The 72,089-nt window shown below is 39.8% G+C and overlaps 5 non-coding genes across 5 annotated transcripts; all 5 read left to right on the top strand.

Moving 5' to 3' along the window:
- Nucleotides 1–46,784: 46,784 nt before the first annotated feature.
- Nucleotides 46,785–46,857, top strand: TRNAT-UGU (transfer RNA threonine (anticodon UGU)). Its single transcript has one exon. It is a non-coding gene; the product is annotated as a tRNA-Thr (tRNA).
- Nucleotides 46,858–61,285: 14,428 nt separating this feature from the next.
- TRNAT-UGU (transfer RNA threonine (anticodon UGU)) lies at nt 61,286–61,358 on the top strand. Its single transcript has one exon. It is a non-coding gene; the product is annotated as a tRNA-Thr (tRNA).
- A 449-nt stretch (nt 61,359–61,807) lies between these two features.
- TRNAT-UGU (transfer RNA threonine (anticodon UGU)) lies at nt 61,808–61,880 on the top strand. Its single transcript has one exon. It is a non-coding gene; the product is annotated as a tRNA-Thr (tRNA).
- A 1,871-nt stretch (nt 61,881–63,751) lies between these two features.
- On the top strand, nt 63,752–63,824 carry TRNAT-UGU (transfer RNA threonine (anticodon UGU)). The gene has a single exon. It is a non-coding gene; the product is annotated as a tRNA-Thr (tRNA).
- Nucleotides 63,825–64,273: 449 nt separating this feature from the next.
- TRNAT-UGU (transfer RNA threonine (anticodon UGU)) lies at nt 64,274–64,346 on the top strand. Its single transcript has one exon. It is a non-coding gene; the product is annotated as a tRNA-Thr (tRNA).
- The last annotated feature ends 7,743 nt before the right edge of the window (nt 64,347–72,089 follow it).

Genomic DNA, 72,089 nt, shown 5'->3' with positions numbered 1-72,089 from the left:
CCGTATTTTTGTGGAAGACAGCTGGCAGCCCTACTAGTCAGTAGCATCCCAGCTTACAAACTACCATACATTTGTACAACAGTTAAAGGGACAGTAAACACCAATTTTTATTGCATGTAATAGGAACTACTATAAAGAATAATATGCACAGATACTGATATAAAAATCCAGTATAAAATCTTTAAAAACTTACTTAGAAGCACTGTTAATGAGGTTAGGCTGGGACACCAACTGAAATGGACTGAGAATGCATATGACAAGACCCTTTACACAAACAGGAGCAAGCTGGAGACTGTAGGAGCAAGCTGGAGACTGTAGACATCAGTACATTGGGGCTTGATGAGTCAGAAAATCAGCACAATGTTATTTAAAAATAATCAAAACTATACATTTTTACAAAAGCACCCCCAGATGGGCTATATAAATGGATCATCTACAAAACATTTATGCAAAGACAAATCTGGTGTATAATGTCACTTTAAGTTTTTACATGTGCTCTACTCAGGTAAATATGTGTATAACTATGTATGTGTATATATGTATGCTTGTGTGTGTGTATGTATGTATATGTATGTGTGTGTGTGTGTGTGTGTGTGTGTGTGTGTGTGTGTGTGTGTGTGTATGTATGTATGTATGTATGCATGCTTGTGTGTGTGTATGTATATGTATGTGTGTGTATGTATGTGTATGTATGTGTATGTATGTATGTTTGTGTGTGTATGTATATGTATGTGTATGTGTGTGTATGTATCTGTGTATGTATGTATATGTTTGTGTGTGTGTGTATATATCTGTGTATGTGTGTGTGTATCTGTATGTGTATGTATGTGTGTGTATGCATATGTATGTGTGTGTATGTATGTGTGTGTTTATGTATGTGTGTTTGTGTGTATGTATGTGTGTGTGTATGTATGTGTGTGTTTGTATGTATGTGTCTATGTATGTGTGTGTGTATATCTATGTATGTGTGTGTGTTTGTATCTGTGTGTGTATATCTATGTATGTGTGTGTGTTTGTATCTGTGTGTGCGTATGTGTGTGTTTGTGTGTATGTGTATGTGTGTGTATATGTGTGTATCTATGTATGTGTATGTATGTATATGTGTGTATCTGTGTGTATGTGCATGTATGTGTGTGTATGTATGTGTGTGTGTGTATGTGTGTCTATGTATCTATCTATGTATGTGTGTGTGTATGTATGTGTATGTGTGTATGTATGTATGTATGTGTGTGTATATATCTATGTATGTGTATGTATGTATGTGTATGTATATCTATGTGTATGTGTGTGTGTATATATATATATATATATATATATATATATATATATATATATATATATATATATATATATATATATATATATATATATATATATATATGCCTTCTCTGGGGCCTCCTCTGCCCCGTCACCACTTTCTGTCGGAGTACCACAAGGCTCTGTCCTCGGTCCCCTTCTCTTCTCAATCTACAAGTCATCACTAGGTTCCCTAATAAAGTCCCACGGTTTACAATATCATTTGTATGCCGACGACACCCAAATCTACTTCTCTGCAAAAGACCTATCTCCTTCCTTGATAACCCGTGTCACTAACTGTCTCTCTCACATCTCTAACTGGATGTCCTCTCACTACCTCAAGCTAAATCTCTCCAAAACTGAGCTCCTTATTTTCCCCCTTATTCTAAACTCTCCACCCCAAATCTCTCTATAACTGTCGACAACTCCATCATTACCCCTACCCCGCATGCCCGATGTCTCGGGGTCACATTTGACTCAGATCTTTCTTTCACTCCTCACATTCAGTCATTGGCTAAAGCCTGCCGCTTCCACCTTAAAAACATCTCTAAAATTAGACACTCTCTCATTCTTTCCCGCCTCGATTACTGCAACTCTGTCCTCTCTGGTCTCCCCACCTGCCGCCTAGCTCCTTTACAATCCATAAATAATGCCTCTGCCAGACTCATCTTCCTTACACGTTGCTCTTCATCTGCTGCACCTCTGCCAATCCTCATTCTGACATACAAAGCCCTCAACTGCACTGCTCCCCCTATATCTCAGACCTTGTCTCCAGATACTTTCCCTCCCGTCCCCTTCGCTCTGCTCACGACCTCCTACTCTCCTCCTCTCTTGTCACCTCATTACACTCCCGTTTACAGGACTTCTCCAGACTGGCTCCCATCTTGTGGAACTCTCTGCCTCGCTCCACAAGACTCTCTTCTAGATTTAAAAGCTTCAAGTGCTCCCTAAAGACTCTACTGTTCAGGGATGCATACAACCTATGCTAACCTTTCTTTACACCAGTTCCTCTCCTTCATTGCTATCCCCTGAACCCCCTTAGCATGTAAGGCTAAGAGTCCAGCTGTTTGTAGATCACCTTCTTAAGAGCTGACTACAACAGTGCAACTCTTGGCAGGGCCCTCTACCCATTTGATTCCTATAATTGTTTCGTTGTACTCCGCCTTTGCTTATAGCGCTGCGGAATCTGTTGGCGCTCTACAAATAACCGATAATAAATAAATAAATGTATGTGTGTATATGTATGTGTCTGCATGTGTGTGTGTGTGTGTATGTATGTATGTGTATGTGTGTGTGTGTATCTGTGTGTGTATGTATGTGTATGTATATGTCTGTGTGTATATCTGTGTGTATATGTGTGTGTATGCATGTATGTATGTGTATGTGTGTGTATGTATGTGTGTATGTATATGTGTGTGTCTATGTATTTGTGTGTGTATATCTATGTATGTGTATGTATGTATGTATGTGTGTATTTGTTTGTATCTGTGTGTGCGTGTGTGTGTGTGTGTGTGTATGTGTATGTATGTGTGTGTATGTGTATGTATGTGTGTGTATATGTATGTGTGTGTGTATCTGTGTATGTCTGTGTATGTCCGTGTGTGTGTGTGTGTATCTGTGTATGTGTGTATGCGTATGTATATGTGTGTGTATGTGTGTTTATCTGTGTATGTATCTGTGTATCTGTGTATGTGTGTATATGTGTGTGTATCTGTGTATGTGTGTTTATGTGTGTGTGTGTATCTGTGTATGTGTGTATGTGTGTGTATCTGTGTATGTATGTGTATGTGTGTGTATCTATGTGTGTGTGTGTGTATGTGTCTGTAAGTATATGTGTGTGTATGTGTATGTGTGTGTGTGTGTGTGTATCTGTGTATGTATGTATGTGTATGTGTGTGTGTGTGTGTGTGTGTATCTGTTTATGTGTGTGTGTTTTTTTAAACTGTGCGGTATGTTAACGCACTAACTGTGACCTCCTCTGTGTTGAAGGAGTTAAACCTAACCATAGGCACCCAGGGGAGCATTGTGCAATGATGCATACGTACTGCAGATGCTCCCATGATGACATTATTTAAAAACAGCTTTATGCCACACAGGAACATCTAGCTATATTATACCATGTAGGGGCATGGCTGGATTTATTGTACTTATGAGTAAGTTCTGGATACACAGCATCATATCATTACTATAAGTACAACTTATTGCTTTTTATAAACATGCTGTAAATAGTAGCAGGCAGTGATAACTGCACTAGAGAGTAGGTTCTGCCAGGCTAGGGCTGCTGTACAACATTTTAATTAACCAGAGCTCAGTCCTACAGGAGGTATATTTTCCCTAATAATTGTCCTTAAAAAAAGAAAATATTGTCATCTAATCATGATATCAGTAAATATTATGATGCCTTGTCCTGGTAACATTTTTATAAAAGTAAAGATAACTTATCTCTAGTGATGTTGCGAACCTAAAAATTTGAGTTCGCGAAGAGCGAACGCAAACTTCCCCAAAAGTTTGCAAACCGGCGAACCGGGCGAAAAGCCATTGACTTCAATGGGCAGGCGAATTTTAAAACCCACAGGGACTCTTTCTGGCCACAATAGTGATGGAAAAGTTGTTTCAAGGGGACTAACACCTGGACTGTGGCATGCCGGAGGGGGATCCATGGCAAAACTCCCATGGAAAATTACATAGTTGATGCAGAGTCTGGTTTTAAGCCATAAAGGGCATAAATCACCTAACATTCCTAAATTGTTTGGAATAACGTGCTTTAAAACATCAGGTATGATGTTGTATCGATCAGGTAGTGTCACCCCAGTGTCACTTGGGTGACACTGTGCCCTGGCAGGCAGGCCCTGAAACGCACACGTGTGAAGGAAACTGACTGCTATTATTTAACACAGTCAAAAATGTGTTGTTTTTTTTTAAATCTACACTACTGTTACACCAGATATGAGTTGCACTGGGGTGACACTGTGCCCTGGCAGGCAGGCACTTAAACGCACACGTGTGAAGGAAACTGACTGCTATTATTTAACACAGTCAAAAATGTGTTGTTTTTTTTAAAATCTACACTACTGTTACACCAGATATGAGTTTTAATGGGGTGACATTGTGCCCTGGCAGGCAGGCCCTGAAACGCACACGTGTGAAGGAAACTGACTGCTATTATTTAACACAGTCAAAAATGTGTTTTTTTTTTTTTAAATCTACACTACTGTTACACCAGATATGAGTTTTAATGGGGTGACATTGTGCCCTGGCAGGCAGGCCCTGAAACGCACACGTGTGAAGGAAACTGACTGCTATTATTTAACACAGTCAAAAAAGTGTTGTTTTTTTTAAATCTACACTACTGTTACACCAGATATGAGTTACACTGGGGTGACACTGTGCCCTGGCAGGCAGGCTCTGAAACGCACGCGTGTGAAGGAAACTGACTGCTATTATTTAACACAGTCAAAAAAGTGTTTTTTTTTTTTTTTTAAATCTACACTACTGTTACACCAGATATGAGTTTCAATGGGGTGACATTGCGCCCTGGCAGGCAGGCCCTGAAACGCACACGTGTGAAGGAAACTGACTGCTATTATTTAACACAGTCAAAAAAGTGTTTTTTTTTTTAAATCTACACTACTGTTACACCAGATATGAGTTGCACTGGGGTGACACTGTGCCCTGGCAGGCAGGCTCTGAAACGCACACGTGTGAAGGAAACTGACTGCTATTATTTAACACAGTCAAAAAAGTGTTGTTTTTTCTTAAATCTACACTACTGTTACACCAGATATGAGTGGTGGCACTGGGCAAGTGGCCACAGTATACGCTGTGAGCTTGTCACACACGCTGGCAGGCAGGCAACTGCAATTAGATTACACAGGAAAGAAAAAAAAAAGCAGACAGATGTTCTAGCCCTAAAAAGGGCTTTTTGGGGTGCTGTCCTTACAGCAGAGATCAGATGAGTCCTTCAGGACTGTAGTGGACACTGAATACACTAGCCTAGCTATCAATTTCCCTATTAAATCAGCAGCAGCTACACTGTCCCTCCTCTCACTAAGAATGCAGCTTCCAAATGAATCTACAATGGATGCTGTCCAGGAGGTAGGAGGGTCTGGGAGGGAGTGTCTGCTGCTGATTGGCTGGAATGTGTCTTCTGACTGTGAGGTACAGGGTCAAAGTATTACTCAATGATGGCGAATAGGGGGCGGATCGAACATCGCATATGTTCGCCCGCCGCGGCGAATGCAAACATGCTATGTTCACCGGGAACTATTCGCCGGCTAACTATTCGCGACATCACTACTTATCTCCTAACTTATCTAATGATAATAAAGTGAAGTAATGAAACTGACTAATGCTCTGTGGGGCTGATAAAATGTGTGATATACTAAACCTGGAATTAATCTGAATTCCCCTTTAACAACTTCGTAACCAGATCGTTTTTCAGTTTTCTTACTGTTAAGGACCAGGGCTGTTTTTACATTTCTGCGGTGTTTGTGATAAGCTGTCATTTTCTTCTTACTCATTTACTGTACCCACACATATTATATACTGTTTTTCTCGCCATTAAATGGACTTTCTAAAGATACCATTATTTTCATCATATCTTATAATTTACTATAAAAATGTTAATAAAATATGATGAATTTGAAGAAATTGAAAAAAAAAAATTTTTTTTCTAACTTTGACCCCCAAAATCTATGTTTCTAAATTTTATTCTGAGTTTAGAAATACCCAATGTTTACCCCCTTAACCGACCAGGCATTTCAGACTAAAACTTCCACAACAGAAATAAAGCCTTTTTTAATATTTACCTATCAAAACTATATTTATATTTTTTTTAGTAGACAACCCAAAGTATTGATCTAGGATCCTCTTTGTTCAGAAATAGCAGACACATATGGCTTTGGCATTAATTTGTGGTAATTAGAAGTCCGCTAATTGCAGTTGTGCACCACACTTGGATTATGCCCAGCAGTGAAGGGGTTAATTAGGTAGCGTGTAAGGTTAATTTTAGCTTCATGTAGAGATTAGCCTCCCACCTGAAACATCCCACCCCCTGATCCCTCTCTGATCCCTCTCAAACAGCTCACTTCTCTCCTCCACCCCTCAATGGTCCCCCCATCTTAAAGGGATACTAAACCCATTTCTTTTAAGATATGAAGAGTCCACGGATTTCATCCTTACTTGTGGGATATTAACCTCCTGCTAACAGGCAAAGAGCACCACAGCAGAGCTGTATATATAGCCCCTCCCTTCCACTCCACCCTCAGTCATTTTCTTTGCCTGTGTTATACTAGGAAGACATGGTAAAGTGAGGTGTTAGTTTTAGTTTCTTCAAAGATTCTAAATACTTGCCGAGCACTTCAGTCCATTCCTCGGCCATCAGTGGCTCAGTGTATGGAGGTAATTGGAATAATGGTAGCGGCAATGGACATCGTTCCGTTTGCTCACTTTTATCTTAGACCACTGCAACTGTGCATGCTCGGACAGGGGAATGGGGTTTATGCGGATTTATCTCCTCAGATAAATATGGATCATGAGACCAGAAACTCTCTTCTTTGGTGGTTGTCGCTGGATCATCTGTCCCAAGGGATTTGTTTCCGCAGACCCTCGTGGGTAATAGTGACAACGGATGCCAGCCTTCTGGGCTGGGGTGCAGTTTGGAACTCCCTGAAGGCTCAGGATGTTTGGACTCAAGTGGAGTCTCTATTTCCAATCAATATTCTGGAACTGAGAGCAATATTCAATGCGCTTCAGACGTGGCCTCAGTTGGCTTCGGCCAAATTCATCAGATTCCAGTCGGACAACATCACGACTGTGGCATATATCAATCATCAAGGGGGAACAAGGAGTTCCTTAGCGATGATAGAAGTATCCAAGATAATCCGTTGGGCGGAGGCCCACTCTTGTCATCCGTCAGCGATCTACATCCCAGGAGTAGAGAACTGGGAAGTGGATTTTACACGCTACAGACTTTTCATCCGGGGGAGTGGGAACTTCACCCGGAGGTATTTGCCTCATTGATTCTCAGATGGGGCAGACCGTAATTGTATTTGATGGCATCTAGACATAATGCCAATCTTCCAAGATACGGATCCCGGTCAAGGGATCCTCAGGCCGAACTGATAGATGCCTTGGCAGTGCCTTGTTTGTTCAGCCTAGCTTATGTGTTTCCACCGTTTCCTCTCCTCCCACGCGTGATTGCTCGAATCAAACAGGAGAGAGCTTCAGTGATCCTGATAGTGCCTGCATGGCCACGCAGGACTTGGTATGCGGATCTAGTGGACATGTCCTCTCTGCCACTGTGGAAACTTCCATTGAGACAGGACCTTCTCATTCAAGGTCCTTTCCAACATCCAAATCTAATTTCTCTGCAGCTGACTGCGTGGAGATTGAACGCTTGATTTTATCGAAGCGAAGATTCTCTGATTCGGTCATCAATACTTTGATACAAGCTATAAAGCCTGTCACTAGAAAAATCTATCATAAGATATGGCGTAAATATATCTTTATTGGTGTGAATCCAAGGGTTACTCATGGAGTAAAGTTAGGATTCCTAGGATTCTGTCTTTTCTCCAAGAAGGATTGGAGAAAGGGTTATCAGCGAGTTCCTTAAAGGGACAAATTTCAGCTTTGTCAATTCTGTTTCACAAACGTTTGGCGAATGTACCAGATGTTCAGTGTTTTTGTCAGGCTCTATCTATAATTAAGCCTGTATTTAGACCCATTACTCCTCCCTGGAGTTTGAATTTAGTTCTTCGACTTCTTCAAGGGGTTCCGTTTGAACCCATGCATTCCATGGATATCAAATTGTTATCTTGGAAAGTTCTATTTTTAGTTGCTATTTCTTCTGCTCGAAGAGTTTCTGAGCTTTAAGCGCTACAGTGTGATTCCCCTTATCTCATTTTTCATTCTGATAAGGTGGTGTTACGTACCAAACCTGGATTCCTTCCTAAGGTTGTTTCAAATAAGAATATTAATCAGGAAATTGTTGTTCCTTCCTTGTGTCCTAACCCTTCTTCTAAGAAGGAGCGTACGTTGCATAATTTGGATGTGGTCCGTGCCTTAAAGTTCTACTTACAGGCAACTAGGGATTTCCATCAATCATCTTCATTATTCATTGTTTATTCTGGAAAGCGTAGGGGTCAGAAAGCTACAGCTACCTCTCTTTCTTTTTGGCTGAGAAGTATCATCCGCCTGGCATATGAGACTGCTGGACAGCAGCCTCCTGAAAGAATTACGGCTCATTCTACTAGGGCTGTGGCTTCCACATGGGCTTTTAAAAACGATGCATCTGTTGAACAGATTTGTAAGGCTGCGATTTGGTCGTCCCTTCACACTTTTTCCAAATTTTACAAATTTGATACTTTTGCTTCTTCTGAGGCTATTTTTGGGAGAAAGGTTCTGCAAGCAGTGGTGCCTTCTGTTTAGGTTCCTGTCTTGTCCCTCCCTTTCATCCGTGTCCTGTTGCTTTGGTATTGGTTTCCCACAAGTAAGGATGAAATCCGCGGACTTGTCATATCTTTGTAAAAGAAAAGTAAATTTATGCTTACCTGATAAATTAATTTCTTTTACGATATGACGAGTCCATGGCCCACCCTGTTCTTTTTAAGACAGTTTTTCTTTATATTTTTTGTAAACTTCAGTCACCTCTGCACCTTTTAGCTTTTCCTTTTCTCTTCCTATACCTTCGGCCGAATGACTGAGGGTGGAGGGGAAGGGAGGGGCTATATATATACAGCTCTGCTGTGGTGCTCTTTGCCACTTCCTGTTAGCAGGAGGTTAATATCCCACAAGTAAGGATGAAATCCGTGGACTCGTCATATCGTAAAAGAAATTAATTTATCAGGTAAGCATAAATTTACTTTTTTTCTTTCATGATTCAGACAGAGCATGAGATTTCAAGCAACTTTCTAATTTACTCTTATTATCAATAATTTTTCTTTGTTCTCATGCTATCTTGATTTGAAAAAGCAGTACTGTAAGCTTTAGAGCCAGCCCATTTTTTGTTCAGCACCTGGGTAGCACTTGCTGATTTGTGGCTAAATGTAGCAAACCAATTAGCAAGCGCTACCCAGGTGCTGAACTAAAAATGGGCCGGCTCCTAACCTTTCATTACTGCTTTTTCAAATCAAGATAACATGAGAACAAAGAAAAAATGATAATAGGAGTAAATTAGAAAGTTGCTTAAAATTGCGTGCTCTATCTGAATCATGAAAGAAAAAATTTGTGGTTAGTATCCCTTTAAGTACTGGCAGCATAGTGGTCCCACCCGCTCCCACCCCCCTCTTGCCCTCCTACAGCGATGGGCGGGCGGCCGACCGACCTGCCTCCCTCTCATGCCACCAACAATCGGCACCATCAATGGCCAATGCAGAAAGGGTCACAGAGTGGCCCTCTCTGCATCGGTTACTGACCGGAGAGTATTGGGCCGTTAAAGGAAGTTTTTTGTAGGACGTACCTAGCATGTCATTGGCCGTTAAGGGGTTATCGGGCTCGATTTATCAAGCCATGGCGGATAAGGGCGTACATATGCACCCCTGTCCATCTCAGCTCACTGAGATGGACAGGGGTGCATATGTACGCCCCTATCCGCCATGGCTTGATAAATCGAACCCTTTAACCCCTTAACGTCCGATGACATGCTAGGTACGTCCTACAAAAAACATGCCCGCGTACAGCCAATCATGAGCAGGTGGAGATTGAAATTCTTCTCCTAAGAGTGAAGAACAGGCTAGGAAGCAGCGGTCTGATGACCACTAATTGATAAATACTGACTGCAGGTTCTCTTGTGGGAACCTGCAGTCATAGTGAGGCGAATGGCTTGATAAATCGAGCCCAATGTGTTAGCATTTCAGTTCATGATGGAATTTCTATTCCTAAACTACACAGACAACTTTATGCTTTCTTATAACCAACACATTTTTATCTATTGGACGTGTTCTGTTTTGAACTTTTTATGAATTAACCTACATGTATAGGCATGTGTATTTACAGTATATGTTTATATACACATAAACACACACACACACACACACATATATATATATATATATATATATATATATATATATATAATATAGTAAAGATCCGCACTCACTGGACTTGTGTCAATTGTAATATTTATTATGGTGACATTTCGGAGCAACAATGCCCCTTCTTCAAACCAACAAAATCAAGTGGAAAAACAAACAAGAAATACCTTCATAAGCCCCGCCCCAACACAAAATTGTGCCAAAAATGGTTGCCATAGTGATGGTGTATATTCAAAAAAATGTGCAACATGTGACTTATATAAATATATAAAGAATGTGACAATAATAAGCAATGTGCTCATATAGCAAAAACATGTGCATAATAAACACCTAAAATGGATCCTTTAAAAAGATATGCATAATCTAGATTAAAAACACAGTGCTGTGTAGCATATATACATCATATGGATAATAGATCACTACAGACAGAACCATACCACATGGAGGTAGAATAGATAAGCAGTTACAATTATCAAACATCATTACCAAGTAAACAGACACGTAATGACAAATGGAAAGTGCAGCAAGCACAGAGCCATAGCAGTATCATCAATTCAGGGCTAAAAACGGAAAAGCATTGAATATATTTTGTTACCTACATAGCTTAGAAATGAGTGCACCAAAATCCAGCAAACCTGCAGGGAGAACCCCTGTCATGTGATCATTACAGCATAGCTGCTATTGGTGTGAGTCATTCAATCATCACAAGCCCCTCCTTTGAAAATCTATTGCGTCAACAAACATAAAGTAGTAATGCTGACTTTTACTATATTGCACCTGTGTATTGTGCAGAGTGCAATATAAATCTACAGCATTTCACCAACTCCAAACAGTAGGACCGCTTATATAGCGTATAGTGCGGACTTGTTAATCATAAAAAGAAAGAAAATACAATATTTTTTTAAAAAAATACAGTCAGGTTGCAAAGAAAAGAATGCTGTACAATCAAACCAATATATAATCCAGCATATAACCGCAGTGCTAAGGGATGTGCTATATAAGATCAACAGGAGTTTGACTTTTCATCTGCATCTCGATCATTGTACAAAGTATGTCATGCTGCATATCCCCATATACCCTGAGATTTATTGGTTCCATCTAATCTGCATTAATCACTGTATCTGGGAGCCAAGTCCCTAAAATAAGATTCATAATCTAGCCTATCCTATCATGCCCCAGTTTTCTAAACCATATGAATAAACAGGTCACTTTACATGAACCTATGCAAATATGCTCATTATATTATAAAGTATAATTGATATAAAGCATAGGGGTATACAGTACATCCCTACAAGTACTGAAATAGATCCCAGGTCCTCATACTATTATAATAACGGGACATTTATATCATTCTAAGGCCTCCATTACATATGCAGCGTCGCCCGCAAAATCCTCCGCCGCCAGATTTTACTCGATTTTGGTATTACATATACGGCGTAGCATACAAGTTACGCGCGTATATTTCACCCTTCGGACGTATTTTTTTTACCCATAGACTAACATAGAACAGCCGCGCAATTTGGTATCCAATATACAGCGTAAGGACTTACGCACGCAGAATTCAGAAAATCTACTCCATTCTCATTTCGCCACATATTGCAGACGCAGCAACCCTTGCACTGACTAAAAAAGCAACGTAACTCCCTGGAAGCCTTAACAAACACATACATTTAAGCAGCATCTCAAGGTTAAAGGGACAGTATACTATGATATTGTTTTTTAAGGTTTATTTGTGTATTTGAAATAGTTTGAAGCCACAACATAATCAAATGGATTGAGCTTGTAGGTAGAATCAGATCTCATCACTTTATCACATTGTGGACACATACTTGCTTATTTACTTTAAATTTGTTCTCAAAACAATCAACAATATTTGGAGGAGAGAACAATGGGAAATCATATTTGTATTACCTTCATCTCTTTAGAACCCACTGGAGTGTAATTTATTATGTTAACACAGCTTGGCATTGATGCCAAAATATATAAAGGGGCAGTCAAGTCCAAAGAAAACCTTCTTGTTTGAAATAGGGCATGTTATTTCAAACTACTTTCAGATTTAATTCTAACACTTGCTTTGTTCTCTTGGTATTCTTAGTTGAAAGCTAAACCTAGGATGGCTCATATGATAATTTCTAAGACCTTCTTGAAGGCTGCCTCTTTGCAATTGTGTCAAACCAATCACAGACAACCCAACCTCTCACCTGCAGCCTTAAAACACCTGGTAATGCCCACCCTATCAGTAACATTGCTACTATATATACCAATGTGTCAATTTATATTGGATGTGAGATACAATGATTTACATATTAGAAGTGAATATTACTATATGTACCCTTCATAAACAACTATTGTGGATGTGAGTTAGAGAACAAGAATATGTCATAAACATGATAATATGACCTTTTGCCACCTCACATGGATGTCGATGACAATTATATGGTAAATAACAGAGGACAAGATTTATGGTGAACTATAAGAATATTTATTTCTTTTTTGGCTTCTTGGATGAGGGAGCTGAGGTGGCTGTAGTGGATTGCCTTGTTCTCCTGCTTTGAGAAGATTCTGATGTTTCTGCTGGTGTGCTGGCCACAGATGATAGGCTGGAGGCAGTTTCTTGCTGGTGTGTAAAGTGGTCAACCAACACACCCAAGAGTTGATTTTGTTCTCTCCATCTATTGTCCATTTGCATCTGCATATCAGACAGAATTTGCATCATCTGTGATTGGTTATGAACACTTGCACTTAACGATGCTGCCATGTCCCTCTGTAGCTCTATGCTACGTTGTTGTCTCCTCTCTTGGCTCCTGATAAACCTTTCATGGTTCCTGAAGAACCTCTCTTGGCCTCTTTGGATGTTCTCAGTGCTTGTTATGAGCCTCCTCTGGAGTGCAATTTATATGTATTCCTCACTCAGGGATGAATACAATGCATCCACAGGCTCTTGAGCAGCAGGGCTTCTAGGTGATTGTGGGGCAGGGTCACCTGCATCTGCTGTTGCTTGAGGTGCAGGGCCAGCTTCAACTGCTGGTTCATGTGGGGCAGGGCCAGCTTCAACTGCTGGTTCATGTGGGGTAGGGCCAGCTTCAACTGCTGGTTCATGTGGGGCAGGGCCAGCTTCAACTGATGGTTCATGTGGGGCAGGGTCACCTGCATCTGATGGTTCTTGAGGTGCAGCTATAGAATCTGCTCTATTTCCTTCTGCCAATGGAGCTCATCCAATTGCTGAGGATAGTGGAGCTCGTCCAATTGCCGAGGATGGTGGAGCTCGTCCAATTGCTGATGATGGTGGAGCTCGTATGGTTGGTTGATAGTCCCACGGATGACGAGTGTGTTACCACTCAGCCTGTCCAATTGGAACTTAATGTGACATTGTGTGTGGGTAAAATCCCTGACTGCCATGAGATTGTGTTGTGGGGGGGGGGTAAATACATGGACCCTTTGTGGCTGTCTTGGCTCCCCCTCAAAGCCAAAGGGAGGATATTCCTCTGGCCAGGAATCTTGCTAGGGGTCATATGGCAATGGTGGTGGCATCACTCCCGGGTCCTCAACTGAAGCCATCCAACCATGCTCATGACTGGGAGCATACTGTTCTTGCGGTTGCCTGAAGGGTGGTGGTGGTGGTGGTGGCATGGATGTTTGTATCCTTGTGACAGGAGGTTCTGTGAAGGGGTCAAATGATGAGATGGATTAGTAAAGTCAGATATATGTCCACGTGGGCATACAATATACATTGATACATACTAGGGCCTATACTGATTCTCATGTCAAACTCTATAACATGTGTCCTGTGTTAATCTGAGACATGTTAGTATTGCACTATTACACCTCATATCATGAATTGCATTGTGTTAAGTAGTATTAAGGTAAAATATAATTGTAGATGTTTTTGTTAGTAGGCCAAATACCATGCTCCTCATTGTGTACATGAATGTGTGATATTAAAGGGTGTTATATCTCAAATACATATAATACTGGTGTGTGGGATGTTACTCACCAGCATTATGTGCTGTGGTTGCATCCCCTGAATTATGAGCCCCTGGAAGTCCACGAACTGCTGTGATACTCAGGGACCTGCGTATCATCTCCTGCCAGGTGTTATACTCTATGTCCAGGGATGGACCACCACCTGTTCCCCTCTGGTGCATAGCTTCCTGCCCCATCTTTTCTTTGCCCCGCCTCTTGCAGTCATTCCACTGCTTTTTCAGGCCCTCAACAGTCCTCCTCTGCGGGGCCACATTGTTGACAGGAGCTGTAATTATCCATGATGGCCTGGACTAGGGCAACATTTTCCTCAAATGAGAAGTTGGAACATCTCAGCCTCTCATCCTCCATGGACACCTGGCTTGCTCCCTGTGATGTCCCTGGTGTGGGTTCCTCTCTATCCTCTCCCTGCTACCCCCTTCTGTCCCCATGTGTACCCTCTGTCCCTCTCCTAGATGTGCCTGGTCTCTGGGGCTCTCGGGCATCTCCCCTCCCATCATCCCTTCTAGCTCTCCCTCTCCCCACTCCACTTACTCCCTGACAGGGCCCCACTGCTCCTCCTGTCCTCTCCAATACTCCTCTCCCTGCCACTCCTCTCCCCTCCGCCCTACCTCTCCCTGCCATCCTCACACTAAATCACACTACAAACACACCCACTCCCAGTTCAATCACACACAATCACAACCAAACACTCATCCTATCACACTGTGAAATTCAAATAAAATGTGTGAGGTGTTAGAAACAAAAGTGTGGTGTATTTGTATATGTATGTATGCAAAATGTGTGCAATATGTAAAAATATGTGTTAGTGTACAAGCTTAATCAAACAACAATGCGACCTAACTAACTCCTCTGTTTGCGCCTCTCTCTCTACTCTGACTAATCCTCCACTCCAGTGTAGTGTGCTGTAGCTCAAAGAATAATCCAAACACACTGAAGAAAATGGTGGCTGCGCATGGGTTTATATATGAATTTTGAATAGCGTAATTACGTGTCGCATTTATATTTGAAATCGCGGTTCATTTTTACGAGTGTTAACCTAATTTGCATAAAACTACTCTTTATTGACACTTTCCGTGGACAAAATACTGGCGTAAGTTACTTGCGACGACTAAACTGTGTATATTTCAGAAGATCGCCAGTTTGTCCTACTTACGCCAGTTTAGCATCTAACGGCGCAGTATATGTAATACCCCAATGTGCAAGGTGAAATTACGGGCGGCGCGGGTTCCCATGCTTGCGCCGAAACCTGCGCCGTATATGTGATTGCGCCCTAAGAGCACATCATAGGAAACAGTGCCAGCTATTATTTATATTCAAACCATTCAGAGCTACTGTATTGAGCTCATACGTCCATCTGGATTCTCATTGTAGCAACAGTCTAGCCCTGTCACCCCCTCTCCAAGTGGGGTGACATGGTCAATTAGTCTGAATTTTAGATCCATAGTTATATGATCGTTCTCCAAAAAGTGATGTGCTACAGGTTGTTTTTTATTTTTTATTTTAAGGCTTGTCTAATGGCAGACCGGTAATTGACCATTTTTGTTCACGCATCGTCACAGGTTTTTCCCACATAAAAAACCCTGCACGAACAGTTTAATAGGTATACAAAAAATTGCAGGAAAGATAAGAGTTAATTTTATTTCTGCGGTTGCTATGAGGGTGTCTGAATTCTTGTCCAGGGATCATGGCATTGCATCTTGTACATGAAATGCATCTTTAGCATCCCTTCTTAGTGTTGGATAACCAAGATGTATTCATGTAACTCTTTCTGGCATCAGTATGCACAAGCATATCCCTCAGGTTGGGACCCCTCTTATAGGTAACCCTGGGTGGCTGTGAGAAGGAAAGAGTTGGAACGCTACTAAGGATTTTCCAATGTTCTTGTACCTTCTGTGGTATTTGACTTGACTTTGGGCTGTTAGTAGTGACCAGTGAGAGGGAGTTGGTATTTGTTCTCTCCCTGGGGATCAATAGATCCTCTTGTTTCACATTACTCAGCTCCTGTCTTGTTCTTTCAGTCACATCCGGAAAGAAGCCTCTCTGTAAAAATCTCTCCACCATTTCATCCAATTTCATCTCACAAAGTGTAGGGTCAGAGTTGTTAAGAATCACCCGCATCATTTGTCCTTTGGAAATTTTCCTGATTAGGCTCTTTGGATGGCAACTGCGGGCTAAGATAATAGAATTTCTATCCATATCTTTGCGGGATAAGGTAGAACTCAATCGCCCTTCACTCTTATATATTCGCAGGTCTAGGAAGTTAATGCTTGTTTCATCACAGGACATCTTAAATCTTACTGTTGACTCAATTGAGTTAATCCATTCAACCCATTCAGATAGTGTTGTTCTAGAGCCTCTCCAGATAACCAAAAGATCACCAATATAGCTCTGATAAATTCGGATCTGAGGGCTGGAATAGATTTTCAGGATGGTATTCTCACAATGATCCATGAACAAATTTGCATATGCTGGGGCCACATTGGACCCCATTGCTGTTCCTGTGATTTGTAGGTAATACTTATCCTCAAACCTGACGTAGTTCTTAGTGAGACATGTCTTGAAAAGTTCCAAAATGAATGCAGGTGGAGGGCCAATATATGGATATTTATTCAAAACATGTTCAATTAATGTCAGCCCCTCCTGGTGTGGGATTATGGTGTACAGGCTAGATATGTCTAGAGTCACCAATAAATCCTCCTCTGCAATAGATTTCAAGTTTTGGATATCTTTATCACATTGGTCGCATACTTGATAAAGGATTTCACCTATGTTACGAATGGCTGTAATAAGTAATCAATGTACTATGCAATGGGTTGCAACAAGGACCCTCTTCCCGAGACTATCGGCCTTCCTGTTGGGTTCCATTTGTCATTATGTACCTTTGGTAAGGTATAAAGGATAGGGTAGATAGGGTGTTTCACACATAAGAAGTTGAAGGTTTCTTGATCTAACCATCCATTGTTAAGCCCTTGTAGTAATAGTTCATTGATGACCTTCTTAAAAGCCTTAGTCGGGTTAAAATCCAGTTTTCTATATGTTAAAGAATCTGACCATTGTGTTTGGATCTCACAGCTGTATTGTTGATAGTCCATGATCACAATAGCCTCGCCTTTGTCTGCGGGGTGGATGACAATATTTGGATCATCTGCCAGTGGTTTTATGGCTTCTCTTTCAGAATTAGTAACATTCTGTCTTATTGTGGTGGCTTCATTGTTGAGTACATCCTGTGTCAACATCCTTGTGAATGTTTTAATGCTTGAATGTGTATTAATAGGTTCAAACTTGCTTTTAGGTCTGAACCTCCTGTCAGTTGGTTCACTAATTTTAAAATGATCCTGCAATTTCAGCTGGTGTTGGAATTTCATAATATCCACGTAGGCATCAAAATTATTTCTCCTTGTAATTGGGACAAAAGACAGGCCTTTGTTCAAAACTTGTTTCTCTATATCTGTTAGGATGTGACTACTAATGTTCACTATAATGTCTTCCGCCTCTACCTGGGTTGTAGAGGGGGACATCATCTAATGCCCCACCTCTGGTTTGGTCTTGATTTATTCTCGATCCCCTGGATCTGGTAGTGACCCCCCTGAAAAACCAGCTGTGTATTGTCAGATGAGGTCCCAGTCGGCATAATGTTGGATTCGTTATCAGATACCGAGCTACTATCCACTGTAGCCAATGCTCTTCTAGCATGGAATCTCCTTCTTCGTGGGAGAAAAGATTGACGTGTGAATATCCCAGTAAGCCAAGGATAAACATACTTTTCTTTGTAATCCTCAGTCACAGTTTGCAGCTTCCTGTTTTTGAAAACCAGTAGCTCCCTCCTGTATGCATCCATTTGGGTTTTCAGTTTCTTCAATCAATCTTCCTTCTCAATGTGAAATTAAATAAATTCACTAAAAAGTTCAACAAAAGATGGAAGGATATGTCCATTCCTGAAAGAAATTTCCTTGGGACTTGAATCTACAATAAGTCCTCAAAAAAAAAGGAAACACAAAATAGTCTAACTCTGTAAACCCACTGGATACGATATGGTAATAGGACGAATGATTATTCACATTTGTTGGAGCTAATGCAAGCTCTATATGATGTGCATGCCTACTTTATACTGGTAGACAAACAGTATCCCACAATGTGATTGATTAAAAAAGGAATATTTATTAAAATATAAAAAAACGTCACAAATGCAAAGTATAAACAATTGTGCAAAGGGATCCAACAGGAAAACAGTCAATTATGACTGTCCAGAGTGAACCTGTAGGTTGGATGGATGTGGATAGAGAGCAGAAGCTTAACCGCTTACCAACCGCAATCTTCAACCGGCTAGGTATTACTCCGCCCTAAGCGCCCATATCCTGTCAAGGATTCATTGACAAAGCTGCAAGTTGGTCAGCGAAATGTATGTTGGAACTTCTTTCCACCACTACGTTAAAACTTGCCAGTTACGCTTAGGGCGGAGTTATACCTAGCTGTTTGAGGATTGCGGTTGGTAAGCAGTTAAGCTTCTGCTCTCTATTAGCATTCATCCGGCATACAGGTCCACTCTGAACAGTGATAATTGACTGTTTTCCTGTTGGATCCCTTTGATCAATTGTTTATACTGAGCATTTGTGACATTTTTATATTTTAATCAATATTCCTTTGTGTGCATGATGTGTGCATCATATAGAGCTTGCATTAGCTCCAACAAATGTGAGTAATCATTCGTCCTATTACCATATCGTATCCAGTGGGTTTACAGAGTTACACTATTTTGTGTTTCCTTTTTTTTGAGGACCTATTGAAGATTCAAGTCCCAAGGAAATTTCTTTCAGGAATGGACAAATCTTTCCATCTTTAATTGAACTTTGTAACACTTTGTGAATGTTTTGTATACTTATCTTTACAATCCTCCTTCTTGTCATCCACTAGGACTTTTTCATTTTAGTCCTTAAAGGGACAGTCAAGTATAAATTAAACTTTCATTATTCAGATAGGACTTTTAATTTTAATTGACTTTCCAATTTACTTTTATCATCAAATTTGCTTTTTTCTCTTGGTATTCTTAGTTTAAACTAAACATAGGTAGGCTCAAATGCTAATTTCTAAGCCTTTGAGGGCTGCCTCTTATCACATGCTTTTTAAATCTCTTTTCAACACAAAGAGACAGAAAGTACACGTGGGCCATATAGATAACACTGTGTTCAGGCACAGAAAGTTATTTAAGATCTAGCAAAATAGAATGCTAAATTTAAGACAATAGATAATTAACAGTCACAGTCATGATCAGGGGGCTGGAAGAAGGTTCCTAGATACAAGGTAATCACAAAGGTAAAAAGTACATTAATATAACTGTGTTGGTTATGCAAAACTGGGGAATGAGTAATAAAGGGATTATCTATCTTTTAAAACAATAACAATTCTATGGCTGACTGTCCCTTTAAATGTGGTTAACTCCAATTGTATTTTGTTTGTAAGGCTCTTCACTTCCTCAATAATGAGTAGGATTAAATCCATAGAACATTTATTGAGTATTTGGCACCATTTAATGCAGAAGGATAGATTTCTTCTCCCAATAGTGGGAACAATGCGATATTTTGCATGCTGTTCTAAGTCAAATTCCTTTTTCTTAAGTTTGAGGAGTGATTGATAGATAGTATTAGCCAATTGATCCCCCTCTTCCATCTCATCAGTATCAACCAGAATCCTGGCTGCATCATCATCTGAAAAAGCAAACATACCCAGATTGGATGTGGTATCCATATCCTGTGATGTGGTTGTATCTTCTGGATCCATTGTATGGTGATAAGTGTGTTCACTTACGTGAGTGAAAAGTGTGGTGGAGGATAGGTCCGATATCCCAAGTATGATGGGTGTCAAATCCCAAATGTAAGTAATACCAAGAACAGTCAGGGTGGATTTGCACTCACATCTTAAAAGAAAGAGCAACTGCCAGGGTGTCAGGAAAAATATATTGTATCCAATATAGATCTGCACTCACTGGACTAGTGTCAATTGTGATATTTATTATAGTCATGTTTTGGAGCAATGCCCCTTCTGATGCAGCCAGGATTCTGGTTGATACTGATGAATGGAAGATGAGATGTAAGAGGGGGATAAATCAGCTAATACTATATATCAATTACTCCTTAAACTTAAAGGGACAGTCAAGTAAAACAAAAATAGGGCATGTAATTTTTAACAACTTTCGAATTTACTTTTATCACCAATTTTGCTTTGTTCTCTTGGTATTCTTATTTGAAAGCTTAACCTATTTATGCTCATATGATAATTTCTAAGCCCTTGAAGGCCGCCTCTTATCACAAGCTTTTCACAACAGGGGAGAGCTAGTTCATGTGAGCCATATAGATAACATTGTGATCACGCCAGTGACTTGTGGCAGACACTGCACTAATGGGCTAAAATGAAAGTCAATAGATGATAAATACAATTTCATGTGATCAGGGGGCTGTCAGAAAATGCGTACATACAAGTTAATTGCAGAGGTAAAAAGTATATTAATATAACAGTGTTGGTTATGCAAAACTAGGGAATGGGTAATAAAGTGATTATCTTTTTTTAAAACAACAAAATGTCTGGTGTTGACTTTCCCTTTAAGAAAAAGTTATTCGACTAAGAACAGCATGCAAAATATCTGTCAAAATATTATCGTAGTGGGATGATTCCCAGAGGATTCACAATGTTCCCACTATTGGGAGGAACAATCAATCATTCTGCCAAATCCTCAATAAATGTTCTATGATTTTAATCATATTCGTTATTGAGAAAGTGAAGAGCCTTACAAACAAAATACATTTGGAGTTAACTACATTTAAGGACAAAAATGAACAGGTCCTAGTGGATGACAAGAAGGAGAATTGGTTGGAGAAACTGAAAACCCAAATGGATGCATACAGGAGGGAGCTACTGGCTTTCAAAAGCAGGAAGCTACAAACTGTGACTGAGGATTACAAAGAAAAGAATGTTTATCCTTGGCTTACTGGGACATTCACACGTCAAACTTTTTGCCCACAAAGAAGCAGATTCCATGCTGGAAGAGCATTGGCTACAGTGGATCTGTAGCTCAGGATCTGATAACGAATCCAACACTATGCCGACTGGGACATCATCTGACAATACACAGCAGGCTTTTCAGGGGATCACTACCAAATCCTTTATACTTTACCAAAGGTACATAAGGACAAATAGAACCCACCAGGAAGGCCGGTAGTCTCGGCAAGAGGGTCCTTGTTGCAACCCATTGCATAGTACATTGATTACTTATTACAGCCATTCGTATCAAGGATGCGACCAATGTGATAAAATATATCCACAGCTTGGAATCTATTTCAGAACAGGATTTATTGGTGACTCTAGACGTATCTAGCCTTTACACCATAATCACACACCAGGAGGGGCTGACAGTAATTGAACAGGTTTTGAATAAATATCCATATATTGGCCCTTCACCTGCATTCATTTCAGAACTTCTCAAAACATGTCTCACTAAGAACTACGACAGCTTTAAGGATAAGTTTTACCTACAAATCACAGGAACAGCAATGGGGTCCAATGTGGACACAGCATATGAAAGTTTGTTCATGGATCATTAGAGAACACCATCCTAAAAGTCTATTCCAACCCTCAGATCTGATTTTATAAGAGATATATTGGTGATCTAAAGAGGCTCTAGAACAACACTATCTGAATGGGTTGAATGGATTAACTCAATTGAGTTAACGGTAAGATTCAAGATGTCCTATGATGAAACAAGCATTAACTTCCTAGACCTGCGACTATATAAGAGTGAAGGGTGATTGAGTTCTACCTTATACCACAAAGATATGGATAGAAATTCTATTCTCTCAGCCCACAGATGCCATCCAAAGAGCCTGATCAGGGCAATTCCCAAAGGACAAAAAATGCGGGTGATTCGTAACAACATTGACCATACACTTTGTGAGATGCAATTGGATGAAATGACAGAGAGGTTTTTACAGAGAGGCTTCTTTCCGGATGTGATTGAAAGAACAAGATAGGAGCGGAGTAATGTGAAATAAGAGGATCTATTGATCCCCAGGGAGAGAACAAATATAAACTCACTCTCTCTACTTACAGCCCAGAGTCAAGTCAAATACCACAGAAGGTACAAGAACATTGGAAAATCCTTAGTAGCGATCCAACTCTTTCCTTCTCACAGCCACCCAGGGTTACCTATAAGAGTCCCAATCTGATGGATATGCTTGTGCATACTGATCCCAGAAAGAGTTACATGAATACATCTTGGTTATCCAACACTAAGAAGGGATGCTTTAGGTGCATTTCATGTACAAGATGCAATGCCATGATCCCTGGACAGGAATTTAGACACCCTTATACCAACCGAAAATATAAAATCAACTCTTATTTTTCTGGCAATCTTTTGTATACCTATTGAACTGTTCGTGCGGGTTGTTTTATGTGGGAAAAACCTGTTATGATGCAAGAACAAGAATGGCCAATCACCAGTCTGCCATTAGACAAGCCTTAAAATAAAAAAAAAAAGACTAACCTGTTGCACGCCACTTTTTGGATTTGATTGTACAGCATTCTTTTCTTTGCAACCTGACTGTATTTTTTCTTTATTTTTTATTTTGTTAATGTTTTTTAAACAAGTCCTCTCTATGCGCTATATAAACACTACTGTCTGGAGTTGGTGAGATATTGTAGATTTATATTCCACTCTGCACAATACACAGGTGCAATATAGTAAAAGTCAGCATTACTACTTTATGTTTGTTGACACAAAAGATTTTCAAAGGAGGGGCTTGTGATGACTGAATGACTCACACCAATAGCAGCTATGCTGTAATGATCACATGACAGGGGTTCTCCCTGCTGCTTTGCTGGGTTTTGGTGCACTCACTTCTAAGCTATGTAGGTAAGAAAATATATGCAATGCTTTTCCGTTTTTAGACCTGAATTGATGATACTGCTATGGCTCTGTGCTTGCTGCACTTTCCATTTGTCATTACGTGTCTGTTTACTTGGTAATGATGTTTATAATTACAACTGCATATCTATTCTACCTCTATGGGGTATGGTCCTGTCTGTGGTGATTTGTTATCTATTATCCATACAATGTATATATGCTACACAGTACTGTGTTTTTAATCTAGATGATGCATAGCTTTTTAAAGGATCCATTTTAGGTGTTTTATTATGCACATGTTTTTGCTATATGAGCACATTGCTTATTATTGTCACATTCTTTATATATTTATATAAGTCACATTAATTTAAGCAGTTTTTATCACTCTCCTGTTTGGATTTGTTAAATTGAGGGATGTCATAGATTGCACTTAATTTGTCAATCTCTTTTTCTTTTTTGTTTATTATATTTTTGGAACTTTGCAGTTCATTTTTCAATGTTTCTATTTTGGCATTAATTGCCAAGCATGCTGCAAAGATACTTGCAACTGCTTTTCCTTTTGTCTTTTTGGACTTTTGTGAGATATTAATCTCTTTTTCAAATACATCCTGGACATATTTCCAGGGATTCTCTTTGTCATAAACATCACAAACATAATCATTACTTTTATGGCTTGTGATGTATGTAGCTACAAAGCTTTCCAAAGCAGATAATGTAGCCATCTTGAGTAAAAAAAACTTAAAATAAAATTAATTGATTCCCTTTTTGTTTATGTTTGTATATCCTCCTCAGTAAGTTGGCTGGCACTTACAGGTTCTTCTAATATACTTATATGCTTTAAAATATTATTTGGGAAATTTTACTTTTCAGTGTAGATCCTCTCCCTTATGTTCACTAGTCGTAAGGGTTACTCTAATCAAACACTTTTTAAACAAAGAACTATATCGTGATTTTGTTAGCGTGGGGTTGCTTTTAAATCCTTTCCATCACCTAATATCCTATCCCGTTAGGTTTTCTTCCTTACCGAGATAGGCGTTGTTCAAAATTATGCTTAATTTCTCACAGACAAAATTATTTATTAGAACAGTTTCAAAACAGCAAATCACATAATATACAATACTTTAAGCATATATATTAATGCAATAGTAATTGTTTTATTTCAAGATGACAATTTAGCTTATGTCCACAAGATTTTAACTATTTATTTACATAGCTTCCTGTGGCTCATTGGAAAAATTAACAATTCAATACTAATTAATGCAGAAGTATATACTTACAGTACATGACCATGCATGATATAACTATATAAATTCTGGCTTATTGTTTTAATTAGAGGGGCCACAATACAATATTTCTATAGTATGGGACTAGATATTTCTATATCAAAGCAACATGTGCAGCTTACAAGTAAAATGACTAGAATTTTATTCCACACAAATGTGTGACTATTGCATAAACATACATAAATGTATATTTAAACCCAAATAAATATTGTATTAAAATAAATATTATAACCAAATTTAATCTGTGAGGATTCTTTGAATAGAAGTAATCATTCCAAAAAGATATAACTTACTATTAGAACAATAAGCAGAATTTGCTATGATTCTGTTATTGGTGATGACTGAAAACAGCCCAAAACATCTAAAAGCCTCATCATATGTATAAAACATACATGCCGGATCTTATACCTTAATGGACACGACAAGTTCTAATACCCGAGCGGTCGCCAATTATTGAAGATTAATTATTAATTTTGGAATATAATATTTATATTAATAATAATAATAACTATTAATTATGAAAGAATTTGCTTGTGAGAAAGACAGCTTAATATAACAATTTTTTATTAGTCACAGCACCCAAAAACTTAGATCACACGATATAATATTCTATGCTTTTTATATGGTACCATTAATATGAGTTACATTAAATACATTACATAAAACACATTGACATAACTGCATACAACTTCTTACATCAAATGCAAACAGACATAAAAACAACCTTATAGCTGTAAAGTAAATAAGTGCATAATATAATTACCTCTGGGCCCAGTAAGAGGTTGTCTCCTTCCTTTCTTCTTCTCTTTTCTACTCTCTTCCTTCTCCCTATACCTTATATATCTATAATGACAGGTCTCTTCAGCTAATACAACCCAAAAATGGATAATGGTGGATGCTTTGAGTTGGCTAAGAGTGTGATTGGTTCATAAGAGCTGAATGTATATGTTTGCTTCTAAAGTAATTTGTATCTCTGCACTTTACTTCTGGACTTTTTCACTAAACTATTTTAACTAAAGGAATTTATTGTCCTATCTCTGTACATAAACAGGTGTGTCCTTGAGAGACTTTCAGCAAGCTGGACATCAAGTAGTTACATCACACACACACATATATATATATATATACACAAACACACACAAATACATATATAAAATTTGATCATATTTAGCAAATTACTCATACTGTAACAACATGTTGCACATTATGCCAATGATGATTTTTTTAATATACACCATCACTATGGCAACCATTTTTGGCACAATTTTGTGTTGGGGCGGGGCTTATGAAGGTATTTCTTGTTTGTTTTTTCACTTGATTTTGTTGGTCTGAAGAACGGGCATTGTTGCTCTGAAATGTCACTATAATAAATATTACAATTGACACAAGTCCAGTGAGTGCAGATCTTTACTATATTGGATACAATTTATATTTCCTTGAAGCCCGTTCCTTTCTTTTTTATTCAATTTTAAATGTTCTTAATATTTTTAACCCTTTCACTGCTAAGCCTTTGTTTTATCTGAGACAATTGAGCTTTTTTTTTGCTACCTACATTTGAACCCTATTGTAAGTCGAATTCCAATGAGCGACCCATATAAATTATATATTCTTTTTTCAGCAGGCCCAGCGTATTCACAATATGCCATTATTATATTAATAATTCATGGTATGTGAGCTAGTTGCAGCAAAAACGGTAATAAAATGTATAACTTTTGCGAAGATTTTGGTAAATAATGTTGAAAATGGCTCAGAGACCGCTGATGTTACTGTGTTGGCAAAAATAAAATAAGAATTGCAATATAGTTTATGTTCTCCATTTTTACTGAAATTTAATTTTGGGTTTTCATGTCCGCCCGGGGTATGATAAATCTACCCCATAATATCAAGAAATCATAAAAATGAACCATAAATTATTAGTATTCAGGAGAGGGATGTTTTGATACTATTTTGAAGGTAATAATGTTAAAATTATTTTTTTTAATTTATTTTCATATACCAGTATTTTGTTATATTTGTGAATTGGCTTTCAAATAGTTAATTTATTCTATCAGGGCTTAGGTAACATATTTTATACATTCATTTATGGATTTAAATTACTTTGAAATTGTAATCTTTATTTATGCATACCAAAAAATAAAAATTGCAATATAGTTTATGTTCTCCATTTTCCTGAAATTTAATTTGGGGTTTTCTAATTTTGAGAACTAGAAGTGCAAACATCTGTTCATAATTGACCTCAACAGATATAATAAGATAACATACTGCAAAACAAAGTCCCAATCAGCTACTTCAAATAAGCAAAGTTGAAAAACTAGTGCACTAAGCAATGTGTTAATTTATTTAGAAAGCTTTCATACTTAGCGCCAGATTACGAGTGGAGCGCAAACGAGTGGCGTGCAGGTTAAATTGCGCTAGTATTACAAGTTGAAAGAAAATGCTATCACTTAAGTGCAAATCAAGTCAACGCTCGTTGGGTTAGCGCATCCTTAGAGCTGTGGTTAGCTAATTTGTGAAAAAAGTGTCACAAAACACATCAAAAATGCATTACAAAGTACAGTTACACTCATAATAACTTAATAAAAATTATTAAAAAAATATTGCTCAAAGATATGAGGTGTTAGGAAAAAAAAGGCAGGCAAAGGGGCTTTAACATTGAGATACATACATATACATGTCTAAAGATAGATATGTATGTATATATAAAAGTCTATATATGTGTACAAATGTATTTATGTATTTATAGATGTATATATGTATTTACATACACATATATACACATAAATACATATGTATACATACAATTTCCTGTGGCCATTTCAGTGTGTTTAACATATGTACATGATTCAGATAGAGAATGCAATTTTAAACAACTTTCTATTTCATTTTTATTATCGATTTTTTTTTGTGCTCCTGGTATCTTTTGTTGAAAAGCGAGCACTATATGGTATTTCTTCAACACAGAATATCATGGAAACGAAGCAACTTTGATACTAGAAGTAAATTGGAAACATTTTTAAAACGGTACGCTCTTTCTGAATGACAAAAGAAGGCTTATTAAGTGTTTTGAGGTGCCGAATTTGATAAGCCAAATATAGTCACAAAAAAGCTGTTGAAAAGTGACCTGAAAATGTATTGTGATCGCTGAGAAATTATCGGCTCTATAGGGTAAATAGGGCTTTTATTGAAAACCGTTGTTAGTGTGAGAATCAGTCAAAATTGCGCTATTGTGATTGCACTGAATCAAAAAAGTAGCCTTTTCAACCAGAAAGAGTCTGAGACGCCACTCTGGATAAATTGTGATCGAGGTCATAGTGTTGTTGTTTTTACTTTTACTAGTAATGTTTGTTTTCTGACTGGAAAAATAATAAATGCTAATAAAAGTGCATACAAAAAAAGAGGAAGATGCTTCTTTCTCAGTTGAGTGTCTCTTCTTTTTGAGAATAACAAAAAAAAACTTTTTTCCTGCTACCTTAAAGGGACATAAAAGAACTTGTCTTGCAATAAATTTACATAATAAGGGCCAGATTATGAGTGGACATTGCAGCGCTATTTAGCGTTTCCACTAGGGTGCTAATTGCACTAGAAGTAAACTGTTTGTGTGTGGGTTGAGTTGCGATGGTATTACAAGTTAAAAGTAAAAAGCCGAATTTATAATATCATGCGTGCAATATCCTATTCCCCCATAGACGTCAATGGAGCAAAAAAAGTGGAAAAAAACACCATAATCACGCCAAACCCAATAGCATATTCTCATGTTAGCTAACCTGATGATGCATGCACGTAGCAGAATATGTTCTATTTATTCATAAAAACATATTTATATATATATATATATATAGGCATCAAAGAAAAAACTGCACTCGCTGGGTCTTAAGTAACAATTATTTAATATAACGTTTCGGGGTCTCCCCCTTTCTCAAATATACAAACAAACACCCACATAGAGTGAACTTACCCCTCTTATATACACACAAGAACAGACAAGGTGTGAGCACGGCGCTGCCGACAGCGTCCGGAAGTGTCTCCTCCCCGCCGGGGTTACGCTACGTCACTCACGTAGCCATAGCAACCAGACGCCTGTTCGGCAGCGTCTGCCTATGCAAATACAAAAATACAAAAAATTGAATTAGACAAATTATGGCTTGACATTTTGGTACACAGTAATATTCCAAAAATAACCGTATTATGCATTCTATAATAAGCTTCTGACATATGCATTCTCTCATCTACAATCAACAAGAAATCCTGTATGTCTCCATATTTTCCGCTAAGTGCTGCCTGCGATAACAGTTATTACACATATACTACAAAGATATACTTTAGTATCGGATTGTCTAAGGACTGCCTAAGGGGGAATGATTTTTACCAATAGCATTATACAGACATATTGTACAATGTTATTCTAAAAGGGTACTCCTAGGTAAGAGGATGGGCTAACTAGATATTCCAATTTAGTGTCATAGAAGCCCTAAAAGTGACATGTATCTACATCCATTTGTACTGATATGGAGATAGTTCATAGGAAGCAATGCCAGTCTAGATTGACGTTAAGACCTTGGGGAATCATTGTGCCCAGAGTGTGGATCCACCTTGCTTCACGTTGGAGTAACAGCTTCGCTCTATCTCCTCCTCGTGTGAGTGGTGGTATATGATCTATTATAATGTATTTAAGGTCTTTGATGGTATGTTTAGCCTGCGCAAAATGCCTCGCCACCGGCTGGTCCGAATCTCCTTTTTCTATAGCTTTCTTGATTGCAGACCAGTGGTTGGCCATTCTGGTCCTAAGGTCATCTACCGTCTTCCCAACATAAAAAAGACCACAAATGCAATGTAGAAGATAGATGACAAATTTGGTGGTACAGGTTACTCTGAATTTTATGGGAAATTTTCTTGTTCGGTAGGGATGATTGAATGTACTACCAGTGGTCAGTCCATTGCAGGTTGTGCAGCCCAAACACCTAAAACAGCCTGGTTTATTGCGTAGCCACGTATCTTTAGTGTAACAGTTCCTTGGGTCTGTTTTTATCAACTTGTCCCTTAGAGATTGAGCTCTCCGATATCCCACTCTGGGTGGATTCATCTTCTGAAAGGGTAGATCTTTGTCTGAAGATAGTAGTTTCCAGTTTTCTCTTAGTTCTTACACAAAATCATTTTTACCCAAGGTAAATGTAGTAATAAAAGTCATTTTCTCATCCTCTTTAGAGTATTCTTTAGTTACCAAGGTGTCTTGTTGAGTCAAATGGGAGACTTTTTCTTTACATTCCTTAAGTATATCCCTTTGGTAACCTCTCAATCTGAATTTTTCTTCCATCTCTATGAGTTGTTTAGTTTTCAACAGTGGATCTGTGTTGTTTCTTATAGTTCTTCTGTATTGCGATACTGGTAATGCTCTTTTTAAACTCTGTGGATGACAGCTTGTTGCGTGGAGTATTGAGTTCTTGTCAGTATCTTTGGAATAGAGTGTCGTGCAGATCTTACCCTCCTTCTTGTATATCCGTAGATCCAAAAAATCTACTGTGTTCTTACTAAACGTTAATTTAAATTTAACAGTAGGGTGCACTCTATTTAATTCCTCTGTCCATTGTAGCAATTCAGTTTCTGATCCATGCCATAGAAGAAACAGATCGTCTATATATCTGCGGAATAAAGTTATTCTTGTATCTTTAAAAAGATCTGTCATTTTCGTTTCTAATTCAGCCATAAACAAATTTGCATAACATGGGGCCACATTGGACCCCATGGCCGTTCCTGCAATTTGTAGGTAGAAGTCCTTTTCGAAACGAAAATAGTTGTATTCCAAACAGACTCTAAGGAGCTCAATAAGTGCATCAATGTTAGGTCCTACATACCGGTGTTCTTGCAGATGACTTCTCACTGCTCTTATCCCTTCCTCATGAGGTATCACCGTATAGAGGGATGTAACATCCAGGGTCACTAGTAGAAGATCTTCGTCAACTTCTGGTTGTTGGAGTAAAAGTTGGATCATACTTGTAGAATCCAGAAGGAATGATGCCGTGTTGCGTACCAGGGGTTGTAAGATCTTATCCAAAAAAGTTGCTATTGGTTGTAGGATTGAATTGATGGCAGAGACTATGGGTCGACCAGGTGGTTTCTCTAAGTTTTTGTGTACTTTGGGGAGCATGTACAGCACAGGTGTTCTGGGATGATCTGTAACCATATATTCCCTTAGGTTTTTATCAATACAATTACTTGCCAGTAAGTCCCCAGTCAGTTCATCAATCTGTTTTTTGAATTGCATCATCGGGTCTCCTTTTAAACATCTATATGTAGACTGGTCCTCCAGTTGTCGCAACACTTCCTCCCTATAGTCTCTGTAGTTCATCAAAACCACAGCACCCCCTTTATCAGCTTCACGCAACACAATGTTGTTGTCTTCTTGTAATGATTTTAATGCTGATCTTTCACCCTTAGTGAGGTTGTTCCTATAGGATGTATTGTGAGAAGTTATCTCTGTAGATTTTTGTAGCATTAATCGGTTAAAGGTTTTAATCAAGGCATTATTGCTCTGGGGGTCAAATGACCCCTGTTTCCTTAGGCCCTTGTCCTCATAGGGTTCAATATTTTCCTTGAAGAATTCCTTAAGTCTAAGTTTTCTAGTAAATTTCTGTGTATCAACATATAAGTCAAAATCATTTGCTCTTGTGGAGGGAACAAATGAGAGTCCCTTATTCAGGACATTAGTCTCATCCTCTGTAAGTATGTGGTCACTGAGATTAATAATTAGGTTCGCATTCTGCTTCCCCTCCGATATATTCTTGGGGGTCTGCCGGAACCCCCCCCTCCTCGTATGCGGCCTCTGCCTTCCCCGTTTTTTGAGCGGGTTACCATTCCTTGTTGATTGCTTTCCTGGGTATTGGATGTCGTATACACATTGTCAGAGTCAGAGCTGTTTCCCGATGTATCTACAGTACCAATGGGTTTTTTTCTATTAAACCTCTGTCTCCAAGGTCTATTCACACGGTACTGGATTCGTTCTTCAGGACTCAATAGCCATCTGTATACTGTTTTATTCTTGTAGTCATTAGTGACATCCTCTAGTTTTTTATTTTTAAAGGCAATCAACTCAGATTCATATCTATCCACCTCCTCTTTCAATTTGCTGATCCAATTTTTATCTTCCTCAGCACGTAACGTTTCAAGATGTAGTTTTTCAAACTTTTTTGTCTCTATTCTGTTGATTTCCAACAGTCTTGTTACTTCCTCTATTACTAGTAGCAATAGGTCCAGGGAGCATTTGTTTAAAATGTTGCACCATTTAGTACAGAATCCAGGATTATTCCTCCCTATTGTAGGGGTGTTTCTTATCCTGAATCCTCTAGGTACAAACTTTTTACGATGATATTCTGATAAAAAGGATCCATGCAAGATCAGATCTTGTTCTTTTTTCTTTAATTTTGCCAGTTTGGTATAGAGTTGTGTGGTTTGTATGATTAGTGCCTTTTGTGGGATAGCAGCAAATCTGATTCTTGAAGCATCTTCCTCAGTGAAAAAGAATTCATCTGCACCTTTAATCTCAGTATCTTCCAAAATCTCTTCCTCCATATTGTCAGCCATAGTGGAAATTAGGTTAGTGTATTTGAAAATACAACTATCCTTTGTCCAAAAACAGTGTAGCCCAGTGAAACAACGTGCTCCCTTTAAAACCAATATCTGTTTGTAGTCTGTGGCCGGGTACTAAACAATTCCATATACAAGCATCAATATTAGGTAAAGCACTCCAGTAACCTTTTAAATGTTCAATGCCCAGGGTGCTCAGTAAAAGTTTATATAGGCATCAAAGAAAAAACTGCACTCGCTGGGTCTTAAGTAACAATTATTTAATATAACGTTTCGGGGTCTCCCCCTTTCTCAAATATACAAACAAACACCCACATAGAGTGAACTTACCCCTCTTATATACACACAAGAACAGACAAGGTGTGAGCACGGCGCTGCCGACAGCGTCCGGAAGTGTCTCCTCCCCGCCGGGGTTACGCTACGTCACTCACGTAGTCATAGCAACCAGACGCCTGTTCGGCAGCGTCTGCCTATGCAAATACAAAAATACAAAAAATTGAATTAGACAAATTATGGCTTGACATTTTGGTACACAGTAATATTCCAAAAATAACCGTATTATGCATTCTATAGTAAGCTTCTGACATATGCATTCTCTCATCTACAATCAACAAGAAATCCTGTATGTCTCCATATTTTCCGCTATGTGCTGCCTGCGATAACAGTTATTACACATATACTACAAAGATATACTTTAGTATTGGATTCTCTAAGGACTGCCTAAGGGGGAATAATTTTTACCAATAGCATTATACAGACATATTGTACAATGTTATTCTAAAAGGGTACTCCTAGGTAAGAGGATGGGCTAACTAGATATTCCAATTTAGTGTTATAGAAGCCCTAAAAGTGACATGTATCTACATCCATTTGTACTGATATGGAGATAGTTCATAGGAAGCAATGCCAGTCTAGATTGACGTTAAGACCTTGGGGAATCATCGTGCCCAGAGTGTGGATCCACCTTGCTTCACGTTGCTTCACTATTGGTAAAAATCATTCCCCCTTAGGCAGTCCTTAGAGAATCCTATACTAAAGTATATCTTTGTAGTATATGTGTAATAACTGTTATTGCAGGCAGCACTTAGCGGAAAATATGGAGACATACAGGATTTCTTGTTGATTGTAGATGAGAGAATGCATATGTCAGAAGCTTACTATAGAATGCATAATACGGTTATTTTTGGAATATTACTGTGTACCAAAATTTCAAGCCATAATTTGTCTAATTCAATTTTTTGTATTTTTGTATTTGCATAGGCAGACGCTGCCGAACAGGCGTCTGGTTGCTATGACTACGTGAGTGACGTAGCGTAACCCAGGCGGGGAGGAGACACTTCCGGACGCTGTCGGCAGCGCCGTGCTCACACCTTGTCTGTTCTTGTGTGTATATAAGAGGGGTAAGTTCACTCTATGTGGGTGTTTGTTTGTATATTTGAGAAAGGGGGAGACCCCGAAACGTTATATTAAATAATTGTTACTTAAGACCCAGCGAGTGCAGTTTTTTCTTTGATGCCTATATAAACTTTTACTGAGCACCCTGGGCATTGAACATTTAAAAGGTTACTGGAGTGCTTTACCTAATATTGATGCCTGTATATGGAATTGTTTAGCACCCGGCCACAGACTACAAACAGATATTGGTTTTAAAGGGAGCACGTTGTTTCACTGGGCTACACTGTTTTTGCACAAAGGATAGTTGTATTTTCAAATACACTAACCTAATTTCCACTATGGCTGACAATATGGAGGAAGAGATTTTGGAAGATACTGAGATTAAAGGTGCAGATGAATTCTTTTTCACTGAGGAAGATGCTTCAAGAATCAGATTTGCTGCTATCCCACAAAAGGCACTAATCATACAAACCACACAACTCTATACCAAACTGGCAAAATTAAAGAAAAAAGAACAAGATCTGATCTTGCATGGATCCTTTTTATCAGAATATCATCGTAAAAAGTTTGTACCTAGAGGATTCAGGATAAGAAACACCCCTACAATAGGGAGGAATAATCCTGGATTCTGTACTAAATGGTGCAACATTTTAAACAAATGCTCCCTGGACCTATTGCTACTAGTAATAGAGGAAGTAACAAGACTGTTGGAAATCAACAGAATAGAGACAAAAAAGTTTGAAGAACTACATCTTGAAACGTTACGTGCTGAGGAAGATAAAAATTGGATCAGCAAATTGAAAGAGGAGGTGGATAGATATGAATCTGAGTTGATTGCCTTTAAAAATAAAAAACTAGAGGATGTCACTAATGACTACAAGAATAAAACAGTATACAGATGGCTATTGAGTCCTGAAGAACGAATCCAGTACCGTGTGAATAGACCTTGGAGACAGAGGTTTAATAGAAAAAAAAACATTGGTACTGTAGATACATCGGGAAACAGCTCTGACTCTGACAATGTGTATACGACATCCAATACCCAGGAAAGCAATCAACAAGGAATGGTAACCCGCTCAAAAAACTGGGAAGGCAGAGGCCGCATACGAGGAGGGGGGGTTCCGGCAGACCCCCAAGAATATATCGGAGGGGAAGCAGAATGCGAACCTAATTATTAATCTCAGTGACCACATACTTACAGAGGATGAGACTAATGTCCTGAATAAGGGACTCTCATTCGTTCCCTCCACAAGAGCAAATGATTTTGACTTATATGTTGATACACAGAAATTTACTAGAAAACTTAGACTTAAGGAATTCTTCAAGGAAAATATTGAACCCTATGAGGACAAGGACCTAAGGAAACAGGGGTCATTTGACCCCCAGAGCAATAATGCCTCGATTAAAACCTTTAACCGATTAATGCTACAAAAATCTACAGAGATAACTTCTCACAATACATCCTATAGGAACAACCTCACTAAGGGTGAAAGATCAGCATTAAAATCATTACAAGAAGACAACAACATTGTGTTGCGTGAAGCTGATAAAGGGGGTGCTGTGGTTTTGATGAACTACAGAGACTATAGGGAGGAAGTGTTGCGACAACTGGAGGACCAGTCTACATATAGATGTTTAAAAGGAGACCCGATGATGCAATTCATAAAACAGATTGATGAACTGACTGGGGACTTACTGGCAAGTAAGGGAATATATGGTTACAGATCATCCCAGAACACCTGTGCTGTACATGCTCCCCAAAGTACACAAAAACTTAGAGAAAGCACCTGGTCGACCCATAGTCTCTGCCATCAATTCAATCCTACAACCAATAGCAACTTATTTGGATAAGATCTTACAACCCCTGGTACGCAACACGGCATCATTCCTTCTGGATTCTACAAGTATGATCCAACTTTTACTCCAACAACCAGAAGTTGACGAAGATCTTCTACTAGTGACCCTGGATGTTACATCCCTCTATACGGTGATACCTCATGAGGAAGGGATAAGAGCAGTGAGAAGTCATCTGCAAGAACACCGGTATGTAGGACCTAACATTGATGCACTTATTGAGCTCCTTAGAGTCTGTTTGGAATACAACTATTTTCGTTTCGAAAAGGACTTCTACCTACAAATTGCAGGAACGGCCATGGGGTCCAATGTGGCCCCATGTTATGCAAATTTGTTTATGGCTGAATTAGAAACGAAAATGACAGATCTTTTTAAAGATACAAGAATAACTTTATTCCGCAGATATATAGACGATCTGTTTCTTCTATGGCATGGATCAGAAACTGAATTGCTACAATGGACAGAGGAATTAAATAGAGTGCATCCTACTGTTAAATTTAAATTAACGTTTAGTAAGAACACAGTAGATTTTTTGGATCTACAGATATACAAGAAGGAGGGTAAGATCTGCACGACACTCTATTCCAAAGATACTGACAAGAACTCAATACTCCACGCAACAAGCTGTCATCCACAGAGTTTAAAAAGAGCATTACCAGTATCGCAATACAGAAGAACTATAAGAAACAACACAGATCCACTGTTGAAAACTAAACAACTCATAGAGATGGAAGAAAAATTCAGATTGAGAGGTTACCAAAGGGATATACTTAAGGAATGTAAAGAAAAAGTCTCCCATTTGACTCAACAAGACACCTTGGTAACTAAAGAATACTCTAAAGAGGATGAGAAAATGACTTTTATTACTACATTTACCTTGGGTAAAAATGATTTTGTGCAAGAACTAAGAGAAAACTGGAAACTACTATCTTCAGACAAAGATCTACCCTTTCAGAAGATGAATCCACCCAGAGTGGGATATCGGAGAGCTCAATCTCTAAGGGACAAGTTGATAAAAACAGACCCAAGGAACTGTTACACTAAAGATACGTGGCTACGCAATAAACCAGGCTGTTTTAGGTGTTTGGGCTGCACAACCTGCAATGGACTGACCACTGGTAGTACATTCAATCATCCCTACCGAACAAGAAAATTTCCCATAAAATTCAGAGTAACCTGTACCACCAAATTTGTCATCTATCTTCTACATTGCATTTGTGGTCTTTTTTATGTTGGGAAGACGGTAGATGACCTTAGGACCAGAATGGCCAACCACCGGTCTGCAATCAAGAAAGCTATAGAAAAAGGAGATTCGGACCAGCCGGTGGCGAGACGTTTTGCGCAGGCTAAACATACCATCAAAGACCTTAAATACATTATAATAGATCATATACCACCACTCACACGAGGAGGAGATAGAGCGAAGCTGTTACTCCAACGTGAAGCAAGGTGGATCCACACTCTGGGCACGATGATTCCCCAAGGTCTTAACGTCAATCTAGACTGGCATTGCTTCCTATGAACTATCTCCATATCAGTACAAATGGATGTAGATACATGTCACTTTTAGGGCTTCTATAACACTAAATTGGAATATCTAGTTAGCCCATCCTCTTACCTAGGAGTACCCTTTTAGAATAACATTGTACAATATGTCTGTATAATGCTATTGGTAAAAATCATTCCCCCTTAGGCAGTCCTTAGAGAATCCGATACTAAAGTATATCTTTGTAGTATATGTGTAATAACTGTTATCGCAGGCAGCACTTAGCGGAAAATATGGAGACATACAGGATTTCTTGTTGATTGTAGATGAGAGAATGCATATGTCAGAAGCTTACTATAGAATGCATAATACGGTTATTTTTGGAATATTACTGTGTACCAAAATGTCAAGCCATAATTTGTCTAATTCAATTTTTTGTATTTTTGTATTTGCATAGGCAGACGCTGCCGAACAGGCGTCTGGTTGCTATGACTACGTGAGTGACGTAGCGTAACCCAGGCGGGGAGGAGACACTTCCGGACGCTGTCGGCAGCGCCGTGCTCACACCTTGTCTGTTCTTGTGTGTATATAAGAGGGGTAAGTTCACTCTATGTGGGTGTTTGTTTGTATATTTGAGAAAGGGGAGACCCTGAAACGTTATATTAAATAATTGTTACTCAAGACCCAGCGAGTGCAGTTTTTTCTTTGATGCCTATATAAACTTTTACTGAGCACCCTGGGCATTGAACATTTAAAAGGTTACTGGAGTGCTTTACCTAATATTGATGCCTATATATATATATATATATATATATATATATATATATATATATATATATATATATATATATATATCTATCTATATCCAAGCAGTTTCCTTTTATATATATATATATATATATATATATATATATATATATATATATATATGGTATTTTGGTATAATATATATATATATATATATATGCCTATATAGGCAGATGATTATATATAGGTATAGATATATACAGATATATGAACATCTATTTAGAATTACTTAGAACATTTTCTGCTATTTGCTATGTGCAAACACGGAACTGTGGCAAAATTTCACCAAAATGGAAAACAAGGTTTCCTTAATGAATTTAAAAAGTAAAAAAAAAACATGCCCAGTATTATCATCGTGCTCATATACAAATACAATTCCTATTGTTTAAGATTTATCATAAACACCTTTCTATCCCAGGGCTAAACACACACACAGACTTCATTAACCCATTTGTTATTTCAGCGATCAGCATCCATTATAGGCGATTCTGAGTGCCGTTGTAGGAAAATGATGATCAAATTTCATGTGAGAGAGGACTGGTTTATATAGGGTGTTTTCATTTTCATTTTCTTGTTTTGTAATATTTTTACATTTTTTTGTGATGCTGGTATCTTTGATAGTGGAAGTTTTTTTTTTAAATGCTTGCTTGAAAAAATGTCCTTGTTTAGGCAATTTTCAAAACCTTGACATTTGTATATAAAATGCTTAGTTATGTGTAAAGAAATGTTTTATTTAACTTAGCTCTGAAAATGTATCATTTCCTTAAGGGATTAAAGGAGCAATGTCGTGCGACCCTGTAAGAAAAAACCCCCATTTCCCCACTTAACCATCTATTTAAGCTAATAAATAAAGACACAACAACAATTGGGATTTAAAGACCCTTGGGTCATTTATTAACTCGAGGCACCCTTGGATGTTTATTTAACGGAAAAAAAACATCAGGGCGTTTTTACCTAATTCAACTCTGACTCATTTACATGGTTACATGTAAACGCTATAACTTTAACTTGAAAAACATTAAGCGGCAAAAAACTAACTACCTAACTCACATGAAGCGGGAAGCAGGCCCAGGCAGCTGACACAAAGCGGAGCCCGGCTACAACGCATAACTGATAGAAGGTTTTACTCGAGCTGTTCGGCCCACCGCAAACCAGGAGAAGCTTTCCCCAGGCACGCGCCTGGCTACGTCACTCCTCCTGCAATGGCCATCACTCCTCCCCGCTTTCTATCTGACGCCTGGGTTGCTACCGCCCGCCCCTTAGAGTGTCAACACCGCTCAAACCTTATTGGTCCTCTGGAATTGCCAGGCGAACACCAAACGATTTCTGAAAGGAGCTGAAAATTTAACTCCCTGGACTTACCAACGGACTCTGAGTCGACTAACCCTGCCCGGAGCCAGGGGGAGCCTAACCCTACAACTTTAAACCAAAAGCCGCTATCAGGGTGGGAGGGGTGGGAGAAGATCTGTGATGGCCAGGAACAGAAAAAGAGGGCCTAAAACTCCCAGAAGCCCCTTTTTATTGGTAAGTCAAGATCCCTCCCTTAGCCTGCAACATCGTTGCCAGTCTCACTCACACAACCCACATACACTCCTCCTCCCTGCTTCCTTAACCCTTAAGCCGTTTCTGGCTAATCTGCAGCCCTGCACTTTCCTAAGGGATTAAAGGAGCAACGTTGTGCGACCCTGTAAGAAAAAAAAACCCTTTCCCCACTTAACCATCTACTTAAGCTAATAAATAAAGACACAACAACAATTGGGATTTAAAGACCCTTGGGTCATTTATTAACTCGAGGCACCCCTGGATGTTTATTTAACGGAAAAAACATCAGGGCGTTTTTACCTAATTCAACTCTGACTCATTTACATGGTTACATGTAAACGCTATAACTTTAACTTGAAAAACATTAAGCGGCAAAAAACTAACTACCTAACTCACATGAAGCGGGAAGCAGGCCCAGGCAGCTGACACAAAGCGGAGCCCGGCTACAACGCATAACGTATAGAAGGTTTTACTCGAGCTGTTCGGCCCACCGCAAACCAGGAGAAGCTTTCCCCAGGCACGCGCCTGGCTACGTCACTCCTCCTGCAATGACCGTCACTCCTCCCCGCTTTCTATCTGACTCCTGGGTCGCTACCGCCTGCCACAAGAAACAACAACTACCTGATTCTTGCCGCCAAAACCTATGACTAACTACCCTATAACTTACATAACTACAGCTACTAATCCTTTCCTAATGTTCTCTATAAACCTGTCTAACCCCAGGTCCGTTAGATGGACCCCATCCTGCCTGTACAAGCTCCTGTCCCCTGCTGAGATGTCGGGGTGCCTCACTACAAAACCTCCCAATTCTCTGATGACCTTCCCTACGTCCCTGTTTACTTTCTTTCGTACTCCAAAGGCGGCCTTATGGTAGACCATATGCCGCCAATTCAACCTGGGAATCACCTGTGACCACCCTACTCTTACCCCAGGCAACCATGCGTGCAACCACCTAACGTCAGTGCACATAATCTGAATTAACTCTAGGGTAGGCATCGCCCCTAGGTCGTTGCCCCCCAGATGTATGACTATCACATCAGGACAACCCCACCTTCGGTAGGCCTCCTGTATCAATGCAGGCATGTCGTGCCAACAGAGGCCTCTGTGGCCGAGCCACCTGATGGACGCCCGGGAGGGGTGAAAGCCCATGCAGCTCCCAGCCGGGAGTGTTGACGCTCGATTGGAGGCCCAGTGTATGAACGAGTGGCCGACAATCCAGATTTTACAAGAACCTCTGCACCTTCCTGAAAAAACATAAAACTCCGTTAAACTATGCAAACGAAACAACTGATCTCCCCAATGACACCCTACCCTGGTCAGAGAGCAAACCCCCCCCCAAAGACACCGCACCCCTTTCTCACTCAATCTACCGGTGTCTTATAAGGTCTAACGTACGTTATATAGCGCTGCGAACTCCACCGACCCAGTGCTTTGATTCTGTCTGCCGACCAGCCCAACGCCGCAGCGCTGGTTGCTGCGCCCACCCGAAAAGAATGCGGCGCTATGCGTGATGCGTCCAGCCCTGCCCGCTCTGCCGCCATCGCCATCACCAAAACCCTACGGAATTGGAATCTGGAAAGCACCGACCCGTCCTGATGAATCAGATACGGCCCTGTCCCCTGAGGGCTTAAACCCTCATAAACTGTCAACAGTGAGACCGGACAGATTCTGGCATCCCCTAACTTTGGTAGGTGTAGCCATACCCCTTTCCCTTCCTGGTCCGTCTTGGACCTTGGAATAAGCAACAAAACCGCATTCCCGGCCCATCTAACGTGGTGCCTGAATACCCACTAGCGGGCAATTTTTGGATGGCGGCACCAGTTCGCTCACTCGCAGCGCCCCGTGAAATGCCAGCGTGAATGCCGCCTTAAACAGCACAACCTCGTATCGCCCTGTGCACACTGCCTCTAAGGCCTGCATCAGAACCACCAACCGAGCCACCGTAATGGGTTCCCTCCTGTCCGCCCTAGGGGGCTCCCTTCGACCCCAACCTTGTAATGTTTGTTTAACGAGGAAAGTACCCGTGAAATCCTGCACCCTAAACAGCTTATTAAGAAAGATAGGGCTGCCATCTTGCCCTGCACTAGCGATTTTCTGGGATCCTTACTCTGAAGGTCCCTCAACCACTCTAATAGGGTTACCTGAGAGGTGTCGCAGTAAGATAACCTCCTTCTCCCGCAGAACTCCTGCCATTCGTTCCAGTGCCTCACATAAGATGTCCAGGTCGCCTGAGCCAATGACTCCTTAACTAAGGGGAACACGAACTCCCAGGGAACGCCAGCTGCCAGAGATAAGACGTGCATGGCAGGCCATAAGGTGCGGCACAAGGGGCAACCCTCCTGAGCACCTCCCATTTCCCTCTAGACAGCGCATCAGCCATGATATTCTTAACCCCTGGCACATGCTTGGCAGAGAACTTGATATTATGCTGGAGACATCTGAGTACCAGCTGCCTAAGGAGCCTGACTACCACCGCCGAGGTTGCTGACAAGTGGTTAATAGAGAAAACCACGCTCTGATTGTCGCACCAAAAGATAACTGTTCGATTCGCTAACCTTTTTGCCCATAATTCTACGGCTACTATTATGGGGAATAGCTCAAGGAAACACAGGTTCTTTGTTAAACCCGCCTGAAACCACAAAGTCGGCCACGCTTCTGTGCTCCACTCCATGCCCAGCATTGCTCCATACCCCACGGAGCCCGTTGCATCCGTGAATAGATGCATGGATTGATTGGACTCCGCAGGTGTTCTCCATATACAGACTCCGTTGAAGTTTGTGAGGAACTCCTCCCAAACCCACAAGTCCTCGCGCATCCCCTCTGAGATATATATCCTTGCCCACTGAGGCTTACCACCCCCCAGCTTCGCCTCTAATCTGCGATTAAAAACGCGGCCCATCGGGATGAGCCGCCCCGCAAAGTTTAGGAGACCAAGCAATGATTGCAGCTCCTTCACCCTCACTGACTTAGCAGCCCTGGTGCCACACACCATGTCTAGCAGGCGGCACAGCTTGTCCTCCTGAAGCCTTCATAGCTTCGCCACGGAATCTATTTCAATTCCCAAGAAAGTGAGGCGCTCGCAGGGGCCCTCCGTTTTATCGGATGCCAAAGGAACCCCGAACGCCTCCATTAAGGAGGTAATGCTCCGCATTAATTCACCACACTGTGGTGAATCCGGTTCCCTCACAAGTAAGAAATCCTCCAGATAATGGGCGATCCGTTCTGATCACGCAAACTGTGCCAGCGCCCAATGCAGAAACGTGCTGAACGCTTTGAAGTAGGCGCATGAAATAGAGCAACCCATTGGGAGGCACCTATCCCCATAATAGCTGCCCTTGAAGTAACAGCCCATTAACCGGAATGAAACAGGGTTAATGGGGAGTAGCCGGAATGCTGATTCGATATCCAGCTTCGCCATCAGCGAGCCCACCCCCGCTTCCCGCACAATATCAACAGCAGATTCAAATGATTGATACTGCACGTAACTGAGCTCCGGTGAAATGGCATCATTCACCGACCCCCCCTTTCGGGAACGAAAGGTGCTGTATGAGGCGGAATTTTCCGCTTTCTTTTTTAGGCACCACGCCCAGCTGGGACACAATTAGTCCCTCAACGGGCGGCTGTTTGAATGGGCCTGCCATGCGCCCCAAACTAACCTCCTTCATAATTTTTTCACGCACGACCCCCGGGAACTGAGTTGCCGATTTCAAGTTCCTCAGAATTATGGACCCCGTTACCACTCCCCGTACGGGAATGACAAACCCCTCCCTCAGACCGGACAGCAGCAAGCCTGCCGCCTCCCGGTCCGGGTACAATGCGAGCCATCTCTCAAGGGCGTCCACCCTCAGTGGGGTGGTTGCCCTTTCCAGCTGTCGGCAACTTGCCCCCACTGCGATCCCCTGCCTGTTCGTGCCTTCTGGTGCATTCGACCCCTGGGTGCTGGCCGCCGCAGTAGCGGCACACGTGCCGAAAGGAACAACTTTGTCCCCTGTCGCACTGCTTCTCTTGATATTTCCAGCATTCCCACCCTTTTCGCCGCGCCCGCGCACCTGCCCGAAAGGGCTGGCTACCCGACAGCCCTGCAGGTGACGCCTGCACCTCAGGCCCTAGCTTGTTCCATAGTAACAACTCAATGTACCCAAATGACAGGACGGATCCGCCGCCATCTTTCTGCGATACGCGATATCATAATCCCTCCATATCCCTTCCTTATGGCATTTATAGATCCTCTCTATCGTGCTCTGATATTTTAGGATATCTGCCCCTTGCATAGGCCATTTGGCCAAATAACAAGACCCCAGCACCCTAAAACAGCTCACCCACTCATCGTAGGTATCAGGCCATTTCAGCTTCTTAGGGCCTGTCCCGTCCTCCGCCATTTCCTTTTGTTTTTGAGCCTCAGCCGAGAGCTCAAATATATTAACATATTTTCTACTATGTATTTTCTTAACCGTTTTGGACTTCAGGTGCTCGTGCAAGCATTGCACCTTGACCGTGACCGAATCCCCCTCCAACGCCGATTTTCTATTACCCTCTTGGGTGACCCCGCGGTCCCCAGCTGCGCCCGTATCCTCACTACCCCCTTGCTCGGTTTGAGACACCGTGCTCTGACTGTGCGCTTTCTTCCTATCTGCCATCAGTGTCCTTAGCATCCTGTACATACGCTTCTCCCCTTTCTTGTGTAAACCTAACTCAGTGTCACTTTCAGACCCTGACTCTGTCGAACTGGTGTCCCCTTCCTCTAATGTCTGTGATGCAAGGTATTGCTCACCTGCTTCTGCGCTTCCTTGTCCCCTTTCAGCCGGCAGTGCCTGCTGCGCCGACGATGTTGCTGCTGCCATGGCAGTGTCTGAAGGCATTCCCGGGCCCTGGACCGCCGCCTGCTGCAACTGCACCTGTGGGAAGAAAGACAGGAGAGGAGTACCGGCTGACTAGGGAGGCAAGGGTACACTCATGCTTCCAGCATTCATTCTGCACGCCATACCATCAGCCCTCTGCAGCTGCCCCCCTCGCATCAAATGCTGAACCCCATCTTGCATGTTCCCTACTTCCCCCCAATTGCGGGGCTCCGGCCCAAACTCAGCCTGCTGCTCCCTTCCTTGATGCACCCTCCATGCATTGGACAAATTTGCCCCTTCCCTGCCTTGCTCATAGCAAAACGTACCCCTGTCCCGTGGGCCTAGCTGCCCAGGGCTCATATTGTAGTAAATGGAATCATCCCCCCTCTCCCGAAATGTATCACCCCTATTGAGGAATGCCCTCCCATCATCCCTCATCCCACCAAGTGCTTCCCCCCTACTCCCCACAGCATTACCGATTTGCTCCCTGCGTGCGCGCGCATTAGCCCTTCGCTGCGCACGGTCGCTAGCTGTCCCTGGGGAATAGCCCCCACCTCAAGGTGCCCAATATGCCCAACTTGATCCACACTCCCACTCCCCCTACCTTCCTCATGGGCCCCATCCTCGACTGGTCCCTGAACCCTACCCACCACAGCACTAGTCCCACCCAGCTGCTCCCCCCTTTCACCTACCCCCATCCCACCATTCTCCCTATGCCCCTCCTCAACCCTTGCAGAGGCCTCTGCTGGGAGTGCATTCTCTGCCCCCGCTCCCCCCCTTGAGCTAATGGCTTGCAAAGTGTTATGGCCCCCCTACTCCCCACAGCATTACAGATTTGCTCCCTGCGCATTAGCCCTTTGCCGCGCACGGTCGCTAGCTGTCCCTGGGGAATAGCCCCCACTTTGGGGTGCCCAATCTGCCCAACTTGATCCACACTCCCACTCCCCCTACCTTCCTCATGGGCCCCATCCTCGACTGGTAACTGAACCCTACCCACCACAGCACTAGTCCCACCCAGCTGCTCCCCCCTTTCACCTACCCCCATCCCACCATTCTCCCTATGCCCCTCCTCAACCCTTGCAGAGGCCTCTGCTGGGAGTGCATTCTCTGCCCCCGCTCCCCCCCTTGAGCAAATGGTTTGCAAAGTGTTATGGCCCAGCCTAAGGGTTGGCCCTTGGGACCCAGGCGAAGGGGGAACTATATCAACGTCACTCATCTCTTTTTCTGCAGGCCCACATCCCTGAACCGGAGAGGAGGCAGAGAAGACCTGCATGACCGATTCATCTCTGCAATTCAGCAAGACAGCTAACACAAGAAGATCTGTGATGGCCAGGAACAGAAAAAGAGGGCCTAAAACTCCCTGGAGCCCCTTTTTATTGGTAAGTCAAGATCCCTCCCTTAGCCTTCAACATTGTTGCCAGTCTCACTCACACAACCCACATACACTCCTCCTCCCTGCTTCCTTAACCCTTAAGCCGTTTCTGGGTAATCTGCAGCCATGTACTTTCCAAATCTCAGAACTTGAGATCTTTCCAGAGGTAAAGAAAAAATCCAGTTTCTCAGTCTGTATGGGCTTAAAAGGCATTTATTGCATATTTTAATGTTTATATATAAGTGACTAATCACTGATCAGTTGTTTATTTAGGAGGAGCTTTGGATTTAAAACTTTGAATTTGATATGTCACTCATCCAACACTGCCCCATCTCCCCAGCCGAGACAATTAGAGGTGCATGAAACCCCTGATCTAAAAGAAGTATTTAGCATCTTTTAAATGAGTCACATGTAAAAGAAGTAATTAGCAACTTTTGAATGAGTCATATTTCCCTCGAATTTGCAAATGATCCTCAGAGTAATGGGGTTCACATGTCCCGACAGGGCAATAGGGGTGAAACGGAGAACTGGAAATGGCTCCATAGCTCAGGGGTTAGAGCACTGGTCTTGTAAACCAGGCGTCGCGAGTTCAAATCTTGCTGGGGCCTGATGCCTTTTAATAGGTAGAATCCATTGGCTTTACGGTTCTTATCCATTATCATAATCCTAAATAGCGCTACTAATGTTAGCTAAGATTTACCAAATTGTTGCATTTGTACACACGATTTTAAATAGATCCTGTATATGTATAGAGTAATTAAAATAATCACACAAACTGCATGCTATAATTCGGGAAAATGACACAAAAGCTTTACAGAGAACAGTTTTCACGCATTGAAAGCTCGCTGGGGCAGGATGCTTTTAAAAGCAACAAAGCATGGGCCTTCTGGTTCTTGGCTACCATCATAATCCTTTACTAAGTTACTAGCAGGAGCAAATTGATTAGAATTTCTTGTATTTCTAGACATGATTTGAAATATAAATTGCATATGTCCAAACAAATTCTAATAACTATACAACATGCATAGCATAACTCTGGAAATAAAATCTTTTCAGAGGTAAAGAAAAAATCCAGTTTCTCAGTCTGTATGGGCTTAAAAGGCTTTTATTGCATATTTTAATGTTTATATATAAGTGACTAATCACTGATCAGTTGTTTATTTAGGAGGAGCTTTGGATTTAAAACTTTGAATTTGATATGTCACTCATCCAACACTGCCCCATCTCCCCAGCCGAGACAATTAGAGGTGCATGAAACCCCCTATCTAAAATAAGTATTTAGCATCTTTTGAATAAGTCACATGTAAAAGAAGTAATTAGCAACTTTTGAATGAGTAATATTCCCTTCGAATTTGCAAATGATCCTCAGAGTAATGGGGTTCACATGTACTGGCAAGGCAATAGGGGTGAAATGGAGACCTGAAAATGGCTCCATAGCTCAGGGGTTAGAGCACTGGTCTTGTAAACCAGGGGTCGCGAGTTCAAATCTCGCTGGGGCCTGAAGCCTTTTAAAAGGTAGAATCCATTGGCTTTATGGATCTTATCGATTATCATAATCCTAAACAGCGCTACTAATGTTAGCTAAGATTTACCAAATTGTTGCATTCGTACACACGATTTTAAATAGATCCTGTATATGTATAGAGTAATTAAAAAAATCACACAAGGGGGGCGGAGCCAACTGCCAAGCAGGAGAGACGTCTTGAGAAAGAGCTCTGCCTCAGTTAGCTAATTTAGGCATATATTAGGTGACCTTAGAGCCTAAAAAATAAAAAAAATATATATACTTCTGCACCTCTAGATATCCTAGATAATTATAGACAGGATTTTTGAACTACACTGACCGGGAGCAGTTCGCAGCGGGGGTCCGCTCTGTAGCAGACACACCACCTCCGGCAAGCTGAACCCGCATAAGAGGCTTCAGAGAATAGGAGCATCTGAAATCAGCGGTATACCTATTTTGTCTGCCCAGCTTGCCTGCAATTACTGCCCGGAGGGTCGGGGCTCCGCTCCGGAGCAGCAGGTCAACACATCAGACAAATTTACAGCACGGAGAAGCCGGGTCATCGCCTAACTGCTGGATCTCCTCTCCGCATCGACCACAGTGACTACATCTGTAAGACACCTGAAACTGGAGCTAGATTGGCTCACAACCGGACCACTGCGGAGATTCAAAGGACTCTGAAAGAATTCCTGTAGGCCGCATCTTCCTCACACTACTTTGGCGCGAACAGCCGCCATTACAATCCAGGAGGACCATAAGCACATTACACAGAAGCGCAAACTGCACCAAGACAACGGAAGAGGAGAAAGGTAAGGGCACTCATATCTAGTTAGCCCTATTATTCAATCATATACGCCTGGCAAATCTCCCCTTAATTGAGACTTATTTGGCTCTATTTGTAAGACACCATACGGCATCAGCGTGCAGGACTCATAAACTTTCTAACTGCCTAATAGAGAAGCAGAGCTGCAACCATAGGCGCTGACCCTGCTTACTAATTTGTACTCCTTTATACTATTAATCTTGCCTAACCAATACGAACTACAACACTGCTGCAGTAAAAGACAGGAGCCTTATAAGTATTGTAAGAGTTTGCTAGCTAGCAGCTAAGATTATCTATAAGAGTTTGTTTGCTGCTCTTGGTCACTTATACCTAGAGGTACCAATCCACACCACTTTAAGGGAATATATTTGTATGTGCCAATATCTCTCATTGCAAATATTTATAAAGTGTTAATGATTAAAGAGACTACAAACTGCTACAAATTTTTGCTTATTTCAAACTGAGCATAACCCCTGACAACTCACTCCTGGGAACCTTGCACCCCTTTTGCTGTTTCTATTGCTTTGTTTTTTGTGTCATTTTCACTGCTCTGTATAATAAGCATAATATAGCTCAGACTCTCACAACTGCACTACAAAGAGTGAGCTTAGGTGCTACCTCAACGCCAGTAAAGGAGAAGAAAAGGAAAAGAGAAAAAAGGGGCTCCCAGATAGTTCTTGAGTATATTTTCATAGCACTGTTTTGCCTTAGCACCCATTTGTTGTTTCATATATAATTGTGACACCTATCACTGAAAGAGTACAGGAACCTAAAAAAAAAAAAAAAAAAAAGAGGAAGGTACCTCCTACAAAGCTTCTTGATTTACTGTCGCCTATGATATGCTCTCCTCCTCCCTTTCCTGCTGTCAGTTGTGGCAGTAGGTCATACCCCAAGTTCCTTTTCCCGTGATGGCCCTGTGAGGGCAACTACCCTGAGGAGTAGCGTATCTGGGAAGAGAGAGGGAGAAGAGATAAAGAAAGGAGAATAAGAGGAAGAGGTGAGAGAAGAGAAGGGAGAGTAACTTGCCAACACCTTCTACATACAGAGAATTGTTGAGGCAGATTGCTGGTTATACCTGAGACATAACGTACTAAAAATGTCTCATTCTAACAGAAAGAAAAACATTGGTAAACATAATATAGGTCCAAAAAGAACTGTAGCAGACCACTTTCATAGTAAATTTCTACTAGAAGGGGACCTTTCAGATGATGATTCCAGAGATTCCCCGTCTGGCCCAGGAGATGAAGAAATACCCCCTACTGGAAAAAAATCTATCTATAATTCAGAAGATACTTCTCTCAAAGAACTCATGAACTCACTTTCTGCTAAAATGGATTCCCACCATTCCTCATTGAAGCAAGAAATAAGAACCTCGGTTGCAGACCTTAAAAGAGAAATCTCATCTCTGGGGGATAGAACCGACACCTTGGAACACAAACATGAGGATTTGGCAACCGATCACTCTAATCTCCTTGCTTATTCTCAATCCTTAGCTGAAATGATATCTGACCTTGAAGTAAAGTTAGCTGACCTTGAAGACAGGTCTAGACGCAATAATATACGTCTCAGAGGTATCCCTGAAAGTATCTTAACCGTAGACCTGAATAAATACCTGGAAGAGCTGTTTGCAGCATTACTCAACTCGCCACTAGACCAAGACGCAAAAATTGACAGAGCCCATAGAGCAGTCAGGCCAACGAACTCTAACCAGGCACAACCGAGAGATATAATTGTCAGATTTCACCACTATACCTTTAAGGAAAAGATTCTTAGAGCAGCCTTCATGAATAAAGACCTACCAGATCCCTATAAAGAAATACAATTTTTTCCTGATTTATCTACTCATACTCTATCAAAAAGAAGATCATTTCAGCCGATCACACAATGCCTTCGCAAGCACTCCATTAAATATAGATGGGGTTTCCCAGTCCGGATTATTTTCCAATATGATGGACTTACTTATAATGTATCTAACCTGACTCAGGGGATGGAAATACTCAGCAAACTAAACTTTTTACAAAAACCCCAAGCTTCAGGACCTGCACACCAGGACCCCAAACCTCTTCAAAATGACCCTCCTACTAACAGCCCCACAACCCTGGAACCTACCTCCCTACGGATTGATGCCTCGGAGTGGAGCCCTAAACCCAGAAGATCTTCTCCTGCCTCAAAGAGACGAAACACCACTCAGCAGGTCATTAACTCACACTGTCAAGCGGAATAATAATTTGATGGTCCTGGGCATAAATAAGTGCTATGCTCCTATTTCTTATTTTAAATACCTTAGCAAGAGTTAAAAAGGTAGAGGAGGAAGGGAGAGGAAGAGGAAGAAAAAAAAGAAAGATAAACAATATAACTATAAACACCAAAGGTCGCATGTTCTGATCCTAACATCAAAGCTATCTTACTCATGTTGGCTTACTTTTAGGCACCATAATGCCTATGTATATTCTGTAATAGCTAATGACATATTGTTTTTGCAGCTCTGGATCCTGAGTCACCTGTGTTCAAGATTCATGTCCTTTTATAATGAGGGATAACCCTCATTTCATATGAACTCGTGCTGTATCCAGACATTCTAAATTCAATACTACAAAGTGCTGATATTTGCTAATGTTTTTCTTTCCTTTCAGGTTTATCAATGAGTTTAAACTGATACTATATATTATATTCATTGACAATGACAGTTTGTTTATATAGCACAAATATATACACTTGTTCTATCTTATATAGAGTTAACTTTAAGTTTAAGTAGGAGTTATGCATTTGCCCTTGCAGCTTCCAGTCCTGAGCCACCATTACCCTTAAGATATCCCTTACAATAATGGTGGTCAACGCTTACTAAGAGCGAACTCAAGACATTTTCAGACCTATAACATATAAAATTGTAGAGTCTTATTGTGTCATACTGCTCTTCTTCCCTTTCAGGTCCACTTTAAAATTATAGTAGAGACTATGTAATTTATGTTTTAATTCTGATAGTTAATATTCCTCTAGCTCATGTATTTACCATATCTAATTTTTGTAACAGCCTCATCTCCATAGCTGTTACACACGAGGTTAAAAGCTACTCAGTCTCTAGGAAAGCAAAGTTTAAGTGTCTTCTAATATCCTCTTTTTCAGTAAGATTAAACTAAAACTAAAAAGAGAGGATATATCATATACTGAATAACTGAAAACTTGAACTTATAACACTACTATGGGCACTAATAATATTTAATATGGAAATAAGATTTATCTCTAACATTACCCCCTTACTGCAGGGCCATACCTAACTAGGCATACAAATTTTTTCTCACTGAGCAATCTCTCTGTCTCTCTCTAGTTTCATGAAGGTAGTAGGAGGAAAGAGAAAAAGAGAAAAAAGTCCTGTAAGGACTGTCTGCCGCCAATAAAACGTTTCACCCTATACCAGGCACAAACTTTTGACCTGTATGCAATTCTACCCTGTAATTAGGTAGTTGTGCACTATATTTTTACACTCTGGACTGGTGTATAGTTGTTAATAATATCCTATCCTCCTCACAAATGACGAAGTGTTATTGCAATGTACTCCTGCATGCTTTTCCTTTGTTTTTTGCCTTTTCAAAATATATACTTGTAACATATTTTTTATTATATTTTAGATCTTCATGTGACAAGGTATGAGCTATTGTTACTAAGGTTATACTTTATTTGGTTGAGTTTGATCCGGAATTAATCCGGTCCCAAGTTTATTGTTGTTCAATTGAAATGTACAATCTATATGCCTAATAATCATATAAGTTGGTTATCCCGCCCCCCCCCCTTATTTTAGGTGGTAACCATTGTTTCTATTTCAGCATTCTAACATATAGAACGTAAACATATCTTTACCTAAATCCCTAATTTATAGCGGTGCTTACCCGCTGAATATCCCCCTATTCCCCCCAAACTATTATTTACTATCTTCAGATCTCCAGCACGCCCTGAACTTAAAAGAATCCATTCTCAGTCCCTGTTTGGCCTTGTATAGCTTGTTCATTAAAATTTCATCTACCCCCTCTCACATAATGTGAATTTTGTAACAGGCCCACATGCACAGATAGTATATAGCTTTATCAACCTCCCCCCATATCCCTACTTTCCTCTTTCCCGCCACTTCCTCCCCCTCTTTTTTTTTTTTTTTTTTTTTTTCTCCTCTTCCTCTCGCAATATGGAAATTAAAGTCCTCACTCACAATGTCCAAGGCCTCAATTCCCCGACAAAGAGAAGTCTATTACTAACCAACATTAGGAGACTCAAAGCTAATATCATTATGCTCCAGGAGACCCATTGGATCAGAACTCAAAGCATCCCCTTCTCCTTTAAAAACTTTTCTACTAAATTAGAGGCCTCTCACTCCACTAAATCTAGAGGAGTGGCTATCCTCCTCAAATATAACCTTCAGATTGAGAAAATACATACGGAGGTAGATCCTGAAGCTAGATACATTATTTTTATATGTAAAATAAATGAAAGAAAATACACTCTAGCTAATCTTTACGCCCCGAACTCTAAACAAATTCCTTTTTTAAAACATGTCCTTAAACTTATTGCCACAATTAAACAGGGAACATTAATTATTGGAGGAGATTTCAATCTTGTTATGGATCCCCTTAAAGACAAAAAAGGGACCCTCAGAATAGCTCCGGCCCGCTCCACCAGTTCTCTATCTGCCGCATTTAGAAATCTGATGGCCCAATATAGCCTATATGATGTATGGAGAGCTAAGCATACCTCGGACAATGATTTCACTTTCTACTCGAGTGCCCATAAGATGTTTTCAAGAATTGATTTTATCTTTGTTGAGCCGCTCACTCTGAATGAAATTAGTTCCTCCAGAATTGAAGTCATTTCATGGTCAGATCACGACCCCGTGATAGCTACTTTCTCCACTCCTCAGGTTCCAATTTTTAAAAAGTGGAGATACGAGGAATGGTTGATATCGCATCCCCTCACTTTGCAGGAAGTTAAAAATAGTCTGCAGGAGTTTATTCAGCTCAATGATAATGCACAGACAGATGTGCAGTACATCTGGGCCTCTCTTAAGGCTTACCTTAGAGGGGCTCTAATTAACAGAGCTGCTATCTTAAAGAAAAAACAGGGCAAATCACTTGCAGAATTAACATGTGAATTCAGACATCAAACATCTATATTAAAGGCAAACCCATCTGTACAAGGCGCAAAGACACTTGAGTTCCTAAAAGAAGAACTCAATAGATGTGAGCTCGCTAAGGTACAAAAATCTCTCTTCAGGCTTAAACAAACCTACTATTATCATAATAACAAAGCTAACACTTTGTTAGCCTCTAAACTTAGACTAAGACAAGCTCAGAGAACTATAGCTTCCATAGCGTGGGAAGATAAACTGGTAACATCTCCTGTAGATGTTGGAGAGGCATTCCGAGCTTTTTACGCTAATCTGTATAACCTGGCAGATGAGACCTCTGGTAAAGTCTACTCCATAGATGAAATTAGAGTTCTTCTGAATTCTTTGCACTTACCTTGTATAGATAAGGAGGCGTCTGACATGTTAAGCTCACAGATCTCTCTGGCAGAATTAAAATCTGCGATCGCTCAGCTTAAGAGAAACAAGGCCCCGGGTCCGGATGGATTCACGGGTCACTTGTACAAAACTTTTAGTGAAACCATTGAACCAATTTTATTACGAACTTATAACTCTTTTATTAACACTGGAGTCTGCCTAAATGAATTTTTGGAAGCAGACATCATCACCATATTGAAACCGGGAAAAGACCCTAGTCTATGCCAGAGCTACAGACCAATCTCTCTGATAAACTCTGATACAAAACTATATTCCAAAATTCTGGCTAATAGATTAGCTAGAGTCTTGTGTAAATTAGTCCACCCAGACCAAGTAGGCTTTGTCCCAGGCCGAGAAGGCCCAGATAATACTCGAAGATTATTTGATATCCTATACGATGCTGAGAAAAGAGGGATCCCCCTCCTGGCCCTGTCACTTGATGCTGAAAAAGCGTTTGACAGGGTCAGGTGGGATTATCTTTGGTGCACCTTGGAGGCTTTTGGAATTCCCCCACAATTTCTTAAAGCGGTTAAAGTCTTATACTTAGCCCCTACAGGGAGGATTAATGGTGTCGGTTTTCAGTCCGCCCAGTTTGATATCCTCAATGGAACCAGACAGGGCTGCCCTCTTTCCCCGATGCTATTTGCGTTGGCTATTGAACCCCTGGCCCAGTTGATCAGAGCAAACCCCGATATAGTAGGCATAAACTTCGGGAGGTCAGCACACAAGATTGCGTTGTTTGCTGACGACGTCACTCTATTACTCACATCCCCATCTACTTCATTACCAGCTGTCTTCCGCTGCTTGGACACATTTTCTAAATGTAGTTTTTATAAATTGAACTATTCTAAAACCGAAGTATTACACATTAATGTCCCCGAATCTGAGTTGAAACTCTTGAAAAGAAAATACGATTTCCAATGGTCGGCTACTTCTGTTAAACATTTGGGCATTCACCTGAGCCCAGATCCGGAAACTATGATCCAGAAAAATTTCACAGACCGTATTCCGGAATTTAAGAAACTTCTTGAAAGCTGGGAATTCAGAGAATTCTCATAGACAGGGCGTATAGCGGCTGTCAAAATGTCGCTCATCCCTAAAATTACTTACCTTTTTAGGTGCATAACCCTTTCAGTTCCCAGACCTATACTGAATAAACTACAGAGCCTAATCTCAAACTATGTTTGGAAGGGAGGAAGACCCAGAATCGCGACTACAACGATTCAGCAACCCTTAGACAGAGGGGGATTAGCCTACCCTAGCGTTCTAATTTACCACGATGCTGCACGACTGGCCCATATGGTTGGGTGGAGCCTCGAGGGTGACAGGCCCAGGTGGTATGAGGTGGAGCAGTCTCTGCTCCCTGGGGCCCTTGTACTTCAGGATCTCCCTTGGATACCGATACACGTGCGTAGATCTTTACAAATTGTACACCCACTCATTTTGAATACTCTTCTGCACTGGGATTCCAGAAAAAATATGGAATCAGTTGCACCGCATCCCTCCCCACTCTATAGAATAAGGCACATTTTGGTCTCTATGCCTGAAACACATATAGGCCAATGAAAGGAGGCAGCTAACGAACCAGTCACATCTCTCTATAATGAAGATCTCCTCTTGTCATTTGAAGAGGCCAAGGCTAAGCTCTCCATACCCTCTTCCCTGCACTTTGAATTTATCAGACTGGCGAGTATTCTCAAGGCGTGGAGACTATCAGGTCAAACAGTTAGACCTCCTACTAGATGGGAACAAAGATGGAATTTAGGCAAATCACTCAAAGGATCTCTCTCCTTTCACTATAATTTACTGATAACTCCTACAGATAAAACTAAGCACAGTCAATACAAAGCCTGGGAGAAGGAGCTTAACGTTAACATTGAGATCACAGTATGGCTTAGAGAGCTAATTAACGCGAGGAAAATTCTACATAGTGCAACACTGTGGGAACTTTACTATAAGATTACCACTAGGTGGCACTTTGTGCCGGTTACACTGAATAAATACTACCCGCAGGCCTCTCCCTTATGTTGGCGTAATTGTGGTCACTTGGGAACACAGGTCCATATTTGGTGGGACTGTCCTATAATTCGGAAAACTTGGGGATTTGCATTTGATGTTCTCAAATCACTAGACATAATTCTCTGTCCAACCCCTACAGTGGGTCTCCTGCATCACGAATTCCTGAAGATGTTAGAACCTGACAAACATATTGCCCTGTACGTTCTTATAGCTACGAAGCTGGCTATAGCCAGAGATTGGAAGCGAACCTCCTCTCCATCACCCAAAAAAATAATAGCTATAATAGACCATATTAGACAAATGGAGGAATTTGCATTCAGATACCTAAACAAGCTAGAACTCTTCCATGAAATTTGGTGCAAATGGAATGCGCTACAGCACTCATAGATGACAGGGAACTATTTAGTACATTGCACGTTAAGGGACCCCTAAAAGTAATGAGGAAAAGGAATGAGAATTTTTTTTTTTTTTTTTTCTCTCTTCCTCCTGGTCTCTTCCTTCTTTCCCTTCCCCCCTCCTCTTTTGTTTCCTTGCTTCTTTCCCCCCCTGTTGTAAAGCTACAGTAAATGCACATAACCTAGAATACCTACTGCGACTACATATCAATTCCAACTAAGTAATTTTGTCCTCTTATTTAAGATTATTAAAGCCACATTAAGTTCAGTCTGATACAGACCCAAACTGAGGGGACGATTATTATTTTGACAGGGGTACGCTGGATATCTAGAAACTAAGATACAAGTCTACTAGTTGATTCTATTCCTCCTTTAGTTATTGAGCTAGATTGTATCCTTCCAAAAGCATAACATTGAAAAAAATGAGGAAAGAACATGTATGGATATATATCATCACTACTCGATAAAGACATCTTGGCTTTTTTTTTTTCTCTTTATTTTAAAATGCACCAAGTATATTAATATAATAGATCAAAGATGTTGTATCATTTATATTCTAGTACTGACTTCTGTTAGATGACAGCACAAAATTTGTAACTTCTACATTTATGTTTCGCTTTGTCATCTTGTTTTTGTTAAACTTATTTTGTTCCTCAATAAAAAATTTATTTAAAAAAAAATAAAAAGATATTGTATATGTATAGAGTAATTACAATAATCACACAAACTGCATGCTATAATTCGGGAAATATTTAAATGACACAAAAGCTTTACAGAGAACAGTTTTCACGCATTGAAAGCTCGCTGGGGCAGGATGCTTTTAAAAGCAACAAAGCATGGGCCTTCTGGTTCTAGGCTACCATCATAATCCTTTACTAAGTTACTAGCAGGAGCAAATTGATCAGAATTTCTTGTATTTCTAGACATGATTTGAAATATAAATTGCATATGTCCAAACAAATTCTAATAACTATACAACATTCATAGCATAACTCTGGAAATAAAATCTTTTCAGAGGTAAAGAAAAAATCCAGTTTCTCAGTCTGTATGGGCTTAAAAGGCTTTTATTGCATATTTTAATGTTTATATATAAGTGACTAATCACTGATTAGTTGTTTATTTAGGAGGAGCTTTGGATTTAAAACTTTGAATTTGATATGTCACTCATCCAACACTGCCCCATCTCCCCAGCCAGTGGTGTAGCGTGGGTTGTCAGCGCCCAGGGCAAGGCAAGTATTGTGCCCCCTAACCCATTAGCACTGACTGAGTCTCTTCCACCAGTACAGTGATGCATTTGTGAGTGCGCACGGTAGCGCATAGGGTTGCTACCTTTTGCCCAGAATATTCCTGGACACTTTTTAAAAGGGGGTGGAGAGGGTGTGGCTTGGGGGCGTGGCTTCTCGCAGCCACAAATTCAATATGAAATCAAATTTTATATATATATATATATATATATATATATAATATAAACAATATGTATATATATATATATATAAAATATGTATGTTTGTATATATATATATATATAAATATATATATAAATATATATATATATATAATATATACTTGTATATACAGTATAATATATATATTATATATATATATATATAGATATTTATTATAGAGCAGGCAGGCAGGCAGTTGAGTAATTCTCAAAGCAGGTAATACAGAGGAAACTCTTTTTTTATAAAACAAATTTAAAAAAAATATTTTACCTAGAAAAAACTGCAGATCATATCATTAGGAAGAAGTTGAACAGTACCCAAACAGGAGGGTCACGGCCTGGCCACCTCTGCCGGACTCGTCGTACTAGCAGCTCACAGCGACACCGCACCCACACACCAATGAGATCACATGACTGGGTGGGACTTGGGTCTTTGGGAGGCGAGTGGAGAGGAGGACTGGTTGGACTATCGACCATGGTCCGTGACCTCATCATGATGCACTTCAGGCTGCAGTCAGGGCCTCCTCCTCACTTCCCTTGATGATAAGTGTGACTGACTCTTTTGAAATTTTGCTCCCCTAAGAATTTTGCGCCCGGGGCAACCGCCCCTGTGGCCCCCCCCCCCCACGCTACGCCACTGTCCCCAGCCGAGACAATTAGAGGTGCATGAAACCCCCTATCTAAAATAAGTATTTAGCATCTTTTGAATAAGTCACATGTAAAAGAAGTAATTAGCAACTTTTGAATGAGTTATATTCCCTTCGAATTTGCAAATGATCCTCAGAGTAATGGGGTTCACATGTACTGGCAAGGCAATGGGGGTGAAATGGAGACCTGGAAATGGCTCCATAGCTCATGGGTTAGAGCACTGTTCTTGTAAACCAGGGGTTGCGAGTTCAAATCTCGCTGGGGCCTGAAGCCTTTTAAAAGGTAGAATCCATTGGCTTTACGGTTCTTATCGATTATCATAATCCTAAACAGCACTACTAATGTTAGCTAAGATATAACAATTTGTTGCATTCGTACACACGATTTTAAATAGATATTGTATATGTATAGAGTAATTACAATAATCACACAAACTGCATGCTATAAATCGGGAAACATTTCAATGACACAAAAGCTTTACAGAGAACAGTTTTCATGCATTGAAAGCTCGCTGGGGCAGGATGATTTTAAAAGCAACAAAGCATGGGCCTTCTGGTTCGTGGCTACCATCATAATCCTTTACTAAGCTACTAGCAGGAGCAAATTGATCAGAATTTCTTGTATTTCTAGACATGATTTGAAATATAAATTGCATATGTCCAAACAAATTCTAATAACTATACAACATGCATAGCATAACTCTGGAAATAAAATCTTTTCAGAGGTAAAGAAAAAAATCCAGTTTATCAGTCTGTATGGGCTTAAAAGGCTTTTATTGCATATTTTAATGTTTATATATAAGTGACTAATCACTGATCAGTTGTTTATTTAGGAGGAGCTTTGGATTTAAAACTTTGAATTTGATATGTCACTCATCCAACACTGCCCCATCTCCCCAGCCGAGACAATTAGAGGTGCATTAAACCCCTTATCTAAAATAAGTATTTAGCATCTTTTGAATAAGTCACATGTAAAAGAAGTAATTAGCAACTTTTGAATGAGTCATATTTCCCTCGAATTTGCAAATGATCCTCAGAGTAATGGGGTTCACATGTACTGGCAAGGCAATAGGGGTGAACTGGAGACCTGGAGACCTGGAGACCTGGAGACCTGGAGACCTGGAGACCTGGAAATGGCTCCATAGCTCAGGGGTTAGAGCACTGGTCTTGTAAACCAGGGGTCGTGTGTTCAAATCTCGCCGGGACCTGAAGCCTTTTAAAAGGTAGAATCCATTGGCTTTACGGTTCTTATCGATCATCATAATCCTAAACAGCGCTACTAATGTTAGCTAAGATATAACAATTTGTTGCATTCGTACACACAATATTAAATAGGCATTGTATATGTATAGAGTAATTACAATAATCACACAAACTGCATGCTATAAATCGGGAAATATTTCAATGACACAAAAGTTTTACAGAGAACAGTTTTCACGCATTGAAAGCTCGCTGGGGCAGGATGCTTTTAAAAGCAACAAAGCATGGGCCTTCTGGTTCTTGGCTACCATCATAATCCTTTACTAAGCTACTAGCAGGAGCAAATTGATCAGAATTTCTTGTATTTCTAGACATGATTTGAAATATAAATTGCATATGTCCAAACAAATTCTAATAACTATACAACATGCATAGCATAACTCTGGAAATAAAATCTTTTCAGAGGTAAAGAAAAAATCCAGTTTCTCAGCCTGTATGGGCTTAAAAGGCTTTTATTGCATATTTCAATGTTTATATATAAGTGACTAATCACTGATCAGTTGTTTATTTAGGAGGAGCTTTGGATTTAAAACTTTGAATTTGATATGTCACTCATCCAACACTGCCCCATCTCCCCAGCCGAGACAATTAGAGGTGCATGAAACCCCTTATCTAAAATAAGTATTTAGCATCTTTTAAATAAGTCACATGTAAAAGAAGTAATTAGCAACTTTTGAATGAGTCATATTTCCCTCGAATTTGCAAATGATCCTCAGAGTAATGGGGTTCACATGTCCCGACAGGGCAATAGGGGTGAAACAGGGAACTGGAAATGGCTCCATAGCTCAGGGGTTAGAGCACTGGTCTTGTAAACCAGGGTTCGCGAGTTCAAATCTCGCTGGGGCCTGATGCCTTTTAATAGGTAGAATCCATTGGCTTTACGGTTCTTATCCATTGTCATAATCCTAAATAGCGCTACTAATGTTAGCTAAGATTTACCAAATTGTTGCATTCGTACACACGATTTTAAATAGATATTGCATATTTTAATGTTTATATATAAGTGACTAATCACTGATTAGTTGTTTATTTAGGAGGAGCTTTGGATTTAAAACTTTGAATTTGATATGTCACTCATCCAACACTGCCCCATCTCCCCAGCCGAGACAATTAGAGGTGCATTAAACCCCTTATCTAAAAGAAGTATTTAGCATCTTTTGAATAAGTCACATGTAAAAGAAGTAATTAGCAACTTTTGAATGAGTAATATTCCCTTCGAATTTGCAAATGATCCTCAGAGTAATGGGGTTCACATGTACTGGCAAGGCAATAGGGGTGAAATGAAGACCTGGAGACCTGGAGACCTGGAGACCTGGAAACCTGGAAACCTGGAAACCTGGAAACCTGGAAACCTGGAAACCTGGAAACCTGGAAACCTGGAAACCTGGAAATGGCTCCATAGCTCAGGGGTTAGAGCACTGGTCTTGTAAACCAGGGGTCACAAGTTCAAATCTCGCTGGGGCCTGGAGCCTTTTAAAAGGTAGAATCCATTGGCTTTACGGTTCTTATCCATTATCATAATCCTAAATAGCACTACTAATGTTAGCTAAGATATAACAATTTGTTGCATTCGTACACACGATTTTAAATATATATTGCATATGTATAGAGTAATTACAATAATCACACAAACTGCATGCTATAATTCGGGAAATATTTAAATGACACAAAAGCTTTACAGAGAACAGTTTTCACGCATTGAAAGCTCGCTGGGGCAGGATGCTTTTAAAAGCAACAAAGCATGGGCCTTCTGGTTCTTGGCTACCATCATAATCCTTTACTAAGTTACTAGCAGGAGCAAATTGATCAGAATTTCTTGTATTTCTAGACATGATTTGAAATATAAATTGCATATGTCCAAACAAATTCTAATAACTATACAACATTCATAGCATAACTCTGGAAATAAAATCTTTCCAGAGGTAAAGAAAAAATCCAGTTTCTCAGCCTGTATGGGCTTAAAAGGCTTTTATTGCATATTTTAATGTTTATATATAAGTGACTAATCACTGATCAGTTGTTTATTTAGGAGGAGCTTTGGATTTAAAACTTTGAATTTGATATGTCACTCATCCAACACTGCCCCATCTCCCCAGCCGAGATAATTAGAGGTGCATGAAACCCTTTATCTAAAAGAAGTATTTAGCATCTTTTGAATAAGTCACATGTAAAAGAAGTAATTAGCAACTTTTGAATGAGTCATATTTCCCTCGAATTTGCAAATGATCCTCAGAGTAATGGGGTTCACATGTCCCGACAAGGCAATAGGGGTGAAACTGGGCACTGGAAATGGCTTCATAGCTCAGGGGTTAGAGCACTGGTCTTGTAAACCAGGGGTCGCGAGTTCAAATCTCGCTGGGGCCTGATGCCTTTTAAAAGGTAGAATCCATTGGCTTTACGGTTCTTATCCATTATCATAATCCTAAATAGCGCTACTAATGTTAGCTAAGATTTACCAAATTGTTGCATTTGTACACACGATTTTAAATAGATATTGCATATTTTAATGTTTATATATAAGTGACTAATCACTGATTAGTTGTTTATTTAGGAGGAGCTTTGGATTTAAAACTTTGAATTTGATATGTCACTCATCCAACACTGCCCCATCTCCCCAGCCGAGACAATTAGAGGTGCATGAAACCCCCTATCTAAAATAAGTATTTAGCATCTTTTGAATAAGTCACATGTAAAAGAAGTAATTAGCAACTTTTGAATGAGTAATATTCCCTTCGAATTTGCAAATGATCCTCAGAGTAATGGGGTTCACATATACTGGCAAGGCAATAGGGGTGAAATGAAGACCTGGAAATGGCTCCATAGCTCAGGGGTTAGAGCACTGGTCTTGTAAACCAGGGGTCGCGAGTTCAAATCTCGCTGGGGCCTGAAGCCTTTTAAAAGGTAGAATCCATTGGCTTTACGGTTCTTATCGATTATCATAATCCTAAACAGCGCTACTAATGTTAGCTAAGATATAACAATTTGTTGCATTCGTACACACGATTTTAAATAGATATTGCATATTTTAATGTTTATATATAAGTGACTAATCACTGATTAGTTGTTTATTTAGGAGGAGCTTTGGATTTAAAACTTTGAATTTGATATGTCACTCATCCAACACTGCCCCATCTCCCCAGCCGAGATAATTAGAGGTGCATGAAACCCTTTATCTAAAAGAAGTATTTAGCATCTTTTAAATGAGTCACATGTAAAAGAAGTAATTAGCAACTTTTGAATGAGTCATATTTCCCTCGAATTTGCAAATGATCCTCAGAGTAATGGGGTTCACATGTCCCGACAAGGCAATAGGGGTGAAACTGGGCACTGGAAATGGCTCCATATCTCAGGGGTTAGAGCACTGGTCTCGTAAACCAGGGGTTGCGCGTTCAAATCTCGCTGGGGCCTGTTGCCTTTTAAAAGGTAGAATCCATTGGCTTTACGGTTCTTATCGATTATCATAATCCTAAACAGCGCTACTAATGTTAGCTAAGATATAACAATTTTGTTGCATTCGTACACACGATTTTAAATAGATATTGCATATTTTAATGTTTATATATAAGTGACTAATCACTGATTAGTTGTTTATTTAGGAGGAGCTTTGGATTTAAAACTTTGAATTTGATATGTCACTTATCCAACACTGCCCCATCTCCCCAGCCGAGATAATTTGAGGTGCATGAAACCCCCTATCTAAAATAAGTATTTAGCATCTTTTGAATAAGTCACATGTAAAAGAAGTAATTAGTAACTTTTGAATGAGTAATATTCCCTTCGAATTTGCAAATGATCCTCAGAGTAATGGGGTTCACATGTACTGGCAAGGCAATAGGGGTGAAATGGAAACCTGGAAATTGCTCAATAGCTCAGGGTTTAGAGCACTGTTCTTGTAAACCAGGGGTCATGAGTTCAAATCTCGCTGGAGCCTGATGCCTTTAAAAAGGTAGAATCCATTGGCTTTACGGTTCTTATCCATTATCATAATCCTAAATAGCGCTACTAATGTTAGCTAAGATTTACCAAATTGTTGCATTTGTACACACGATTTTAAATAGATATTGTATATGTATAGAGTAATTACAATAATCACACAAACTGCATGCTATAATTTGGGAAATATTTAAATGACACAAAAGCTTTACAGAGAACAGTTTTCATGCATTGAAAGCTCGCTGGGGCAGGATGCTTTTAAAAGCAACAAAGCATGGGCCTTCTGGTTCTTGGCTACCATCATAATCCTTTACTAAGTTACTAGCAGGAGCAAATTGATCAGAATTTCTTGTATTTCTAGACATGATTTGAAATATAAATTGCATATGTCCAAACAAATTCTAATAACTATACAACATGCATAGCATAACTCTGGAAATAAAATCTTTCCAGAGGTAAAGAAAAAATCCAGTTTCTCAGCCTGTATGGGCTTAAAAAGTTTTTATTGCATATTTTTATGTTTATATATAAGTGACTAATCACTGATTAGTTGTTTATTTAGGAGGAGCTTTGGATTTAAAACTTTGAATTTGATATGTCACTCATCCAACACTGCCCCATCTCCCCAGCCGAGACAATTAGAGGTGCATGAAACCCTTTATCTAAAAGAAGTATTTAGCATCTTTTGAATAAGTCACATGTAAAAGAAGTAATTAGCAACTTTTGAATGAGTCATATTTCCCTCGAATTTGCAAATGATCCTCAGAGTAATGGGGTTCACATGTCCCGACAAGGCAATAGGGGTGAAACTGGGCACTGGAAATGGCTTCATAGCTCAGGGGTTAGAGCACTGGTCTTGTAAACCAGGGGTCGCGAGTTCAAATCTCGCTGGGGCCTGATGCCTTTTAAAAGGTAGAATCCATTGGCTTTACGGTTCTTATCCATTATCATAATCCTAAATAGCGCTACTAATGTTAGCTAAGATTTACCAAATTGTTGCATTTGTACACACGATTTTAAATAGATATTGCATATTTTAATGTTTATATATAAGTGACTAATCACTGATTAGTTGTTTATTTAGGAGGAGCTTTGGATTTAAAACTTTGAATTTGATATGTCACTCATCCAACACTGCCCCATCTCCCCAGCCGAGACAATTAGAGGTGCATGAAACCCCCTATCTAAAATAAGTATTTAGCATCTTTTGAATAAGTCACATGTAAAAGAAGTAATTAGCAACTTTTGAATGAGTAATATTCCCTTCGAATTTGCAAATGATCCTCAGAGTAATGGGGTTCACATATACTGGCAAGGCAATAGGGGTGAAATGAAGACCTGGAAATGGCTCCATAGCTCAGGGGTTAGAGCACTGGTCTTGTAAACCAGGGGTCGCGAGTTCAAATCTCGCTGGGGCCTGAAGCCTTTTAAAAGGTAGAATCCATTGGCTTTACGGTTCTTATCGATTATCATAATCCTAAACAGCGCTACTAATGTTAGCTAAGATATAACAATTTGTTGCATTCGTACACACGATTTTAAATAGATATTGCATATTTTAATGTTTATATATAAGTGACTAATCACTGATTAGTTGTTTATTTAGGAGGAGCTTTGGATTTAAAACTTTGAATTTGATATGTCACTCATCCAACACTGCCCCATCTCCCCAGCCGAGATAATTAGAGGTGCATGAAACCCTTTATCTAAAAGAAGTATTTAGCATCTTTTAAATGAGTCACATGTAAAAGAAGTAATTAGCAACTTTTGAATGAGTCATATTTCCCTCGAATTTGCAAATGATCCTCAGAGTAATGGGGTTCACATGTCCCGACAAGGCAATAGGGGTGAAACTGGGCACTGGAAATGGCTCCATATCTCAGGGGTTAGAGCACTGGTCTCGTAAACCAGGGGTTGCGCGTTCAAATCTCGCTGGGGCCTGTTGCCTTTTAAAAGGTAGAATCCATTGGCTTTACGGTTCTTATCGATTATCATAATCCTAAACAGCGCTACTAATGTTAGCTAAGATATAACAATTTTGTTGCATTCGTACACACGATTTTAAATAGATATTGCATATTTTAATGTTTATATATAAGTGACTAATCACTGATTAGTTGTTTATTTAGGAGGAGCTTTGGATTTAAAACTTTGAATTTGATATGTCACTTATCCAACACTGCCCCATCTCCCCAGCCGAGATAATTTGAGGTGCATGAAACCCCCTATCTAAAATAAGTATTTAGCATCTTTTGAATAAGTCACATGTAAAAGAAGTAATTAGTAACTTTTGAATGAGTAATATTCCCTTCGAATTTGCAAATGATCCTCAGAGTAATGGGGTTCACATGTACTGGCAAGGCAATAGGGGTGAAATGGAAACCTGGAAATTGCTCAATAGCTCAGGGTTTAGAGCACTGTTCTTGTAAACCAGGGGTCATGAGTTCAAATCTCGCTGGAGCCTGATGCCTTTTAAAAGGTAGAATCCATTGGCTTTACGGTTCTTATCCATTATCATAATCCTAAATAGCGCTACTAATGTTAGCTAAGATTTACCAAATTGTTGCATTTGTACACACGATTTTAAATAGATATTGTATATGTATAGAGTAATTACAATAATCACACAAACTGCATGCTATAATTTGGGAAATATTTAAATGACACAAAAGCTTTACAGAGAACAGTTTTCATGCATTGAAAGCTCGCTGGGGCAGGATGCTTTTAAAAGCAACAAAGCATGGGCCTTCTGGTTCTTGGCTACCATCATAATCCTTTACTAAGTTACTAGCAGGAGCAAATTGATCAGAATTTCTTGTATTTCTAGACATGATTTGAAATATAAATTGCATATGTCCAAACAAATTCTAATAACTATACAACATGCATAGCATAACTCTGGAAATAAAATCTTTCCAGAGGTAAAGAAAAAATCCAGTTTCTCAGCCTGTATGGGCTTAAAAAGTTTTTATTGCATATTTTTATGTTTATATATAAGTGACTAATCACTGATTAGTTGTTTATTTAGGAGGAGCTTTGGATTTAAAACTTTGAATTTGATATGTCACTCATCCAACACTGCCCCATCTCCCCAGCCGAGATAATTAGAGGTGCATGAAACCCTTTATCTAAAAGAAGTATTTAGCATCTTTTAAATGAGTCACATGTAAAAGAAGTAATTAGCAACTTTTGAATGAGTCATATTTCCCTCGAATTTGCAAATGATCCTCAGAGTAATGGGGTTCACATGTCCCGACAGGGCAATAGGGGTGAAACAGGGAACTGGAAATGGTTCCATAGCTCAGGGGTTAGAGCACTGGTCTTGTAAACCAGGGGTCGTGAGTTCAAATCTCGCTGGGTCCTGATGCCTTTTAATAGGTAGAATCCATTGGCTTTACGGTTCTTATCCATTGTCATTAGACATGTGCGGTTCGTTTCGGATTAATTCGGAAATTCAGTAAATTCGGAGATTCGGATCGATTCGGATTTCCGAATTAAAATACTTCCGAATCTACCGAATGAATCCGAAATAGCTGCCGTATCTCCGAATAAATCCGAATTAGCTCGGTAAAATTCGGCATTTCCCCATAGGAAACAATGGGAGTTTCGGCTGAAAAAAACTAACACCGCAGCCCCATTGTTTCCTATGGGGAAACACTAAGTCTGCACCTAACACCCTAACATGTACCCCGAGTCTCTAAACACCCCTAATCTAACACTTATTAACCCCTAATCTGCTGCCTCCGCTATCGCTGACACCTGCATTATTTTATTAACCCCTAATCTGCCGACCGAATATCGCCGCCACCTACATTATAGCTATTAACCCCTAATCTGCTGTCCCTAACACCGCCGACCCCTACATTATAGTTATTAACCCCTAATCTGCCTCCCCCCAACGTCGCCGCAATCTAACTATAAGTATTAACCCCTAATCTGCCGACCCGATATCGCCGCCGCCTACATTATAACTATTAACCCCTAATCTGCTGTCCCTAACACCGCCGACCCCTACATTATAGTTATTAACTCCTAATCTGCCTCCCCCCAACGTCGCCGCAATCTAACTACAAGTATTAACCTCTAATCTGCCGACCCGATATCGCCGCCGCCTACATTATAACTATTAACCCCTAATCTGCTGTCCCTAACACCGCCGACCCCTACATTATAGTTATTAACCCCTAATCTGCCTCCCCCAACGTCGCCGCAATCTAACTATAAGTATTAACCCCTAATCTGCCGACCCGATATCGCCGCCGCCTACATTATAGCTATTAACCCCTAATCTGCTGTCCCTAACACCGCCGACCCCTACATTATAGTTATTAACCCCTAATCTGCCCCCCCCAACGTCGCCACAATCTAACTACAAGTATTAACCCCTAATCTGCCGACCGCAAATCGCCGCCACTATAATAAATGTATTAACCCCTAAACCGCCGCACTCCCGCCTCGCAAACACTATAATACATTTTATTAACCCCTAATCTGCCCTCCCTAACATCGCCGCCACCTACCTACAATTATTAACCCCTAATCTCCCGCCCGCAACGTCGCCGCTACTATAATAAGGTTATTAACCCCTAAACCTAAATCTAACCCTAACCCTAACACCCCCTAACTTAAATATAATTTAAATAAAACAAAATAAATTTACTATAGTTAAATAAATGAATCCTATTTAAAACTAAAGACTTACCTGTAAAATAAACCCTAAGATAGCTGCAATATAACTAATAGTTACTTTGTAGCTATTTTAGGATTTATATTTATTTTACAGGCAACTTTGTATTTATTTTAACTAGGTACAATAGTTATTAAATAGTTAATAACTATTTAATAACTACCTAGCTAAAATAAATACAAATTTACCTGTAAAATAAATCCTAACCTAAGTTACACTAACACCTAACACTACACTATCATTAAATTAACTAAATAAATGAATCCTATATAAAACTAAATACTTACCTGTAAAATAAACCCTAATATAGCTGCAATATAACTAATAGTTACATTGTAGCTATTTTAGCATTTATATTTATTTTACAGACAACTTTGTATTTATTTTAACTAGGTACAAAAGCTATTAAATAGTTATTGACTAATTAATAGCTACCTAGTTAAAATAATTACAAAATTACCTGTAAAATAAATCCTAACCTAAGTTACAATTAAACCTAACACTACACTGTCATTAAATAAATTAACTACAAGTACCTACAATTATCTACAATTAAATAAACTAAAGTACAAAACCCCCCCACTAAATTACAAAAAAAAACAAACACTAAATTACAAAAAATAAAAAAATATTACAAGAATTTTAAACTAATTACACCTAATCTAAGCCCCCTAATAAAATAACAAAGCCCCCCAAAATAAAAAAAAATGCCCTACCCTATACTAAATTACAAAAGTTAACAGCTCTATTACCTTACCAGCCCTGAACAGGGCCCTTTGCGGGGCATGCCCCAAAGAAAACAGCTCTTTTGCCTGTAAAAAAAAAACACAATCCCCCCCCCCCCACATTACAACCCACCACCCACATACCCCTACTCTAACCCAAACCCCCCTTAAATAAACCTAACACTACCCCCCTGAAGATCTCCCTACCTTGAGTCGTGTTCACCCAGCCGGGCCGAAGTCTTCATCCGATGGGGCAGAAGAGGACATCCAGACCGGCAGAAGTCTTCATCCAAGCGGGGCAAGAAGAGGTCTTCCATCCATCATACAAGTACCAAAATACAAACAAACACTAAATTACCAAAAATAATAAAATATTACAATAATTTTAAACTAATTACACCTAATCTAAGCCCCCTACTAGCTATTAATATAGCTTCAATATAACTAATAGTTACATTGTAGCTATTTTAGGATTTATATTTATTTTACAGGCAACTTTGTATTTATTTTAACTAGGTACAATAGTTATTAAATAGTTAATAACTATTTAATAACTACCTAGCTAAAATAAATACAAATTTACCTGTAAAATAAATCATAACCTAAGTTACAATTACACCTAACACTACACTATCATTAAATTAACTAAATAAATGAATCCTATATAAAACTAAAGACTTACCTGTAAAATAAACCCTAATATAGCTGCAATATAACTAATAGTTACATTGTAGCTATTTTAGCATTTATATTTATTGTACAGGCAACTTTGTATTCATTTTAACTAGGTTCAATAGCTATTAAATAGATATTGACTATTTAATAGCTACCTAGTTAAAATAATTACAAAATTACCTGTAAAATAAATCCTAACCTAAGTTACAATTAAACCTAACACTACACTATCATTAAATAAATTAACTACAAGTACCTACAATTAAATGCAATTAAAAAAACTAAACTAAAGTACAACCCCCCCCCCACTAAATTACAAAAAATAAAAAAATATTACAAGAATTTTAAACTAATTACACCTAATCTAAGCCCCCTAATAAAATAACAAAGCCCCCCAAAATAAAAAAAATGCCCTAACCTATACTAAATTACAAAAGTTAACAGCTCTATTACCTTACCAGCCCTGAACAGGGCCCTTTGCGGGGCATGCCCCAAAGAAAACAGCTCTTTTGCCTGTAAAAAAAAAACACAATCCCTCCCCCCACATTACAACCCACCACCCACATACCCCTACTCTAACCCAAACCCCCCTTAAATAAACCTAGCACTACCCCCCTGAAGATCTCCCTACCTTGAGTCGTGTTCACCCAGCCGGGCCGAAGTCTTCATCCGATGGGGCAGAAGAGGACATCCAGACCGGCAGAAGTCTTCATCCAAGCGGGGCAAGAAGAGGTCTTCCATCCATCAGAAAAGTACAAAAAAACAAACAAACACTAAATTAGCAAAAATAATAAAATATTACAATAATTTTAAACTAATTACACCTAATCTAAGCCCCCTACTAGCTATTAATATAGCTACAATATAACTAATAGTTACATTGTAGCTATTTTAGGATTTATATTTATTTTACAGGCAACTTTGTATTTATTTTAACTAGGTACAATAGCTATTAAATAGTTAATAACTACCTAGCTAAAATAAATACAAATTTACCTGTAAAATAAACCCTAACCTAAGTTACAATTACACCTAACACTACACTGTCATTAAATTAACTAAATAAATTAATCCTATATAAAACTAAATACTTACCTGTAAAATAAACCCTAATATAGCTACAATATAACTAATAGTTACATTGTAGCTATTTTAGCATTTATATTTATTTTACAGGCAACTTTGTATTTATTTTAACTAGGTACAATAGCTATTAAATAGTTATTTACTATTTAATAGCTACCTAGTTAAAATAATTACAAAATTACCTGTAAAATAAATCCTAACCTAAGTTACTATTAAACCTAACACTACACTATCATTAAATAAATTAACTACAAGTACCTACAATTAAATACAATGAAATAAACTAAACTAAAGTACAAAAAAAACAAACACTAAATTACAAAAAATAAAAAAAAATTACAAGAATTTTAAACTAATTACACCTAATCTAAGCCCCCTAATAAAATAACAAAGCCCCCCAAAATAAAAAAATGCCCTACCCTATACTAAATTACAAAAGTAATCAGCTCTATTACCTTACCAGCCCTTAAAAGGGCCTTTTGCGGGGCATGCCCCAAAGAAAACAGCTCTTTTGCCTGTAAAAAAAAACACAATACCCCCCCCCCACATTACAACCCACCACCCACATACCCCTACTCTAACCCAAACCCCCCTTAAATAAACCTAACACTACCCCCCTGAAGATCTCTCTACCGTATCTTCACCCAGCGGGCCGAAGTCTTCATCCGATCGGGCAGAAGAGGACATCCAGACCGGCAGAAGTCTTCATCCAAGCGGGGCAAGAAGAGGTCTTCCATCCATCAGAAGTCTTGATCCAGGCGGCATCTTCTCTGTTCATCCATCCGGAGCGGAGCGGCAGCATCCTGAAGACATCCCACGCAGAGCATCCTCTTCTTTCTTGATCCGACGACTAAGTGACTGTACCTTTAAGTGACGTCATCCAAGATGGCGTCCCTTGAATTCTGATTGGCTGATAGGATTCTATCAGCCAATCGGAATTAAGGTAGGAAAAATCTGATTGGCTGATTCAATCAGCCAATCAGATTCAAGTTCAATCCGATTGGCTGATGGAATCAGCCAATCAGATTGACCTCGCATTCTATTGGCTGTTCCGATCAGCCAATAGAATGCGAGGTCAATCTGATTGGCTGATTGGATCAGCCAATCGGATTGAACTTGAATCTGATTGGCTGATTGAATCAGCCAATCAGATTTTTCCTACCTTAATTCCGATTGGCTGATAGAATCCTATCAGCCAATCGGAATTCAAGGAACGCCATCTTGGATGACGTCACTTAAAGGTACAGTCACTTAGTCGTCGGATCAAGAAAGAAGAGGATGCTCTGCGTGGGATGTCTTCAGGATGCTGCCGCTCCGCTCCAGATGGATGAACAGAGAAGATGCCGCCTGGATCAAGACTTCTGATGGATGGAAGACCTCTTCTTGCCCCGCTTGGATGAAGACTTCTGCCGGTCTGGATGTCCTCTTCTGCCCGATCGGATGAAGACTTCGGCCCGCTGGGTGAAGACACGGTAGAGGGATCTTCAGGGGGGTAGTGTTAGGTTTATTTAAGGGGGGTTTGGGTTAGAGTAGGGGTATGTGGGTGGTGGGTTGTAACATGGGGGGGGGGGTATTGTGTTTTTTTTTACAGGCAAAAGAGCTGTTTTCTTTGGGGCATGCCCCGCAAAAGGCCCTTTTAAGGGCTGGTAAGGTAATAGAGCTGATTACTTTTGTAATTTAGTATAGGGTAGGGCATTTTTTTATTTTGGGGGGCTTTGTTATTTTATTAGGGGGCTTAGATTAGGTGTAATTAGTTTAAAATTCTTGTAATTTTTTTTATTTTTTGTAATTTAGTGTTTGTTTTTTTTGTACTTTAGTTTAGTTTATTTCATTGTATTTAATTGTAGGTACTTGTAGTTAATTTATTTAATGATAGTGTAGTGTTAGGTTTAATAGTAACTTAGGTTAGGATTTATTTTACAGGTAATTTTGTAATTATTTTAACTAGGTAGCTATTAAATAGTAAATAACTATTTAATAGCTATTGTA

The sequence above is a fragment of the Bombina bombina genome, chromosome 2 (assembly GCF_027579735.1).
Source record: "Bombina bombina isolate aBomBom1 chromosome 2, aBomBom1.pri, whole genome shotgun sequence".
NCBI classification, from domain to species: domain Eukaryota; kingdom Metazoa; phylum Chordata; class Amphibia; order Anura; family Bombinatoridae; genus Bombina; species Bombina bombina.
This window is presented reverse-complemented; position numbering and strand designations above follow the sequence as displayed.